This window comes from Manis pentadactyla, chromosome 15 (genome assembly GCF_030020395.1).
Source record: "Manis pentadactyla isolate mManPen7 chromosome 15, mManPen7.hap1, whole genome shotgun sequence".
Lineage (NCBI taxonomy): Eukaryota > Metazoa > Chordata > Mammalia > Pholidota > Manidae > Manis > Manis pentadactyla.
This window is the reverse complement of record NC_080033.1, coordinates 9960238-10021185: the sequence shown is the minus strand read 5'-3', so window position 1 is coordinate 10021185 and position 60948 is coordinate 9960238. Positions and strand designations below refer to the sequence as shown.

At 52.0% G+C, this 60948-nt stretch overlaps 1 protein-coding gene, 1 long non-coding RNA gene and 2 pseudogenes across 2 annotated transcripts; all 4 read left to right on the top strand.

Moving 5' to 3' along the window:
* Positions 1-3417: 3417 nt before the first annotated feature.
* Positions 3418-10896, top strand: LOC130678897 (leukocyte immunoglobulin-like receptor subfamily A member 6; annotated as a pseudogene).
* A 7302-nt stretch (positions 10897-18198) lies between these two features.
* LOC130681040 (uncharacterized) lies at positions 18199-19681 on the top strand. The gene is made up of 3 exons (XR_008994081.1): positions 18199-18453; positions 18591-19010; positions 19442-19681. It is a non-coding gene; the product is annotated as an uncharacterized LOC130681040 (long non-coding RNA).
* A 2154-nt stretch (positions 19682-21835) lies between these two features.
* On the top strand, positions 21836-31997 carry LOC118911579 (leukocyte immunoglobulin-like receptor subfamily A member 1; annotated as a pseudogene).
* A 14413-nt stretch (positions 31998-46410) lies between these two features.
* LOC118911481 (killer cell immunoglobulin-like receptor 3DL1) lies at positions 46411-50300 on the top strand. Its single transcript, XM_057493317.1, is given in 7 exon segments — positions 46411-46951; positions 46989-47417; positions 47420-47506; positions 47843-47887; positions 49341-49498; positions 49500-50018; positions 50104-50300. Coding segments are annotated over 7 exon segments (1683 nt in total). The 5' UTR covers positions 46411-46647; the 3' UTR covers positions 50245-50300.
* The last annotated feature ends 10648 nt before the right edge of the window (positions 50301-60948 follow it).

Sequence of the window (60948 nt, the reverse complement as noted above, 5' to 3'; positions counted from 1 at the left end):
GCAGGTCAGCAACATGGCCTTGGGAGCATTTGAGAGGTGGGGTTCACCCGCCTCCAGCTTTGGTTGCCAAACCAATTATCTTTGGGGCTTAATGGTAGGAACTCGTATTATGCCATTCTGCTGACATCTCTGTGAATCTGACATCTTGCTGAATCTGCTTTTTTGATTCTAACATTCTCCAAGCTTTGATATGATGTAATGTCATCACCCTTTTTTCTTAGTATTTCAGAGATTTAAACAAACATTCCATGTTGAAGTATTTTACTAACATCATAAAGTATTAGATTTTTTAGTAATATCTTCTTACTGTTATTGCTATAATTAAATTGCACCATACATAACCAAGAAGAGAATGTACACGCTAGCAATACGGAAAGAATTAGGGATGTCTGGATTTTGCCTAATAAATACTCAACATTTTAGGGACAATAAGGACTTTAAATATGTGCTATATATATCACAAAATATTTTCCTTATTTACTTGATTTATACACATATATCACAAACCATTTTATGCATATTACATAATATGTGTATTACATACATACCATATATATGGTGCTGACACAAGAACAGATACACAGGCCAATGAAACAGAATAAAGAGTCCAGAAATAAACCCTATATGGTCAATTAATAGGTGACAAAGGAGGCAAGAAGAGACAAATAGGGAAAAGACAGTCTCTTCAGTAAATGATGTTGGGAATACCAAACAGCTGCATGCAGGAGAATGAAACTGGATTATTCTTACTCCAGGCAGAAAAACAAACTTGAAATGGATTGAACACCTAAATATAAGACCTGAAACCATAAAACTCCTGGGAGAAAACAGAGACAGTGAACTCCTGAACATCAGCATTTGTCTTTTTTTTTCTGGATCTGTCTCCCCAGGCAAGGGAAACAAAAGCAAAAATGAACAAGTGGGACTATATCAAACTTGCAAGCTTCTGGACAGCAAAGAACACCATCAGCAAAATGAAAAGGCAACCTACTGAATGGGAGAAGATATTTGCAAACTACATATCTGATAAGGGGCTAATATTAATATATCTAATAAGGGGTTAATATACAAAATATATAAAGAACTCATACAACCCAACACCAGATTTAAAAATGGACAGAGGACCAAATAGACATTTTTCTAAAGAAGACATACAGATGGCCAACAGGCACATGAAAAGTTGTGCCACATCGCTAATCATCAGAGACATGAAAGTCAAAACTACAGTGAGATATCACCTCACACTAGCCAGAATGGCTACTATCAAAGAGAAGAAATAACAAGTGTTGGGGAGTAAGTGGAGAAAGGGAACCCTCCTGCACTGTTGGTGGAGATGTCAATTGGTGAGTCCACCATGCAAAGCAGTATGGAGGTTGCTCAAAAAAGTGAAAGTAGAAATACCATTCAACCCAGTAACTCCACTTCTAGGAATTCACCTGAAGAAAACAAAATCCCTGATCTGAAAAAATATAGACACCCCTATGTTTATTGCCACATTATTCACAATAACCAAGGTAAGGAAACAACCTAGATGTCCACTGACAGATGACGAATAAAGAAGTGGTACATATATACAATGGAATATTACTCAGCCATAAAAAGAAGGAAATCTTGCTATCTGCAACAATGTGGATGGACATTGAGGGTGCTATGCTCAGTGAAATAAGCCAGGTGGAGAAAGACCAAGACAGTAAGGTTTCACTTATATGCAGGACCTAAAAAATGAAACAAATGAACAACAAAATGGAAATAGGCTCATAAACACAGAAAACTGACTGGTGGTTGCCACAGGGGCATAGGGGATGGATGAAATAGGTGAAAGGGAAAAAAATTAGTGAGAATGTCTGATATCTTAGCAGACGTTCCATGAGTGTACACCCATGTCAAAACCCATCAGGCTGTACACTAGGATTTGTGCATTTTATTGTGTGTACCTCCATACAAATATTTTTTAAGTAAAAGTAAAACATGACTGAATTTGCAAATGGAAATCCTCTCAAATCAGAGTGAAATGAGCATGGATTTAGGGAGGTAAGCAAATACTAGGGGCATCGGCTGCTCTCGGAGCACTGGCTAACCCCAGGTGGCCTAGAATTCTAGTTTTAAAATGGCAAAACGGGGGTTCAGGAGCAAATCTGTGAGCTCAAATTCGGGTTGGGTTGGAGACTCCCTAAAACCAGGAACCACAAAGAACTGGGCCCTCAGAGAAAGGGTGGGTCACAAAAATAATTTTTACATGAAAAAGAGAGCAGAAAAAGTTGTGCGACTTGCCTTGGCTCCGGCTGAAGGGAAGAACGTCGCCTCTGGGAGCACACGTCTGGGGGGCCCGCCCTCACACCGCTGCGTGGCCCGAGTTCATGCCACCCGCGTGTCTGGAAACACTACAGATTTTCACTTACCGAATGATGCGGATTTAACATTTACGGAGGCTGGTAGTGCCCCAGGGGCCTGGAAGAAGTAAAACCAAGTTGGGGAGAGGAAGGAGGTTTCCCCCAGCACAAGCCTCAAAAATCCCCACAAAGTTCCAGGGAATGTGAATTACAAACAAAAAGATCACGATACTCACAGAACATCCGGAGCAAGAGGCAGCCCGAACCGTAAGCAGAACCATCCCCACAAAGAACTCAGGCCCTGGCGGGATTCTCAGCCAGAATATACACAAAATGAGATGGAAGGCTAAAGGTAAGCCACGTGCCCACAGTCTACACCCAATGTTCTCTATTCCATCTGCAGAATCTTGGGACAGAGATGTCTTAGGAAAATTGTCTGCATCTCCAGAGACCTTGTGATGAACGTCAGAATCGGTTTTCGATGGGTTGGAAAATCCAGGCTATAGGATCCACAGCACCTTTAAATGACATGGGGAAGCACGTATCTATGGCTGCGGACCTGGACCTTAAGAACTGTATTTGAGGTGCCTGAAACGGTCACTTCCAGAGTGACCCGGAGACGCGCTCCTGTCAGACTCCCCTGGACAGACCCTGCTTCCCCCCCACACGGGGGCGGGGTCAGTGCTGGGGCGGGGGTGGGGGGCAGAGGGGTGCCAGCGCCCGTCCCAAACCTGGGTGGGGGGACACACCCTCTATTCACCCGGAGCCCGGAGCCTCCCTCCTTAGGAAACGGGCCCCCTCTCCTGTCCCCAGAAAGACACCTCCCCTCTGATGAGCGAGGGCTGTGCCCGGCACCAGAGGCCACTCAGTCTGGCCTCTCCCGCTGTGGTTCCCTCTCAATTTTGGAAACTTTAGTTTCCCCTTCTTGCATAACTGTGGTTGCCTATTTCAGAAATACTACAGAGACCATTTCTCAGCTTTAGAGGGGTTGCTGACATGTGGGCCCCGTGACACAGAGCCTCCTCCCAGTGCCACACCCTGTGGTCAGCCTGTCCTCCGGGCACCGTGGCCACAGGGAGCAGCCGCCATGACGCCCACCCTCACAGCCCTGCTCTGCCTAGGTGAGCGCTGGGGGCGCCCTGGTCAGGGAGGGACCCATCCCCCAGCCCAGCCTGGTCTGTGGAGACCCGGGGGCTCAGCAGCCTCACGGGGAGGGGGGCTCTGCTCGGGCTCCAGGGCAGGGACCTCACCGGACTCTCTCCCAGGGCTGACTGTGGGCCCGAGGACCTGCATGCAGGCCGGTGTGTCTGTCCCCAGGGGCCCAGCCCCCTCCTCCTCACGGGGACAAGGGCCCCCCCTGGGCAGCTGGGCATGGAGACCTGCAGGTCTGGGCTGAGCAGTAGGGCATCTGGGAGGTTTAGGGCTGAGCTGGGGACCTGGGGTGGGAGGGCTTGGGACCCAGCCTCTGGTTTCCTTCCAGGGACCCCCCCCCAAACCCACCATCTGGGCTGAGCCAGGCTCTGTGGTCCCCCAGGGGAGCCCCGTAACCATCTGGTGTCAGGGCACCCTGGGGGCCCAGGAGTACCATCTGGAGAAAGAGGGAAGCTTAGTAACCTGGAACTTGCAGAGGCCACTGGGGCCCGGGGACAAGGCCACGTTCTCCATCCAAACCATGACAAGGCCGCGCACAGGGACGTGTCGCTGTTCCTATCACAGCCCCCTGGCTGGTCAGAGTGCAGTGACCCCCTGGAGCTGGTGGTGACAGGTGAGACCCACTCAAGGCCCCAACCCCAGGCTCTGCCCTCAGGAAGGGGGTCTGCTCTCGGGTGTCCCCTCTCCCAGCCCAGCCCTGGGGGTGTGTGGGGACGTGAGCCCCATTTATCATGGCCGCCTCCCCTCTCCTAGGCACCTACAGGAAACCCAGACTCTCAGCCCTGCCCAGCCCTGTCGTGACCTCAGGAGGGAATGTGACACTTCAGTGTCACTCACGGCAGGGATTCAAACAGTTCATTCTGACTGAGGATGGAGAACACAAGCCCTCCAGGACCCTGGATGCACAGCAGCTCCCTGGTGGGCAGCGCCAGGCCCTGTTCCCCGTGGGCCCCGTGACCCCCAGCCGCAGGTGGATGTTCAGATGCTACAGCTATTTGAGGAAGAGCCTCCAGGTGTGGTCGGAGCCCAGTGACCCCCTGGAGCTCCTGGTCCCAGGTCCTCACCAGCCCTGCCCCCTCTGGGTTTGGAGGCACCAGACAGGTTAGGAGGCTCTGCTCCCAGGGGAGCCCAGATTGGGGGGTGGGCTGAGGGAAGCCCGGGGCCCCTGGGCCAGAGACACAGTGCGTGGGAGACAGTGAGACCTGGGTCGGGATGGGAGGGGACTTGGGGAGCAGCCCCTGCCATGCCTGCTGGTCTTTCCCCAGGTGTGTCCGGGAAGCCCTCCCTCCTGAGCCAACAGGGCCCTGTCGTGACCCCTGGGCAGAACCTGACCCCCCGGTGTCACTCTGATGTCGGCCATGACATGTTTGCTCCACTCAGGATGGGGGACGAGGCCTCCCCCAGAGCTTTGTGCGGCAGCCCCAGGCCCACATCCCCCTGGGCTCTATGAAACCCTCACACGGGGGCTGGTACAGGTGCTACGGGGGATACAGCCTCTCCTCCGAGTGGTCGGCCCCCCAGGGACCTCCTGGACGTCCTGGTGGCAGGTGAGGAGCCGGCGGTTCAGTCAGGAGCCCAGACTCTGCACAGGGCCTGCCGGGAGCCCCAGTGGTGATGTCCAGTTTTGGAGTGTGGGGACCCCAGGGAGGGAGAGAGGCAGAGAGGCTGGTGGCTCTGTCAGAATAGGGCAGCAGCACCCCTCACCCACCTTCCTCTCTCTAGGACAGCTCCCAGACAGACCCTCCCTCTCGGTGCAGCCAGGCCCCACAGTGGCCTCAGGGGAGAAGGTGACCCTGCTGTGCAACTCATGGAGCCTGGGAGACACTTTCCTTCTGTCCAAGGAGGGGGCAGCCCAGCCCCACCTCCATCTCAGATCAAAGAACTGGGCACAGCAGAGCCAGGCCGAATTCCCCATAAGCTCTGTGACCTCAACCCACGGGGGCACCTACAGGTGCTACAGCTCAAAGAGCAGCACCCCCTACCTGTTGTCACAGCCCAGTGACCCCCTGGATCTCCGGGTCTCAGGTCAGGGGCCCCTGACCTATCCTGTCTGAGCTGGGTCAGCTCTGGTCCCAATCCTCAAGAGGGCCTGGGACAGGAATGAATGAGGGGTGCAGGGGGACCTCAGAGGAAGCCTAGCCCAGGAGGGATGGAAGAGAGGTGTCCCCCTGGGCCCCAATCCCACAGTGTCAGCACAGATGGGGTGGGGACAGGTGGAGGGAGGTGGGGGTGACCCAGGAGGTCGTGAGCAGACACAGTGGGAAGTCAGGGGGCCCTGTTCACTCCTTAGTGTCCAGATCAGAAGGGGAGGCCCTGGGTGTGCAGCCCGACCTGACGCCATCCTACAGAGAAGCAGCCATGGGTCCCTCCCTGCAGGGCTCCCTCTGCGCCCATGGGCCTCCCAGCTCAGGGTTCCCCTGAGACCGAGGAGGGCGGGGCTGGCTCTCCAGGTAACCTCGCCACTTGTGTGATTTCTTTATGGTTTTTACTTAATTTTATTTTCAGTTACCTCACTTTATTTATTTTACATTTTTATTTGTTATAAAATTTATTTGTATTTTACCTTCATAAGAAATCAGTTGGGCTTTTCCATTTAAGAAAACTTGAAGAGTAGTTAATGTGATATTATAGTGGTTACAGGTTTACGGTGTGGGGATTTGACATTCGTGTGCATTATAAACGCTCACTTGCCACCGTCACCACACACAATGATTCCCGGATTACCGACCGTGTTCCCCATCCTGTACCTTTCATCCCCACGACTTACATATTTTATGACTGGAAGGTTCTCCCTCTTTATCCCCTGCATGCATTTCGCCCGTCCCCACACCTTCCGTCTAAGTCTGTTTAGGGCTTTCATTTGTTTGCTTATTAGTCTTGTGCTTTGATTCTACATATTTGGGGTCAGTCCCACACACAGTGTTTTGATTATCACAGGCCTTTCGTAGCGTTTGTGCCAGGGAGCGTGGTCCCTCCAGCTCTGCTCCTCCTCCTCAGGATTGCTCTGCCCCGGGGGTGCTCTGTGGCTGCAAGCATGGTGGGGACTATGTGCCCCAGCTCCGTGTACAATGCCGTTGGAATCTGGGTAGGGATTGCACTGCGTGTGTAGATTGCGGGGTGGCATGGCCATTTACAGTGTGTCATATATTGCATCTTACATATTTTATGTATCATATACAGAATCGTCTATATTAGGCTGAGGGTCGTTACGTTTGAACACGTTCTGCAAGCACTACCCTGTTATTATTCACCCTCCTCTTTATCTATATGATGCCATGACTTACATCTTTTTATTTTGTATATCCCTTGCCTAGTGTATGGAAGTGATTTTGCTATTTCTTTGGAACTTCATCCTAGCTGGTACCTGACGGATCTGCGACCTTCCGTGCTCTTCCCACCAGTGATATTTTTCCCTTTTCTGAATTTCCTAGGTCTCCTTATGCCCCCCCGCTTTAAGCAGTCCATTTAACATCTCTGTAAGGCTGGTGTAACGGTGGCGAACCCCTCTAACTGTCGCCTGTCTGGGAGATTCTCTCTCACTTTCCAATCTGAACGATGACCTTGTGGGCAGGGGAGTCCTGGCTGTAGGTTTTGTCCTTCCAGCCCTGTGAGTGCATCAAGCCCCTCCGCCCTGGCTGTAGAGTTTCTGCTGATAATGAGCTGACGGCCTTATGGGGCTCCCCTGGCCCAGGAATGTCTCCTCTCCTACTGGTGCTTTGAAGGTGCTTTTTCATCCTTAATCTTTGCCTTTTTAGTTTTCTTGTGTCCTGGTGAGGATCCTTGGCTTCATCTTGTTTGGGGCTCTTGGTGCCTCCTGGACCTGGATGCCTGTTTCTTTCCCCAGGTGGGGTAGTTTCAGCTATAACTTCATCAAATATGTCCTCCGCCCTTTCTCTCCTCTTACCCACAATGCCGGCGTCAGTGTCCTTGCTGTGGTCCCATGGGCGTTCCTTACGTGCCCCTCAGGTTTTTGAATGCTTTTGTCCATTTGCTCTTCTGCCTGGGTGCCTCCCACTGCCCTGTGTCCCCGATCACTGCCCCAATCTTCTGCACCTTCAGACCTGCTGCGGGGTCCCTCCTCTGTGCTGTTCATTTCAGTGGTATTCTTGAGCTCTGAGCAGCTCACTTTTACATTTCTATCCCGTCCCTGAAATCTTGTCTGAGCTCATCCACTCCTCTCCCCACCTTTGTGACCAGCACTTTGAGCTAATTATTGGGTAGATCGCTTATCTCCACCTCATTTAGCAGTTCTTCTAGCATTTTCTTCTCCTTTCACTTGGCCCGTGTTCCTCTCCTCCTCATGCTGTCTGGCTCTCTGCATCTGTTTCCATGTATCAGGGAGGTGGGCAGTGTCACCCGGACTTCAGAGCAGTGGTCTGATGTGACAGGCATCCTGTGTTGCCCAGAAGGGCAATATCCCTGCCATGAGGACCAGGTGCCCCAGGGGGATCCCCTGCCAGGCTCTTTCCACCCTCCTGTGTGTCTGAGCCCTGACTCTGCGAGTGGGCTGTGGGGGAGCCCGCCTCTCTGCCCGGCTGGCGGCACTGGCGGCCCAACCACTGCAGCTGCACTTTGATTAGGGTTTCTTCCTGGCCAGGTGCCCGGGAGGCCTGGTTGGATCTCCTACAGGTGTGCTGCTGAGTGGGGCCACCTCCTCCCCTCCTTGGGGCTGGGGATGCTCTGGGGGCTCTGTCAGGGTGGGGCTGGTCCCCGGGTGTGCCGGGGTGGGAGTCGCTTGTAGAGGTGCCTGCACAGGGGAAGGCTGGGGTGCAGGGAAGCCCGCGGGCTGAAGCCTGAAGTTGTAGGAGCTCATCTTCCCAGCGCCGCTCTCAAGGACCAGGCAAAGCGTTTCCTGAGCTTTATCCCTCTTCCCCCCTGTGCCTCCTTCCCTCCAGGTACTGGGCTGGGCTGGGCTTGGAGCCCAAGCAGCTCTGCCCCTTTTACACTGTCAGTGTGGCCTCCTCTGTGGCATCAGCTGGGGAAGGTCCGTTCTGCGGGACCTCAGGTCGTTTTCTGAATGAGTTTCATGATGCATGGTTGCTGCCTGCGTGTGTGCTGGGAGGGGGCTGTCACAGTGGCCTCCTGTTCTGCCATCTGCCCAGACCCCTCGGAAATCAATCACTTTTCAATTGATCACTGCTTTACTGATAACACTTAAACCAACCCCAAGGAAACTGAAATTTCACTCGTCATTGTGCACCAAATTCACTGACATCAAATACCTCTTGATAATGACGACAATGTAAAATGCTAAATGTAACAGTGTCATTTTAAGGAAACATCCCCATGGTTAGCCCAAGTCACCCTGTGGCAAACACACTGAAAAATCTGTTTTCTGCAACAGCACTATGGACTTACCATTTCTCTTCATTTCTCTGTTTCAGCAGGGTTTCCTTAGGGAAAAAACTTCTTGAAAAACTAAATTGTGAATTTCTTTTCCAGACAATTGTATGCCTCCTGAACAATTACATTTTCTCTGATTTATAATCATGGTGAGATATATTTAAAAGTCTTTTGGTATCAAATCCTAGGATGCTAACCCTACAGGGTTATGTCTGTCACTCATTCATAGTTTCTGAAAAGTATAAGCCTATTTCAGTGCTTCATATGGAGATCTGTAAGAAGACTGACCTTTAATATTTTTTTATGTCAAAAGGGTAGAGTCAATTTGAAGGATTCCCTATTTTTTTGTGCCCACCCAGTTTTACAACAGCACTGATTTTCTCTGTGCCTTAACGATTTGAAGACGAGAACTGTGCCCTCCTCTTTCTGGACATTATATATGGGAAAGGTAGATAGTCTTTTAAGATATAAGACAAGCGATTAGTCTTCTCTCCTTGAATATGTGCAGCAGTTTCCAAAGTTTCATGGCGCGAGAAAGAGGTGAGGTGGAGGAGGAGGAGGGTGGGCTTCCTCCTCTGGCCTGCGCCCCTCGCCTGACTCACGTGCCCCAAGCGCCCAGCGCCCAGCGCCCGCCTCTCCTCTGGCCCCTCCCTCCATCCCGCAGACACGACTTCCTTCCTTCCCCAAGAACATGCTTAGACCCGTCTGGGACCCGCTCTTCCTGTAGCCTGCGATGTGCCTTGTCTGGGTCTTCATGCGACCCTCTCGGGCACTGTCTCTTATTCAGGAATCAGCTTAAATGTCATGTCAAGTGTGACTGTGTCTGTGGCACTGCTCACAACAGGCCTGCCTTGGTAGACGCACACAGGACCACACTCACAAAGCAGAAATTCACTTTGCACGCCCATCTGAATTAATACCACCCTTCAGAAAATGCATATCTGTCTGTGTGTGTCCCCTGCGAGTAGGCCTGACTCTGTGAAGTATGATTTAATGGCAGAATAAGTAGATGGGCAACTCCAGGTGGTGATTAAAATGCAGCCCTGAGAGGGAGGAAACGGGGTGGGAGTGCAGTGGGGGGACCCGGGGCAGAGCCTAACCCTCTGTGCTCCTGCACTCAGGCGACCCCGAGGCCAGCCCCTCAGCCTAGGATCTGGGTCCCCAGCCGCTGAGTGAAGGGAAGTTCTCACATCCAGAAGAGAGAGCTCACATGGTGCCCGACCCAAGAATAAACAGGACAAGAGCTCAGTTATTTCTGTATCGAGACCGTTTTTCCCCTGAGGCCTGAGCTCTCGGGGCCACATCTGCTCCAAACAGACTCAGAAGCAAAGCATGAATTGGAAAGACAGGGAGACTGAAGGAACCCAATGGGAGCAGAGTGGGTCCTCCTGCAGCAGAGGGAGGGCTGGTCAGGCGGCTTGAGGGCATCTCACGAGAAATGGGGGGGTTGGAAGGCCACGGAGCCCAGGCTCCTCAACTCCTCATCCAGCCCCGCTTTTTACTGTCCTCAGGGGCAGCTGACCCCATCAGAACATCCCAGAACCAGTCGGCCCCCAAGAAAGGTGAACAGGAGCAATTCTCAGCCACAGGGCCGGGCCGAGGGTCCTATCCTGTCAGGGGAATGTGGGTACTCAGGGTATACATCCAGGATCCTGGGGTGATTGCGGTCGGCGCTGACCTCTGTGACCTCTTTGCCCACAATTCCCAGCCTCCCACCCCCAGGATTACACGGTGGGGAATCTCGTCTGGATGGGCGTGGCTGGTGTGGTCCTGGTGGTCCTCGGGGTGCTGCTGTTCCAGGCTCGACACGGCCCTGCAAACCGCCAAGGTGCAGCCAGGAGGCCCACGCAGGAGAACAAGCCAAGGATCCCGAGGGCAGAGCCTGGGAAGTGACCTTGGGTGCCCCGGAGCTTCTGGAGAAGCGTCTGGGGCGCAGGCTGTGTGAGCCGTGTGCAGGCCACGGTGGGGCGGAGGAGGCGGTGCTCACGTGCAGGGACGATGCCTGGGCTCTTCTGCCGTTAAGCTGCAGGATGTTCCCTCCCGACCACAGCTGAGGGTCTTGACTGGCTCCTGTCTCTCCCCATTTCCGTGAATCTGCTTATCCCCTGCATGCTGATTGGGTCGCCATCGCCAGACACATCTGCTCTGGTACGTGTTTGTGTGATAAATTTTTATTTATTGCTAGTTAATACATACCTTGAAGGACACCAAGGAATCTCCATCTCTCGACTGCAGAGCAGGCAATCTCTTTTAATAAATTGTCACAACAACAATAACAACAATCAAGCCTGATAAAGATAAATCCAAAGTGATGCCCTAACACCCTCTCTGGGCCCCACAAGCCTTCCACTTGTCATCAGATGCCGCTGTGCAGTCTGCTCAGAAATACCTCCTGGAGCCAAGACATCCTTTGAAGGGAGAGCTGGACTGGCCTGCTGTTAAAAACGCTGACTCATGGCATTTGCCCGTTTCTCTGGTGTATATGCTCCCTTCATGGCCAAGTTTAAGGTCCAGCGTGAGGCCCTGGTGCAGTCGGGAAGTGATGCACAGAATTGACTTTCACAAACCAGTAAAGCCAGAGTGGGACTCTTCTTGTTGCACTCTAAGAGTCCCAGCCTGTGCTGGAGTTTCCTTGCATTTGATGTGTGGGGATCTTCCCTACTCAGTGGTCTGGCACCGTTTCCCTGAATATCAATCGTGGGAGAGAGTAGTGGACACACAGAATTCCAATAGGCTCCCTGTAGGAATGCTAATTACATGAATCAATTAGAGAGAAGACTGACTTACCCAGTAAAGTAAGAGACACCCGGCGATGATCATAAGTATATACTTTAAAGGAAATGTGTGCATGTGCACCGGGACCCATTCACAAGAACACTGGTAAGAGAGAATCAGCTCCCTTTTCCTGTGTCAGAGGCCCTCGTCTGCCAGGCCGTGAATCTGTCCGTCTGGTTCTCTCTGTTCGCCTCACAGGTGCAGAGCTGGACAAGCAGGCTGGGGCCCGCCTGGGTCCTCAGGGGGCCCCACCTGTATTTCCGGAGGGGAGGGGTGTGGCCTGCTGGGGCACCTGCCCAGACCTGGTCCTCGGGTGAGTCCCCACACCACGGAAAACATCAACGAGTGAACTGCTATCATGAACAAAACAGCTCTGGGAGACCTTAACGTCCACTTAGGAAGTTTTGGCAACTGTGGAAATAAAAAATCTGAGAATCGCTGCACAAGAAGAGATGGAAAACAACACCCCTTGGCAGCGTCATCCCATCCCCTGAGCGAGCACTGAACCGCCAAGAAGGAACTTTACAGCTAGAAAGAGCTCGTCTCACCGGGGAAGGAAGAGGAGGGGCGCTGTGCACGGACCCCAAGATATCACCCAGCCCAAACTGGCAAAGCGGAGATGCGTTGAGCCCCATGGGAACGCGGAAGAAAAGCAGAAGCTCTTGGGGGCAGACGTGCTCTCAGCAGATTCTGCCTCCAGTGAGCACAAGGCCCAGTGCAGCTGCCACAGCCTCTGCAGGTCTTGCCAGCTTTGGCCCAGGTGCTCGCATCCACCGACACCAGCTTTCTGAGTCTCTCCCTGCCCCTGCTGGTGCCCGGGAGCCATGCTAGCAGCCACATCAGGCCAGCCAAGACTCCCTGGCACCCCCTGCACTGTGCCCACGCTCAGCATCAGCCCCTCCAGCTGGGACCCGACTCCCGTCTCTGGCCTCCACTGAGACAGGGCAGCGTGAGGAAAGCGCACCCCCAGCCCCAGGTGCCGCTGCTGCCCGCTCCAGGCCTGAGCTACCGGACCCGGGGGCACTGCTCAAGACCCCAAGAGCCCTCACAGCCCCCACAGACCGCCCCCGCCTCACCCGATTAAGGCCCACACAGTCGGTAATGCCATGCACCCAAGTGGGTGAGCCAAGGAGACATCACCACCACCCCCCGAATTTGGTGACATCACCCCCAAACAAAATATAAATCCTGCACCACTAGACCCAGGATCACTTTCACCCATGGGAAAAAGGCTTCCCCAAGCTAGCAAAGGAAGATAAACAAAATTGATAAACCTTTATCTGAGAAATTGTTTTCTCAGAAATAAATGAGAGGACTCAAATAAATAAAATCAGAAATGAGAGGATACTTTGTAAGTGATACCACAGGAACCCACAGGATCATGAAAAACTACCGTAAACACTTACACATGAAGAAACAGGACAACCGAGAAGATGTGGATAAATTATTAGAAACATACAACCTATCAAGACTGAGGGTCAAGAAGAAATAGAAAATCTGAACAGACCAATATGAGTAAAGAAATTGAAGCAGAATAAAAAACTTCCCAGTATACAGAAACCCAAGAATGGATGGTTTCAGTGGAGAATTCTACTAGATGTTTAGAGAACTAATACCAGTCCTCTCACCTCCATCCTCAAACTCTTCCAAATAATTGAAGAGGAAATAATCCCAAACTACAAAATCCCTAATTTTATGATGCCAGTCCCTGATATGAATGCCAGATAAGGACACTACGAGAAAATAAAATTACAGACCACTGTACACATATAGATGCAAAAATTCTGAACAAAATATTAGTAAACCAAACTCATTGAAACATTCAAAGGGTCATACACCAGGATCAAGTGGGATTTACTCCTGGGGTTCAACATAGGCAAATTGATTAATATGATATATCATGTTAATAAAATGGAAGATAAAACTTATGATCATCTCAACAGATGCCAAAAAGCATTGACAAAATGCAATTCCCTTTCATGAAAAAATGCTCAACAAATTGGGTGCAGAAGAATATACCCCAACACAATAATGGCCATATACGACAAGCCCACAGCTAACAGTATGTCCAACAGTTAAAGGTCAAAAGCTTTTCCTCTAAGATCAGGAACAAAGCAAAGATGCCCACTCTTGCTTTTATTCAACATAGTACTGGAAATCCTAGCCAGAGAAATCAGAGAGCAAAAAAAGAAATAAAAGGCATCCAAATCAGAAAGAAAGATGTACAACTGTTTCTGTTTGCAGATGACATGATATTATATATAGAAAATCCTAAAGACTCCAGCAAAAAGAACTCTAGAACTAATTGATGAATTCAGTAAAGTTGCAGGATACAAAATCAACATACAGGAATCAGTTGCGTTTCTATGGACCAATGAAAAAACATCTGAAATATAAAGGCAACTTGTCTGGGTCACTGCTCAGCAGAAGCTGCACCTTTCTGCCTGCGACTGAGTGCCTGGCAAGGAGGCTTGGTGAGTTCTGGAAGGGAAGGAAGGGAAGGGGGTGCTAGGGCGGAAGTGCTGGCCTGGAAGTCTGGGCCTCCCCCAGCAGGGAGCCCTGCCCGTGGGAGCAAGGTGGGCTCTGATGGCCGAGTTCATCCTCAGCCGAGCGCTGGCCTGGCTGGCGAGGCTCGTGGGCCAAGCAAGGGCGTGAGCGGGAGGCTGGGTCTTGGATGGCGATGGATCATCCGTTATGAGTCTTTTTTCCAGGGTTCTTATTGGTCCAGAGGATCTGTGCTCAAGTGGCTGAGCCCCTTCTCCCAACCTTGGGTTGCCATCCACCCCAAATATGAGTGGTGGGTCTACCACAGGGAGCCTTGTGGGTGAATCCCTTGTGAAAAAGAAAGGGGGGTCCAGGGAAATCTGGTCCAGAGACCCTCCTCAGCCACTCTCCCCTTGGCTGAGCCAGGCTCTAAGGGCACCTGGAGATTGTGGTGCTCAGAGAGCGGGTGTGGGAGGCTCTGGTGTCAGCTGTGGTGCGGGAAGCAAGCGGTGCCAGGGGCAACAGGGCACAGACGCGATGACCACTCAAGCTCGCCAGCATTTCCGTGGGGCCCTCGGCTCCTGCCGTCCCATTGGAAGAGCGGCCGAAAGGGCCGTAGCAGGTGGGTCGCAGGGCCTGTGGGAAGGCGGCCGGGAGGCCCCAGTGCACACGGGGCTGACCGCAGCATGCGGTGGCCTCTCTCCTGACCCCACCGGAGAACTCAGGAAGGGCTCTGTGGGAAATGGGTCGAGAGCAAACATGCCTCAGATGAGCACCGTGGGAATGGAGCTGGGCTCCACCAGAGGCAGAGAAACAGAGGAAAGGAGGGAGAAGACAGAGGGGGACACAGAGATGCAGAGAAGAGGAGAGACTGACGCAGGGGTCTCCCATTTTGGGTCCCCTGGAATGTGGTGAGGAGGGATGGCTTCCCTAAACTCATGCGATGTATGTTCTTCAGTTTCTGCAGAAAACCTTCCCTCTTGGCCCAGCCGGGTCCCCTGATCAACCTGGAAGAGTACGTGATGACCCTGCAGTGTTGCTCAGAGACTGTGTACGAAAGCTTCATTCTTCACAGAGATGGAGCATCCGGGGCCCCTGGCCTCGGTGGGCAGCTCCGTGCCGGGGGCTCCCATGCCAGCCTCTCCACGGGCCCTGTGGCAATTGCCCTTCTGGGGACCTACAGAGGCTTTGGCTCTCTCAGCCATGCCCCCCATGTGTGGTCGGCCCCCAGGGGCCCCCTGGACATCGTGGTCACAGGTGAGAGTGTCCACACTCTCCCCATCCTCTGCGGGGTACAGAAGGCAAGTCCCAGGTATCGGAAGCCCCAGCAGGTGACAGGGATGAACGTGAGGTTCTTATGACGACAGGCTGGGTGAGGGCTCCATCCAGAGAGACAGCCGGGTGGGGACCATCCAGGACCACATGAAGGACAGCACAGAGGTGAAGGCAGGGGGCAGAGTGGGCATAAGGACGAAGGGAGAGATGCAGGCAGATGCACACATGGCAGGGAGAGGGCGCCTCTCCGCTCTGTTCAGAGACCTGGGGCCATTTAGAAGCTTGGTTTCCACTTAGCTCCACACTCTCTTCTCCACCAGGATGGCCCAAAGACACCAGGTACCTGACCTAAGTTTCAGGGTCAGGCTGGCCCATCCCAGGCTGATGCCGTGGGCCCCGTGTCCTCACGCCATGTGGTGCTACAGACGCTTGGTTTTTATTCTGGCATGACTTCCTTCCACGTGATTGAGCCAGGATGTGTCCCAGGTTACCATGGTCCTGGGTGGAGGAGCCAAGCACCAGCCCCTGTATGTGGGCATGTTTTATGGGTCCCCCAAAATTGTGTCTCAGGTCCCTCCAGAAGTTATAGGATTCCTGAGGTCCAAAGCCCGCAGAGAGATGCAACAGAGAGAAATCAGTCCATGAAAAGCAGAGACACAGAAACACACGCCTGCACGCACACAGAATGAGCCACACACACTCGCGTGCACACACACAGAATGAGCCGGAGGGATGGGAGAGAGACACTGGCTCAGAGACAGGGAACAAGAAAGACAACGGTGGAGAGAAAGAGAAGAGGACACAGAGATGGAGAGAAAGATGGGAGGGGAAAGCAGACCCCCAAGTGCGGGCCACAAAGACAGAGAAAGAGGGCACTGGGGGGTGGCGGTTGACAGAGATTCCCAAGAGAGGCAGAGAAAGTCACGGAGATGGAGTTGATAGAAGATTAGATAGATACACAGATGAGAGAGAGAGATGATAGCTGAGAGCTGACAGGTGATGGGTAGGTGACAGCGTCAGATGACAGGCAATGCAGAAAGATGGGGACAGCACAAAATGAGAGTTGGGGAGAGAAAGAAAATGACAGATCAAACCAAACCAACCCGAGGACAGGCAAAGAGAATAAAAAATACAAATAGGAAGAGAAATAAAAGGGAGGCGAGGTCAGAGACAGAGGGAGGAGGGGCCAGGAGAGATGGGCGCCAGGCCGGGAGCGCGGAGGGCGGGTTCTCCACCAGCTGCAGGCTCTTCAGAGAGAAGCCCTCCCCACCCGGGCAGCCGGCTTTCCTGCTAGGAAAACGCGAGAACCCGCGTCCCCCAGCCCCCCCCCCCGGGTGCCCTGGGGCGACCAGCAGAGAACCGACCAGCTGGCTGCAGGGCGGAGTCGCAGGGGGGGCCTCCCAGCAGCGTCCCCCCCGGGCCCTGCGACCCAGCCCACAGGAGCGCACCCCCTGATAGGTGACGGATGGGGGACAGCGTCTCCCCACGCGTGGTCCGCCCAGAGTGACCGGCTGCACCTTCCTGTCCCGGGTGAGGAAGCCCCAACCCGCCCGCGTGTGGAGGTCCGCACTGTTCAGGCCGTAACTGAGGGGCGTCCTGCACAGGAATTCTGGGGAGAAGGAAGCCAGCCGTGAAGGGAGGGGGAAAGCACTGAGGACACACCCCCAAGACCCTCCCTCGCCTCCCACGTGAGGCCGCACTGGCGTCTGCACGTCCAGGCGGACGAGGAGGCGGTCCAGGCGGACCCCGGAGGAGGGCAGGCCCTGCTCAGTTCGGGGGATGAGAGGCAGTGCGGGTCGTCACCACTGTCTGCTTCCTGGGGGCCCTTGCTGACCCCTCGCCCACAGGGCGAGTGCCCCGGCGGCACAGGGGCAGCCCATGCAAGGGTCAGAGGCCCCGTCCGCATGGACATCCCAGAGGGAGCGTCGAGTCCCCCTGGACTCTGGGAAGGGGGGCCGGACCCCCAGGAGCCAGCGCAGGTGACGAGGGAGCCCCAGGGGGCGGGAGGTGGAGCCCCGTTTCTCCCCACTCTCCTTCACATGGTCCCCTTCCACCCACAGAGCCAAGCGCCACAGCTCCAGAGGGTGACTGAGGACCCCTTTGCTGGCTGTGGGCGCCCAGGAGAGGGGGTCCTTGGGTTCCAGGGTTGGCCCTGCCACCTTCCTGCTCTGTGACCTCGGGCCTGTCCCCTTCCCTCTCTGATGCCCGGGCTCTGCGAGGGCAGGAGGGGCCTGGGTGGGCGCGGGGCCCCTGAGGAGGCTTCACCTCTGACTTCCTGCAGCAGAGACCCCCTCCGGGGCAGCCGACGGGAGACCCCTGACCCCTCAGGGATGCTGCACACGTGCTCCGCCCCCGGCCTGCCTCGAGATGAGCCTCCCGGGGACTTGAGGGGGAGAGAGGGAGGGCGCGGTTGGGGGGGGAGGCCCCGTGCTTAGAGGGGGTCCATGTGCCCAGACACGCAGCGAAGCTGGGACTCGGTCTCTCGCCCCCACGGAGGAAGGACTCCACACTAATGCAGCCGCTCCGGGCTGCCCCACGGAATGGGAACGCCATGTGCATTTCTTTCCTTCCGCCGCTGTAACAGGTCTCCACAAGCTTAGTGGAGCAAAACTGCAGTTTCTTTTCAAGTCATCTTTCAGTTCTGGAGGTCGGAAGTCAGAAGCCGGTCTCACTGGGCTAAAATCAGACAGCAGCAGGCGGCACCTCCTTCGTGGGCTCCGGGACAGCGCATGTCCCGTCCCCCAGCCTCCAGAGCTGCCCGCCTTCCCTGCCCGAGGCCTCCCGCCTCCCCCTTCGGGGCTGATGACCGGCCAGGGCTCCCTCGCGCAGAGCCGCGCTGACGCCCCTCCCCACACCTCCCGCCGGATCCTCTCCCCTGCCTGCCTCCTTCTCCGGGGATCGCCACTGGGGCCGCCCAGATCACGTACAATAACCTCCCCATTTTAAAGCCAGCCGTTGGGCAGCCTCGTTCCTCCCTGACGTGCAGTATGACCTGATCACAGATTATGGGGCGCATCTGGCGGTGGAGGCGTCTCTTCCGCCTACGGCAGGTGGCTGACAAGACGAATTTGGGGAAGCTGATGCTACAGTGCAGGTAAGTGGGAGGACAAGGCGAGTGTCCCCTTGCCCGGGCCAGGACCAGTGATCTCACCTGCTGGGTTAAGACAGGATAAGCGGCATGAAGTAACGGGCATCCGGACTAACACTCTGGTAAATAATTGTGTTCATCAGATGGGCTAAACAACCACCTGCTCTCATGGGCTGAAATAAGAAAATTACACCAGGACGTCAGAGATACCTTAATAATTCTGACGACTTCTCCTTGAGGCCCTCCCATTTGAATGTGGGATCTGGTCCCAAGAAGGATTGGAGCCCCGTTAGACGCTGGTTGGGGAAACACCCACTTGCCCTGTGAAACCTGAGCAGGGAGGCTGGGCTCCCCTCAGCCCCACCAGGGAGCTCTCCACAACTAGCCTCTCTGGAAGGAACCGTTTCTCAGGCGCCAGTAGATGAGGAAATTCCCTGATCTCATACTTCCCGTGGGTCTCACTGCCACGTCTGTCACCCTGCGGACATGCAACAGCGGGAGGCGGGCTGGGCCGAGGCCGTGTCGGGCCATGGCCTCCAGAGCTGTCACCGTCCTCTGTCCTGGTGAGTCCGACACGCGGGCGGGCTAGACAGGAAGAAGGGGGACCCCCACACAGTCGGTGTCCCTCTTAGCTTGAGGACTCCGTGCTTTTGGGGACTGCCAAGGACATTCTGGCCTCCTAAGTGGAGAGACGGCCTTTGGTCTCCCCAGCTGCCTGTGTGCTGGGGCGGGAAGGTTGGAGGGACCGTCCACCGAGGGGACAGACAAGTCCCCGTTGGAGCGCCTTCCAGTTGGCCGAGCTGCGCCCCCTGGCCTGCCTCTGCCGACCCCTCAGACAGCGTGCTCAGAACCAGGCGGATCTCTGCCCCTGTCAGTCTCTGCCCCTCAAGCCATGTGTCTCACTGAGTGTTCGCAAGGGGAAGGATAAGGACGTCAGGGGCTCGCTGCCATTGCCAAAGACCCTTTCCTGTTTTGAGTCTACGTGTTTCCACAGCCCAGTTCTCTCCGGACTATCCACTTGACTTCATTTAAAGGGATGTCGCCTTGGGGCAGCCCGACTGTGCAGCTGGTGTTTTCCTGTGCACCACCCCAGCGCTGAGCACCAGGTGGTACCAGGACCAGGTGTGCCACCGAGCTACTGGCTTGGCCTCCTAATGGATGTGACCCCCTGTGCCTCCACATCTCCTCTCTACCAGCTCCCTCTAAAGACTGTAGCCTTTGAAATATAAATATGTTTATCTCCCCTTAAAACTCCTCAGTCATCTATCCTCAGATAAGCCTGCTGACTCCCCAGGCTCCCCCAGCCCTCATCGCCTGGCCTTGTGTCTCCTCTGGCACACTTTACACTGTCCCTCCACGTCTTTGCTCTTCATCCACGCTGACCTTGATTTAGTTTCTCCCTCACTTGCTCCGTTTTACTAACTCAGGTCCTTCTGTTATCATCCGTGGTCCCCCAAACCTGCTGCCTACTTTGCCTGGGCAGTCAGGCCTCATCCTCACGTGTCTCAGGACCCTCACGTCTGTTACCAGGCCTCCAAATTCCACGTCTTTATACCGCAGACCACACATCATGATCTACAGCAATATACTTGTGCATTTTTAAATTATTATCTGACATTCCCCACATCATCGTCTCATTAAAGATATTCACCAGTTCTGTTTAGGTCAGAGTTTCTCAATCTCAGCACTACCGACATTTGGGACCAGATAATCCTTTGTTTTGGGGGCAGTTCTGTGCACTGTAGGGCCCCTGGTCCTTACCCAGTAGACGCCCATGTTATCTCCCACCCCAGTTGTAACAACCAAAGATGTATCCAGACATTGCCAAACTGCCCCCTCGGAGGTAAAATTGCCCCATGTTGAGAACCGAAGGTCTAGGTCACGATAGTAAACAAACAGTATGCCTGGGTTAGTGGAGGCATCCCTCCATGCACTTTGGAGCCACAAATGCACGGACGTACTGGTGGGTAATGGTACTGACTGTAAGGCGGTCCTGCAAGCTGTGGGGAATCTGGTCCGCAGCTTCCGCAACTGCCAGGGCAGGTGTGTCTTGCTTGATGACAACATTCTCGGGGACGGATAGCTCCCCTCCTCCTCCTTCCCAGAGCCGCATTCGAGCGCCCCGCCATCAGGTCTAGAATAGATGACACGCCTCGATACAGGGAACCGGCTTTGAGAGCCCCTCTCCGCCCCCACCCCCATTTGCTAGTTTCTGCTTGGGGATTGACGCTGAGAGCAGAAATTTCCCAGATGCACAATCACTTGCTCAAAGCCAGTCAGCACAAATGGACTGGGGCCAAAAGCTGAACGGCAGCCCCTTCTACACCCAAACCTTTCCAGACTCCTGTCTGTCCTCAGTCCTGCCCCTGGAGTGGTCAGGTTGCAGGCACCAGCCTGCTGGCCCCGTCTCACAGAGCAGGTCACCCTATGCAGCAGACCCCTGTCCACTGCCTCCTCCACCTGCTTCAGGACGGCATGCTCTGCCCACCTGGCAGGGGGCACAGCACAGAGCCTGGAGGGAGTTTCCTAGTCGCCAAACCAGATCTGACAACCCTTCCGTCTGTGCTCTGGGACCACTGGCATGGTTTCTCCGAGTCTCAGCCCCTCCCTTTAGAGGGAAGAGCAGAACTCCATGCTGGTGAAGATTGCCATGGCGACCAGACACCAAACAAACTTGGTGCCAAACATGGCGGACTGGTGGTTGCTGGGGGCTGTGGGGAGAGCAGAATGGGGGGTGACCCTTTCACGGGCATGCAGTCTCCTTTAGGGGTGATGAGATGGAACTACAGAGAGGTGACGGTCGCACAACATTGTGAATGTACTACATGCCACTGAATTGGACACTTTAAAATTTTATGCTATGTGAACTGTACCACAAAAACCAAATGAATGCAAAGGAAGGAACTCAGTTTCTCAAAAATCTAAACAGGGAATCATTATACAATCCAACATGTGAAAAAGCAAAGGAATGGAAAGCAGGGACTTGAACCCACATTCGTACTCTGATGTTTGTAGCAGCATTATTCACATTAGCCAAAAAGTGGAGACCCCCCAAATATCCATTGATAGGAAGGGATAATCAAAATGTGGTAGACACAGCAATGGAGTATTATTCAATGTAAAAAGAAAAGACAGGCTGACACGTGTTACAACATGGATGAATCTTGAGGATGTTACGTGAAGTGAAATATGCCAGATGCAGAAAGACAAACATCTTATTCCTCCGCTGACATAAGTACCTCAAATAGGCCACTTCCCAGAGAAAGAGGGTAGATTAGAGACTGCCAGTGGCTGAGGGAAGACGAGCTGAGAGTCGTTGCTTCATGGGTTAGCGTTTCTGTTGAGAATCATGAAAAATGTCTGAAAATAGAGGTCATGTTTGCCCAGTATGGCGAATGTAGTTAGCAGCACGGAGCTGCAGCCTAAAAACTGGTTAAAGTGGTAAATTTTATGTTACATATACTTTACCACAATTAGAAAACAGCCAAAAAACAATTTTAAAAAGGAAGGAATTATAGGTCCTTCACACCATAATTTATAAGTGTTCCCCCATCGAGAAGGAAAGCACGGCTTCTCCCCGGGGAGCCACCCGAGCCCCAGCTCTGTTCCCTTGCAGAGTCCCTTGCAGGACTCTCTGGTCCCTGTCGTATCTGCTGCTCCTGGTTCTGTGGTCCCAGGGAACGAGTCCGTGACAGTCCTGTGCTGGGGACTCCTGAGTCTTTCCTGTGCCACCTGGGACCCTGGGAAACTCCACATACAAGGTGGTGGAGAAGAAACTGGGATTTCAGAAGAAGGCTGAATGTATCATTAACCACACGGCTGCAGACACCGCGGGGCGTTATCAGGGCCGGTACGAGAAACAGCACAGCTGGTCAGAGCGCAGTGACCCCCTGGAGCTGGTGGGGACAGGGGAGCAGGCGGCCAGGGTCTCCAGCCCTCATGCATTGTCCTTTTTTTAAATCTCTTCACAGACTTTATTCTTAGAACAGTTTCAGATCCACAGAAAAATTCAGAAGAGCCTATGCAGCTGGCATGGAGGACGGTGACATCTGCCAGGACTACGGTACCTGCCTTACTGCTCATGAACCAGCATCGACCCATTACTATGAGCTGAGGTCCAAGGTTTATTTGGATTTCTAAGGGTTCACCCAGTGTCCTTCACCTGTCCCAGGATCCCAACCACATGGCATTGCGTTGTCCTGTCTCTAGGCTCCAGTCAGACTGTCCTTGGCCTTGACGACCGGGGCAGTTTGAGGACTGGTCAGGTACTTGCAGGGGGCCCGGCTCCTGGAAGTCACCCGATGCTTCCCTCGGGATGGCTCAGGGGTTCTGGGATCCTGGGAGGAAGACCACAGGAGCTCAGTGCCATCGTCTCCGCTCTGTGTGAAGGGTACATCGTGCACCCAGGAACATGGGTGCTGATGCTGGCCCTGAGTACCTGGCTGAGGTAGTGTGCACTGGGTTTCTCCTCCAGAAATTTGCTTTTCCATATGGAAGGAAAACTGCACGGCGTGGGACTTATGTTCCCGGCACAAGTCCAGCCTTCAGTGTTAAGCTCTGTCCTCAGAGTGGCCTGACCCTGTGTTTCTGAGGGTGGGCCCTGAATTTCCAGGTGCTTCTGTCTCCTGACATTCTTTTTACACTATGTCACCTCTCTCAGCCCCTCACATAGCTCCTCAAACTCTTGGATGCCATTCCCCCCCCTTTTTTGTTCCAAAATATGATTTGTGACAGTGTGATGTACGATAAGAAGTATATATTTGGTCTTCATCTTGTTCCTGGCACTGGGTTCCTAAGAATCGGAATTTCCTGTGATGAGAGCACTGAAGGTGTCTTTTGTTAGGCTAATGAGCTGGCGTTAGGTAAGCACCTAAAGATGGGGATGGTCACCAGGGGAACTGGCCAGGTGAGTCGAGGGTTGGAGGGTTGGAACTTTCGGTCCCACCCCCACGAGGGGAGAGGGGCTGGAGGTTGACACAATCACCAATGGCCATGACATTACACCTCTTTCATGAAGCCTCCATCAAAACCCCAAAGGACAGTAGGTTCAGAGAGCTTCCAGGGTGGTGAGCACGTGGAGACTGGGGGAATGCGGTGGGCCCAGGGAGCCTGGAAGCCCCTCGCCCTGTCCCCCTGGCCCTGTGCATCTCCCTCACCTGGCCACCGGCATCTCTTCCATCTGCAGTTCCCGAGTTATGTCTTTTTATAATAAGCCAGTGATCTAGTAGAAAGCTTCTCTGAGTTCTGTGAGCTGCTCTAGCAAGTTAATTACACCCAGAGAGGGTCATGGGAACTTCTGATTTGTAGCCTGTCCATCAGAAGCCCAGGGGATCACCTGGACTTTCAGCTGGTGTCCGAAGCGGGGGTGGTCTTACAGGACGGAGCCCTCACACCGTGGGGTCTGACATGATCTCCATGTGGACAGTATCAGAATTGAGCTGAATAGTAGGACGCCCCGCTGGTGTCTTAGAATTGCTCGATGGGGTGGGGGAAATCCCGCGCATTACACTTGGGAACAGAATCATCTGTGTTGTCCGGCTTTAGAGACCAGCTCTCCATCTCCCGCAGATGGCATCTCTTCTTGCCTGCAGGCTGCTTGTGTGCACAGCCCTGTTTGCAGAGTGTGCATCCTGTGCTGGTGCAACAGGACGCTAACAGCTCCCGTCCCTCTGGAGCAGGGACCATCTGCGTTTCCCCTTCTCTGCGCAGACCCAGCGTGCATGGCAGGGATGAGGGGGAAGGAGGGAGAGCCTGCTGAAGGGCCCCCCTCTCCTCTCTTAGGCTTGTATGGTAGCCCTTCCTCCCTGCTGATCGAGGCCGTGTGACAAGGCTTGGAGAGAGGGTTTCCCTCCAGTGCGGTTCAGCGCACGTCCCATTTGATAGATTTTCACTGGCCAAGGATGGAGAAGTTGCCTTGTCCCAGTACCAAAACGGGGGACACAGCGGCAACTTCATCGTGGGTCCTGTGAACCCCAGCTTCTCAGGGAACTACAGGTGCTACGGTTGGTACAGTGGCAGCCCCTACGTGTGGTCGGCCCCCAGCAAGGCCCTGGAGCTTGTGGTCACCGGTAGGTGCAGCCCAGCCCGTCCCTGTATCCTCCTCCCTGGGGTTCTCCAGGCCGCCCACGGCCTTGGTATCAGGCAAGAACATAAACAGGTGCTCTGCCAGGAAAAGCTAGCACAGCATCCCCCAAACCACCTCCTTCCCCGTGCACAAGACTCCCCCAGGGGCCGCCGTTCCTCACCCTCGCACCCAGGCAGGCGGCCTCCATGTGGTTCTCACGAACGCAGGAGCTTGTTGAGGAGGGGGTCAGATGGAACCCCACACAGGGAGATGAGCTCCCCATTCAGGGCCCTGGGCTGGTGAAGGAGTGGAGCGTGACCAGTGATGGCTCCTCTCCTTTGGATTGTATCTCTGTGTATCATGAACCAAGACTGCATGATGGAGACCGGGATCCGCATGGGTGTGGCAGGGCTGGTCCCTGTGGCTCTCGTGGCCATCCTGGCTGAACACTGGCTCTGCCGCCAGGCTTCCCACAAGGAAGACCGGCCTGGCCTGAGCTGGAGTCGATGGAAATGTCAGAGAATGGAGATCTGGACCAAGCCCTCAGCGCCCCAGGCAGACACCTTGCGGAGTGCCCCAGCGCGTGTGGAAGGCGAGGGAGAGAGGTGCTACCAAGCGTGGGCCCATCTTCAAACCGGTCAAATGGGATTTCCCTTCGTGTAGCCGATGTGCTTGCACCTCCCACCTTTCTGACGTCAGTGATTAAATTCTCAGTGAAGTCTTAGCTTAACTAATCACACTCCCTATGATAAAAATAATGCAAGGCATTCTCAGTTCTCCTTGCTGACTGCTTTTCACCCTTCCTCTGTAGAAATTCCAGCTCATTATCTTCAGTTTGTCTCCAATGTATTAATGTTTATCAAATTCATCAAAACCGTAACAGGGAAGGGGATGAATGTGTTGAACAACTTGATTGTATTAATCATTTCACAATGTGTAAATATATTAAACCATCATGTTGTATACCCTAAATATATACAATTTTCTATTTGTCAATTATCCTTAATAAAGCCAGGAAGTTTTTTAAATAGGGGGAAGTGAAAAGGGAATTCACCCACTCCCAGAATGGAAACTTCAAACCATCTTGATTAAATGGAGTTCTGAACTTTTGGCTTCTGGGTAGAATATGATGTCTAAGTGCTGGGGTATGGTTTCAGTACCTTCCAGAGAAAACAGACCTGGTCTTAAAACGTCACGATGCAAGTCTTTTGAACAGAGACCTCTGCATAGAGTTAACACTGCCCAGAGAAAACACTGGTGTAAAGGCAGTCTTGGCAAGGATTTCCCTCTTAGGAAAAGCATTTCTGGAATTGCTCTGATCACCATCTCAGAATGACAAGAAAACTTCCCTTTGCCGGAAAGTCTGGAAGCAGACTTATGAAAAATCAAAACACAGATGTCTTTTCACAAGAATGAGAGATTGAATTTCCTTTCTGAGCTGTGTGGGAACAGACCCGTAAATGAATGTAAAATTGTCTACAGCCCACTGGACATCTGAGAAACCCCAGAGAAGAGAGTGGAAGACAAGACCTGCTGTCAGTGCACAGAAACATGGGTGCTGGAATCCCTTAGGTAAGAAAATTCACTGTAAATGACCATCAGTAAGTACTGCAAACCTCATGCGGAAACAAAGAACCCCAAAATTATTACAGAAGAATTAGCAACCCCAAAGGACTTGAGACATAGAACTGCTTTCTGTCTATATTAATTATTAAAATAGTAAGAGAAGAAACCCTAAGGACACAGAGGCTTGACCCATTCTCTAAAGTCCCTGCTGACCCCAGTTAGGACCACGTGTGGAGAGATTAACTTCATCCTCGGTGGTGCCAGGGGGTTGATTCAGACTCCAGGGACTTCCGTCCCAACTTGCAAAATAATTTCCCAGGAACATAATATCAATGAGCCTTTTAAACAGAATCCCAGTGTCTCTAGGGAGCTTTCTGCAGGGGAGCTATTTCTATGCCCTGGGTCACTTTATCCCCAAAGGACAACGAGCCCTCTCCTGACAGGGACTGATTAGCGACTTCCCTTCAGGCTGTGGATGGAGTCTGGCGGGACAAGATGAGCAGATGGACTCTCTCGGCCCAGGGGCATTGCTCTCACCTCCAGGTGGGCTTGTCCCACATCTTCTCCCTGCCTCCCGCTCAGGCCGAGTGCAATCAAAAACCGCAGATGGGTATATGCCTAGTGAGATAAGGCAGGCAGAAAGGCAAATACCATACGATGACACTCACAGGTGGAATCTATGAACAGAACAGCAGGAGACTCGGAGACACTGAGAAGTGACCGGAGGCTCACATGGGGGAGGGGTTGGGATGGGTGCGCGGAACAGGTGAAGGCGATGATAAAGGGGCTCAAAATCTCAATCATACTATAAATTAGTCACAAGGATAAAAGTATGGCATAGAGAATATAGTCAATAGCTCTGTAGCATCTTTGTATGTTGACAGATAGTAACTAGACTAGTTGGGTTGAGATTTAATCATGCATGTAACTGTCCAATCACTGTGTTGTACACTGAAAACCAATACAGTCTTTTGAATCAAGTACACTTCAATAAAAAGAAAAACCATAGCGTTCAGCCAGGTTTCTCACTGGCGTGCTCTGTGTCTGCTCTCTCTGTATGTGGTCAACATGGAAACTGACGGGTGGCCCTGAGTTGTCACCCACTTCCTGCACACTGTCTTTCCTGTAAGTCTTTCCAGGCTAAAGTCTCCAAATCACACAAGACAGAGAGTCAGCTGGAGAAGCCCCCAACTTCATGCCCGTTGAGCCCTATACTGGACACCCCCAGTAGGAGGACAAGACAGCAACAGTCCGGTGGGTGGCCCTGTCCACAAGGGAGCCGCGCACCGGATCTGAGGTCAGAGCCTGCCTCGGGGTTTGCTGTCCACGCTCTCCTCTTGACCGAGAGCAAGCGATCCACTGCAGCTTGTCCTCCTCAGGGGGGCTTCTGAGCACGGCGTCACACACACGAGGATGAAGCCTCCCCTCAAAATATTGTAAAGACATTCTGGTGGAGTCTCGAGACAGGCAGACTGGATGGCTGTTGGCCGGCTGGAGAAGGGGCATTCTGGCATTTGGAGCTGAGGACTGAAGGCAAAAGAAAAGAACGGAATGAAAAAGCTGTTGTTTGCAATCACATGACTGAATCCAGAGGACACGAGGCCAAAGAAAATAGGCCAGACACGCAAAGACAAATAATACTGGTTTCACTTACACGAGGGTGAAACTGTTCTATATTTTGATTAAGGTGTTGGTCACAGGACTATATGCATTTATCAAAACTCATATAACTGGACACCAAAGGAGTAAATTTTATTGTATATAAATAAGAAAGTAAATGGAGAATGTTTGACAACATCCAGAAATAAGAACAAAAGAAAATAGATTGGGGACGGAGATTTTTTTCATGGGATGTGAGGCAGAATATAAATTGACATACGTTTCATTTTCACAAACTGTTTAAACCCTTTAAAACAGAAGAACAATGGGCACATTTTGAGTTTTAAAATATATTAAAATATCTGAGATTTTAATATTTAATGTCTGCTTTATAACAGACTAAAGGAGTGTGCTTAGGTAAGAAATAGAACATTTCTGTTTAAAAGCAGCGTTCTGTTGAAACGCGACAAATCTCTTCCATTCTGATGAAGCCAGTTACCTTATCCAAACCTACACACACGGTACACAGGAAAACCAAGGTCAACCTCAGTTTTTTGGTGATTCTAAGGTTTTTGCTTTGTACCCTGCCCTATGCCTTCCCTGCACATAATGTCCACATTTCAAAAAGTGGACCCAGAAATGAGTTTCAGGTGAGGCAGACCATTGTCCGCAGACCTGGTTGGGCCCCGGATATGACCGGCTGTGCGGTGAGAAGCATGTCCTTTCCTGGTGCCCCGCGGTCAGAGGTGGAGGGGAGAGCTGCGACTCGTGAAAAGCCCCATGGTCACAGGTGCTAGTTTCAGCCCCCACATCCTGTGCCTCCTGGTCGCTGTGTGCCGCCGGCTGCTCCACGTCAGCTGGGCAGGACCTGCGCCAGGATCTGTGCCGTGCCTTCTGCTCTGGCTGCCCTGCTCTGCCTCGGTGAGGTCTCGCGTGGAAGGGAGACGGAACCCAGGGGTCTGGGTGGGCGAGACAGCGAAGCTCACTAGCCTGTCTTCCAGGGCTGTATCTGAGCCAGAGGATCAGCAGGCAGACACGTGAGCCCCTCCCTCGAAGCCCCAGAGTCACTCCTGGGGGTTCAGGTTCAAGATCCTCCCGGGAGCAACAGCTGGGGGCCAGGCCAGGGCTCCAGCTTCTGGGATCCGGTTAGGGCGTGGGGCCAGTTGCTGGGCACAGGTGGGCGGGGGGGACTTTGTCTGCAACCCCAGGCTCTGATTCCCTTCCAGAGACTCTCTGGAAACCCGTCATCTGGGCCCAACCCAATTTCATGGTTCTGAAGGGAAGGCCAGTGACCATCTGGTGCCAGGGCGCTCGCGGCGCCGTTGAGTACCAGTTGTATTTCGAGGGATGCCTTGTGGCCTTGGAGAGACAGAAACCACCTGGAGTGATGATCAAAGTGAAGTTCTCCCTCTCGGCCATGACCTCCCTCACTGCGGGGCAGTACAGCTGCTCGTACCGAAGTGGGGAGCTGTGGGCCGAGTCTAGTGACCCCCTGGATCTGGTGGTAACAGGTAAACGCCCCGTTCTGCAGCCGTAGAGTCATCTCAGCCTGAATCCGGGGCAGCGTCACTGCTTGCTAGGCCCCTCCGGGCCCCTCCAAGCCCCACGCAGAGACTGAGTAACCCGTGATGACCTGTGGGGTCTCCTACTGACTGCTGTCTGTGTCCTAGGGGCCTAGTGACTTAGGGCAGGTTCTCCTGGTAAGAGGTCGAAGTGGATGTTTCTGTGCAGGGGGCTCCTGGGGCATGTCCTCAAAGACAGCCCCTGAGGAGGGCGAGGGCAGCGGGCCGGGCAGAGGGCGCAGGCGGACTGCGGTGCTGTGTCCCAGAGACCCCAGCCCAGCACGTGTGGAGCTCCAGGCCTGGGACGGCCCTTCAGGGGAGTCTCAAAATGAGGCTGGGGGCTCTGGGCCTCCCAACTTCAACCAGTGATTAGATGAGAACCCCTCCTACAGAGCCATTTGCTAAAGGACGGACACTGTGGGATTCCACTTTGATGGCGTCCCTGGAATAGTCAGCTGCGTAGGGACAGAAGGTAGAATAGCGCTGGCCAGGGGCTGGGACAGGGCGGGCACTGGTTAATGGGACAGGGTTTCGGTTTTGCAAGACAAGAAGAAGGCTTACAGGTGGTGGTGGTGGTGGCTGAGCATCGGTGTGAATGTGCTAGACACCTCTCGGTGGTGCACTTAAAAATGGTTAAGGTGGCACATTTCGTGTTACCTGTATTCTACAGCAATTGAAAACAGTAACAATTTTTAAAAACGCAGGAGGCTGCTGCACCCCGATGTTGGATGCAGTGGGTCTGGGGTGGAGTCTGGGAATCCTCGTTCCTAACACGCTCCCAGGCAACACTGACAATGCTGCCCCAGGAACCCGACTCTAAGGACCACTGACGGGGAGCAGTTCACCCCAAACACCCCTGTCCTGGAAGCTCCTCGGTCTTGACGGGGGAGAGCACGGAGCATGTGTCCATGACCATGACAGCCAGGAAAGAGAAGAGACCGGGATTCTGGGGAGCGACATCGGGTCTCGTGGACGAGGGGATGGGAGATATTGCAGAAGGACACAGACGCCCCTTACCCACCGGCCACCTTCCCCCACAGAAATGTATGACACCCCCACGCTCTCAGTCCATCCCGGGCCGCAGGTGGTCTCAGGAGAGAGTGTGACCTTCTACTGCCATCTAGAGACTGCGACCAGCACCTCCTTCCTGCTCAAGGAGGGCCGACCTGGCCACCACAGCGCAGACACAGGAGTGGCCAGGTGGCATTCTTCCTGGGCCTCGTGAGCACGGCCCACAGAGGGACGTACAGATGCTTCGGTTCCTACAACAGCCACGCCTAGTCTTTCCCCAGTGAGCCTGTGAGGCTCCTGGTCACAGGTGAGGAAACCTCCCGTCCTCTCCGTGTCCTTCTGGGACCCCCAGCAGCGCCGAGGACGGCAGCGGAGGGGCAGGTGCAAGAGGAGGACAGGAGGGGACATCCCGACCCCCGCATCCGCCCCTTCCCTGGGGACAGGAGCAGCAGGCGGTCCACAGGACATGCCACAGGGCCACGCGGGGGAGGAAGCCCAGAGAAAGCCCAAACCCTTGCTCTCCCTTGTCCCCATTGCCAGGAGATGCTGGGGACAGCAGCCTTGCGCCCGCAGAGCTCACCTCTTCTGGTGAGTGACAGTGACTTCTAGCCTGGGGGGAGGAACCGAACCCCCAGGGGCCCTGCGAACGTGCTGTCCCCTCGGGATACCCACTGAGCGCACAGCATGGGCTGCGAGCTGCGGCTCCGTCGGCCCAGCAGACAAGCAGCCCTGCCTCTGGGGCCCGTGTGGCCCAGCAGAAGGCAGACCGTGAGTCCAGGTCAGGATAATGGAACCGATTGCATAGCACGCGAAGAGGCGATGATATGGGAAAAAGGCAGAACAGGGATAAGGTGACTGGGAGGGCAGGGGGCAAGGGTCGTCTGAACTGGCTTCACAGAGAAGGGGGCATCAGAGCAAATATCTGACGGAGTTGAGGGCGTCAGTCCCGTGGCCAGCTGGAGAAAGGAGTTTCCAGAAAGAGGGACTGGTCAGTGCCTATGCCCTAAGGCGGAGGGATGGCCAGCCTCATGAAAGAACAGCAAAGTGGGTCTGGAAATGATGTCAGGGAGGTGATGGTGGGCACCGGCCAGCTCGTTTAGGGCCTGTAGCCGCCCGATGGAGCCCCCAGGACCTGGGATGTGGGGTGGGGACCTCGAAAAGCTGTAGGATGTGGGGGGTGGGGGGCTGTAGCCCAGGGAAGGGGAGGCTGGGATGGAAGAGGCCGACGCCAGCTTTCTTCCTCACGTCTTCACGCTCCTCACCATCTGCAGACTTGGGGGACCCGCCCTCGTTAACCACAGAGGCAGGATTCCAGCAAGGAGAGTGGGTGGCCGGCCTCCCAGGGAGGAGCTGGGCAGGAGCGGGTCAGAGGGCAGCAAGGGCACGGTGAGTGAGGCGCCCTGCCACTCACCCTGTCGTGGGTCCCTGCCAGCGCGCACTCTGCTCTTCTGACCCCAGACCTTGCCCTCTGGAATCACACGGCCCAGAATCTCCTGCGGATTGGCCTGGCTTTCCTGGTCCTGATGGCTCTCGGGGGCCTCCTGGCTGAAGACTGGCTTTGCAGGAAGAGGGCTAGAGAGGAAGCCAACACCGCTTCCAGCCGGGAAGGCAGGAGAAGGTTCAGAACACGAAGACTCCTGAACGAATGACGGGAGACGTGGTGGCCCCGAGTAGAGCTGAGAGCTGATGGTGACCGTGGGTGGTGACCTTGGGCTGTGTGAGCTCTGTATTGAGCCCTCGGAGGAGGGAGCCACTGCTGGACACTGGGACAGATGCGTGGGGGCTGGCGAAGCATGCTGGAGCGGGCAGGAGAGAGGGTGCTAAATTTCTTCTGCAGACAGATCCCATCATCTCTGCTAGAGTCTGTGTGTTTTTGTGCCTTCTTACTGCAAACCAAAGTTTCAACCCCTCTGGTCTCCCCTGAAATCACCTCCTTCATTAACATCGTGGCCACGGGAATATTGCCTTCCTACTGGGGTCCTTATTCCTATGTATTCTGTCTTTTCTCTGCAACATGTCATTCAAAATGTTTAGCAACCCTTACAGAATAGGCTCTTAGCACATGGAACAGGAGCCAGACAGGCAACCTCCAGGTCATGGAGATGCAGGCTGCAGACAAGAAAACTGATGCACAGCTACGGCAGCCTGTCCCCGCCGGATCTCAGCCACGAGCCGACCCCCTACCCTACGCCACCCCAAGATTCTGTCTGCTTCGCTTCTTCATCCACACCTTGCCTCGTTCTTCGTGTCTCCAAGTACATATCATCTCCTCCAAAAAAGTTTCCAGTTTGACTTACGAGTCCACATTCATACCCCTGGAGCACCTGCCATTTCTCTCTAGCAGGTACTTGAACTCCAGCACGGCATTCGTGTCCGTTTTCCTGTCTCTGCCAGGCGCTCACGTGCATTAAATCACGGCGGATCTGATGGCCGTGTCCCAGCTCCCGCGGCTGAGAGAGCTCTCAGGAAAGGTCGTTGACTCAGCGGGTATATAAACAGGGCCAGAGCACAGCTTAGGACTCGAGGCTCCCGACGATGGTCCTTGCAATGCCGTCGGGCACCGTGAGCTCTGTGCTCCTGAGAATTCCTACGTGATCGGCCCTTGAATATACCCATTACATGGGCCCCTCCCACCCGCCCCAGTGTTCCGACCCCTCACCCAGGTCAAATCCATTCTCTAAATCTGAGTTTTCTGTTAAATATCAGAGAACATGCATTCCAGCCTCAAAGGGATAACATGGATATTTGATGATATAAAGAACACCGAGTAAGCAGCACAGGGCTCTGACAGAAGCTGCTCCGTGCCTCCTAGCATCTGCAATCCGCCTGGAATTCCTACCATCTGTAGTGTAAAGCTGTACATCAGTTTTCTTGTCTACAGGGGATTCCTTGTCCTATAGGGGACTGAAAATCCCACCAATTATTACCTCATTATCAGTGGCCCCAGTCCTGAATTTTCTTCCTTCTGTTCTTCCTCCAGGTGTTCTGAGATTCAGGAATTTCAAAGTTTATATCAAATTACAGTTCCCATCCCAATATAAGATGGACTTGCGTGGAGCGTCGTGGCATTCCAGGTTTTCCATATCCTAACTTCCTGCAAGAGATCTAGAGTCTCACGGGCAAAGTGTGTAAGGTAGAGGGGCCTTGGTGTCCAGATACAGAAGAAAGGGACTGGCCTGGGCAAAGGGGCCCCCTCAGAGGATGGGAGGCGCCTCTGCCTCTGGGGTCCTTCTCTCCTCCTCACCAAGGTCAGTCTTGCAGAACTGGTCCACAGGACGAGGCCAAATGGACAGGCGCCGCGTTCCTCTTTTTGAAATACTGAACACGGCTTATATTCCAGACAGCAAGATGAAGCATGGGGAGCGGAGATGTGGGGGAGGGAGGGAGGGAGTTGGTCAGGTTGGTAGTGATGTTGTGGATGAACCATGAGAGGTGCAGAGGGCACATCTGGGGCAGAGTCAGGGACACAAACAAGGGGTCCATCTTCCCAAAATGAGAAGCATTTTCCATTTTGTAACTGACATACAGCACTGTGTAAGTTTAAGATGTACACCTGCTGATGGGACGCGCTGGCACACCGCAGCACCGCTGCCGCCTTGGCACGAGCCCACCAGCACCGCCATCCCGTGAGATGATTAGCGTTCCTTTTCTTGGGGCGGGAACAGTTAAGATCTCGCCCCTCAGCAGTCATGCAGCATTGTTGTTCATAACACAGTGCTGTTGACAATCACAATGAGGTGCATGAGGTCTAATTTATTTAATTACAAATTCATTTACTAGTTGTAAGTTTGTGCCCTGAAACCACATCTCCCCATTCCCCCTCCTGAGCCCCTGGGAAACATGGGTGCCCCTCTGTTTCTGTGTGTCCGCGTGTAAGTGAGGTCACGCGGTATTTCTTGTCCGCCTTATCTCACCTGGCAGTGGCCTCCAGGCCCATCCACGTTGCCACGGATGGCAGCATCTCCTTCTTTCTCACGACTGAACGATGTTACATTGTGCATATATGTTGAAGCATTTTGGCAAAGCAGGCCCACCCACAGCGGGTCCAGCCTGGCTCCCTTCCTCTCAAGGTGCTGGACTGGAGAATGTGTCTCTGCAGGTCGATACCACAGCACCCCAGTTCCACGGGGACGAGGGAAGGTGGCGTCTCCCTCCCCTACTCAGCCCTGCTGCCCTTCCTTCTGTGCTCGTCGCCCTGGGTTCTTCCCTATTCCCAGTGGCAGCAGAAAGACGGGACCTCAAGTCTGCCCTCCCTGGTTTCTTCATCTCGTTTTGCACAACACACCTACCGCAGAGCCAGGAGGCAGGGGAAGGACCAGACCGAGCCTGCGCCCCTGTGACAAGACACGTCCCTGCTGTTTCCACCTTCATTTGCCGACAGGATAGGATGGAGGGAGGCTCCTTACAGCCTTGCAATGAGCAGTGATGCTGCGCTGGGCATTTAACCATGTGCCTCCCAGCCCCAGGTGCGGGCCAGGAGCTCAGCCTCAGAACACGGCCCTCCTGTGGGAGAAAGCCCACCCCTTCTGCTCTCCTGGCCTGGGCCCTGAGCGCCGACCCCCCGAGGCATCGCCCACACCGGCTCTTTGCTCCCCGGAGGCTCACTCCTTAACCACAGGTTTCTCACCCCGGGCTTCCTCTGAAGCTGTTTTTGGGATAAACGCAAACTAGCTTCCTGGAACACGCAGTGGACCTTCTCAGACCTCCTCTGAGGTCGGTTCCTCTGTTGGTTGTACCCGACCACTTCCTCCAAGACACGGGCACGCCACGGGCTCCCCAGCGGCAGTCAGGAGCTGTCAGGAGACTCACCTCTCTTTGGACACAAGTCTGGATCAATCTCATCTAATGCCATGGCTTCGGTTTCTCTAAGCTGGGCGCCCACATCTGTTTCTCTGAACCCCTAATTATTTTTTCCTGGCTGTTCAGGTTATGTTACCAGCTTCGTCCAACCAACCTGGACCAAAGCTGTTCCTCTAACTCGGCACAACCCCAAGCGCGCTCATGGCCACCCTGCTCTCTTCCCTATTCTGCCTGCTGGAAAGGCGAGTCACACACATCAGACATGTAGCGGCCACAGGCCCCTGGCTCGGAGTCCTGGAATCAGAATGAGCTGGAGAAGGGCTGGCAAGTGTTTTGGGGGGCAAAAGAGTATCAAGCCCTGAGTCCCCCAGGATTTGGGTCTTAGCCATCCTCTACTAAGACTTTTCATAAGGGAAGTGAGTTGATAACCCCAATATGTGTTCCCAACCACCTTGTGCTCAACAAGGAGCCCCCTTCCATGCCCAGAAGAGAAGCCCTGGCGACTGGTGAGGTCAGCCCCAAACTCACCACTTTCCCCCTTTTCCAGGCTCAGTGTGGCCCTTCACCTTCTCTCTGAGACTCACCAAGGCTCAGCAGGGTGGCAAGAGGAGATGTGAGTCTGCAGCCCTTGAGGCCCTCAGGCCCCTGCAGAGCTGAGGGTGGGCAGGGGGAGCTGCAGGCTGCGGCGTGGGGCCACCCGACACCTCCAGGCTGAGGTTCTCCACACCTGCTCTCTGGCAGGGGAGAGAGTAGGAAAAATAGCCTCCTCCTCGGGTCTTTGTTTACCCTGCATGGAGCGAGAGGGAGGGCACAGCATCCTGAAGACGTGGATCAGACAGGAGGCCTCACCTGCTCTCCACCTGTGGCTGGTTTTCAACCTCCGGACGCTGGACTGTTTGCTGCACGGCTGCCACGTGTTGTGGGGTGTCTTGCAGCACCCCGGACTGCGCACTAGAAGCTAGTAGCACAACCACTTCTGGCCCCAAGTCCCTGGGGCTGTCACCTCCACAGAGGCGGAGAGCAGCCGTGCGCATGTGGGCGGGGTGGCGTCCTCTGCAACTAGATGGGGGTGACAGTGGCACCGTCTCTTAAATGTACAAAAGCCCACTGGATTGTATGCGGTGAAATGATGAAAATGGTAAACTGGATGCTATGTGTAAAAAAAAAATGTCTCTAGACATTTGCCTCGTGTCCCCTGGGGGCCAAATCGCACCCCGGCCAGGCCCATTGTCCCCTTCTGTTGATGGATCGCCTGGAGCGTTTCTCGATTTCAGCACTTCTGAGATTTTGAGCCAGACTCGTCCTTTGCTGTGGAGCTGTCCCCTGCCTCCTAACAGGTTAGTCACTTCCCTGGGCTCCACCCGTTAGGTGTCGGGAGAGCCCCTCCTCCAGTTGTGACAATAAAAATATCTCCAAACATTGCCCAGTGTCCATGGGACACTGACCCACAGTGTCCTAACCTCTATGCTGGTTTGCCCCACAAGCCCACAAGACCCTAATTTCTGCACAAAGGGAGCTTCAGCACAAGCTGTGGGCTCTACTGTCTGATGAACACTGGATTCGAGTCTTGCTCTGCTTCTTAGGGGCTGTGTCACATCAGGCCACTGAGTCCTGTGTTTCCTTACTTATAAATAGATAAGAGGACAACATGATCTTGGGGAGTGGGGAGGCACATAGGGGTCTCTTACAAGTTTCAATTAAATGGGTTTAAAATACCCAGCCTCCAACAGAGGGTCTGATCCAGATATTCCCCATCAGGGTCTCCCTCCACCGTGTTTGTATCTGTTTTGTTTTAACATAAATCTTACCCATGAGCTTTGTCTCCCCAGTGAAAGCCCAAATTTTGACTCAGCCCCGCCCCTAGCAGCTTGATTCCTCCTCCTGACCCACATTCAATACCCCCCCACCACCCCCTGCCGAAATCTGCACCTGTCCAGGTCCTGCTAAGTTGCTATCAGCTGAGTGTAACCCCAAGCACAGCAGCAACCTTGAGCATTTGAGCCTATTTATCTTAACAAGGGCCTGAAATGGTCAAAGAAACTGGCTCCTTCCAGGCACCACTGAGCAGCTGTGTTAAGCCACACCCCTTCCACACTGGAGTTAAGAATTCTGCGTTCATTTGTGGCCTCTATCTCCCCGTTGACTAGTTCTCTTTCAGCTAACTGATGGGATGTTTACCTCACAAAATGTGGCCCAGTGACCAAAATGTGAACTAGAGTACAAGACACAGAAGATAAAACAACATTGCACAGAGTTCGGAAGAGACAGTATATAAAGACACAAAGGCTGGACTTTTTCCCCCTAAATTCTGAGTCCCTACCACCAGAAAAAATAGGAAATAAAAAATCGGAAACAAAGGGAAAAGAACTTCACACCTCAAACATCAGGCCTCAGGGAAGAGAATCTCTCGACAACAGCCAGAACGAAAGGAACGGAATGACCCGCAGACACAGCAGCCGGACCAGCAGCAACAGTGAGGGCAGGCGGGGGGGCACCTCCACTGTCCACCGCAGAGCGTGCAGTCGTTAAGGATACGATTTTAGGAAGCTATTTTTCATCTCACCTAAAAATTGACAATCTGGGGCTTTTTTATAGTTACACCGGGCAAAACCTGTGGGGAGAAAACCTCACTGAGACAAAACGCTATCCTGACCCCAGTTCCACCTAAGCAGCTAAGCACAGGCTGTGGTTCCTGTGACGGGCTGGATGGCGCCCCGGGTCAGTGTTCCGAGGAGCAATCCTGTCAGCTACCCGTACATCCGGTGGGAAAATTAAGTGAGGCTTTAAGTATAGACTCACTTCTGTCAGAGCCTGGGAATCCGTGCTAAGTGGTTGTCTTGCCAATGGGTTTCAGCCCCGGGCAAGTTCGCTATGGAGCCCATGTGACCAAAGAAATTGACAGCAAAACGTTCTTTGGGGGTGAAAGCGGTTTATTATCTGGCTTGTTCCCCCGGCGGTAGGTCGAGCACTAGCATCACTGCCTCCTTCTCTGGGCCGAGCCCTCTGTGTAGCGCAATAATACCATATTGCCTAAAGGTGAGGAAGTGGTAGCCTAGCAACAGGCCAGTTACATCATCAGGTGGTTTAAGTTCAGTGAGGATCCTGGCCATAGGAACCCCAACTTCCCCACAGTGGTGGTTATGGATTATTTTTTAAAGAAAGTTCTAGAGCAGTTCTGATGCCTTTTCTGTGAATTACTGGCCATAGGTTGTGCATAATTTCGGAAGAGGCTGTGTTTTCCAGGGCAGTGGATTACATACAGACACACACAGACACAACCAGTGAAAGTTTAAAGAGAACTCTTACATGATCAGATCTGTGCTGCGTAAGTAACAGGATAGATTAGAACAGGGCTCAGCAAACTACAGCCCATCGGTCAGACATCGTCTGTTGCTATAAATGACATTTCATATGTTCATTTATGTGTTGTCTCTAGCTGTTTTCATGCTACAACAGCAAAGTTGAGTCACTTTGCCGGTGACCAGATGGCCTGCAAAATCTAAAATACCAGCTCTCTTTATAGAAATACCAGGCCCTTTATAGAAAGCATTTACCAACTCCTGGGTTAGAGGATCACAAAATGGGTTAAAGAAGCCACAAACCACAGTGATCATGTAGATTATCAGACAGCCATTAAATTAGGCCAGGAAATACCTGAGGTGGGGTCAAAAAATAGAAGAAACAACATAGTCACCTGTGAATTCTGTAATATTTTTCCTGGACTAAGTACGCCCAGAGTGGAGTTCACGTGACATCACGGGAACCTTAGTAAGGCCAGCTCCGGGCAGCGAGCTGTGCCTTTGCTGCCCTTATGTCCTGGGAGAGAGAACAGACACCTTGACATCAAGTGGGTGTGCAGCTTGAGCAGAAGTGACTGTACTCCAGACAAAAGCATAAAAATAAAGGGGATTTATTTGTCCTAAGCTCTACATTTGACCCTGGAATTGACATCTGACCCTCCAGTCTCCTTGATGAGATGTCTTAGCCACATCAGAGCACCCGCGCTTTAGTAACGACTAAAGAATGATGTCGGGGTGCCCAGGCCAGGGGGCCCCAGCACGGGGATCTGCTGCCCTGCCGTCTCTGCACTCAGCTGTCACGTCTGGGTTCGGTCCTTCACCCCCGTCCACAGCTTCTGCATTTCCACTCTAGATTCATCCCACTTCAACCTCAGTGTCTTTAAGGGGCCATTGTTTTGTTTGAAAGCCGGAAGAGCACCAATACTCCACTCTGCCCCGAGGCGTGCTGTCTGGAGCTTCGGGGCCGTGGGCTGCTGACGAGAGCAGGTGCAAGATGCTGACAGCACGGAGGACGGCCCCAGAGCCTGCGGAGAGAGAGAGCACAGACCCGCTGGTTCGCTGCGCAGGTCGCAGTTCTCATTTAGAACTGACGATGTTGCAGACACTCTTCCTTGCTGGGGACCCAGTAGCAAAGAAATGAAGTAAATATATATACTTCATGGAGCTTATTTTAATGACATCAGACGTCAGGATGTGTTGTGCTGAAGACAGAGGATAATGGTATTGGGACAAAATAAATAGGATTACGTAGACCGCACAGAGAAGGATCCGGCAGACTGTGGTCAGTGAATTCCTCCCTGGGAAGGAGCTAAAGGAAGGTGGAAAGGAGGCCATTACAGTAACTGGGGAAATAAGCCAGAGCAGCTGAAATACCAAGCAAAGGGGGAGCAGAAAGAGTGGCTCATAACTGGTAAGAGGACCCCGTAGGGTCCTGTAGCTTATTGTACATCATAGGGTTTTATCTATATCTAGATGTGAGCTTTTGAGTCTTTGGACACAAAGGTCCTGGGGTCTGGCCTGCAACTTGAAAGGTACCTCAGGATGATGAGTTGACAACAGACTCGAAGAAATCGAGGTTCAAAACCATACCTGCAGCCCGGCTCAGAGATTCAGTGACAACCCGCATGCTCGCTGGCGGCTCCGGTGAGAGCGTCAGCAGTGGAGAGGCGCTGGACACGCCCTAGGTCTGGAAGAAGATGCCTCAGAATGACGTGCACGTGAGGTGTGAAATGAAGGAATAAGATCGGAAGCCTCAGGGTCAGTGTACAGAAGAATTAGATTGTTTTCCTTTAGACTTTACAGCAGGTTAATTATGCTCAGTAAGGCATGGCGTGTTGTCATCGCCTCCCTTTCCCAGAGCTCCTTCCAGACTAAAAGATGCCTTGGCCAGTGGAGGAGAGAGGCAGGTACCATGTAGGGGAGACGCAGCACCTATTAGCTGATCTGTAGCCTTGCGAGCTGACGCCACCCAGGCGGACCCCTCGACCGGTGTGGTGCCTTCTGGAGGCACTGGAGATACAGAAAATCAATTCAATTCCTGGCCAAAATGAAATACACAGTGGGTAAACGGATTAACAAACTATTGTATGGCCATAGAATGGGATATTATTTGACCATGTAAGGAACGAAATATTTACTCTTGAAAACATTATATCAACTGAAGAAACCCAAAGCAAAAGCCTATTGTAAGACTCCATTTATATGAAATGTACAGCATAAGTAGATCCGAAGAGACAGAAAACAGATTTGTGGTTACCAGGAGGCTGAGGGGAACGGACGGTGACTGTCTGTGAGTCTGGAGTTTCCACCTGGGGTGATGAAAACATTCCAGAACTAGGCAGGGGTGGGAGTTGCAAATTAAGTATACACAATGCCACTGAGTTGTACACTTTAAAAAAAAAGGTGATTACCTTTACATTATGTGAATTTCACCTCCATAAAAAAATAAATAAAAAATTGTATCATTCTAGGTAGGGCAGGAAGATGTTTACGGCCAATATATTCTTTCTTACAGAGAACAGAGCGTGGTGCACTAGGAGAGTGGAAGACCTCAGAATCCTCACAACTAGTTTGCTCCCCCAGAATAACCAAGGTGGGAAGGGAAATATTAGCAGACAGCCCTGCAGATCGCAGGAGCTGAGCACGCTAGTCAGGAAACAATAAGCAGTGAGAACAAAGGCCTTGCAGTGGAGACAGGCTGGGCGTGTTCGGGGACCTGAGAAAGGGGCTGGTTGAAGATGCACCCCGAGGTGGGCAGAAAGCAGAGAGGAAGCCAGACAGACAGGAAGGGCGTGGCCATGGAGAACGCTGTCCTCCAGCGTGGAATACGGATTCACACGCTTGTCATAGAAAATGTTTATACCAAAGTTGACAAGCTCACAAAGTAACCTGATAAACGCATTAACTGTGGCACGATGAGGCCGCGTCCTACGGACTCAGTTTGTACCAAGGTCTTGCCAGTTTCAACCAGACTTATCACGTGCCCTCACATCTGTCTACATGAAACGGGTGTGTGCGCACAGACTCAGGCCAGGGTCTGTGGCTGACATTCGGGGTAACTCAAGCCCTCACACGGAGGTTTCAGCCCACCATCGCCAAGGCTGTCATCGGCCAAGCACAGGTGTGTCGGCCTCTGGTTGACAATCAGAGAAAAGAGGTCCCCGCAAAGGCTTCAGTAAGGTGACAGTCCGCCAGCCTCCGAAAGTGCCGCCCGAGCAGAGATGGAGAGAACACCTCCGAAGCCCGCGCTCCCTGCAGACGCCTCGCTTGTTCATTCCCACCCCGTCTTGCGCTAGTGATCAAAGCCTGGAGAGGCAGGGGTGAGAGAAGGGGAGCAAAATGCAGGTGATCAAAGGGGGGGCCAGGTGTCTACGTCAGCAGGTGCCCCGCAGGTAACCCAGCAAATCCAGCTACGCCGAGGGGGCAACACGGTGCCCAGGGGCGGATGCTGATCCGCGCCCTCGGGAGAGCCCGGAAGCCGGGGAGGTCCCAGGAGCCCCACGCTGGATGCGTCTGCGGCTGCGGCTGCCACAGTCGGGCGGGCGGATGGCCGCTCTGACTCACAAAAGGCAGGCAACACGTATCTGAAATAGCACGTTCGTAAGCTGGAGGATGACACACAATTCTGGGTGATTCTCTCCCATCGGGATTCAGCACTCAATGCGCAGACAAGCCGGCTGGGGAAGAGAGGCCGGAGCCTCCTCCGTGTTCTGTTGGGAACACGTTCCCCGGCTCAGCACGGAATCCAGTCCGGGCGGCCGCTCACTTTCTAGCTCGCCCACCGGCACAGAGCAGCTTGCAGGGGTCGCTGGAAGGAGAGGAGGCCTACTCGTGGCAGCAGCAGAGGGGATGGCGGGTGGGGACGGCGGCGCACGGGCAGGCACGCCCTCGGTTTTGCTCAAGCCGCCGTTCAGACAAAATGTCGCTGTCCTCATGTCGGTATCCCCTCCGTTATTTCCTCCCACATTTCCGCGCATGCACTTCCTCCCTTCCCCGCAGGCTCCTGACTTCTAGTCAGGAGAGGTCACATCTCACATGTGCCCACGGTGCATCTGCCTTTCACAGCTCAGTTCTCACTTACGCCGTAAGTTACGGTCTATATGTTAGCAAGCGAATGACAGACTCCTTGAAGGTATGGACCATAAGAGTTGTTTTTTTATCTTTAATTTTCCTGTCATCTAGCATGGTTGTGGAATTTTAAATGGGATTGAAGTAAATCTTAAATGGAATATAACATAGATTTTCTCTAATCAAACTCTGGGCTTCAAGAAACAGGTCAGCATTTTTAAAAACAGGTAAGATTCTCCTAGCACCTGGTCTGTGTCACCTTCTTCAGAGAAGGAATCAACCTCATGTTACACGATAATGAATCTAGCTCATAAATTACCCCATGTTCACAGCAGGAAGTGACTCTTTAAAGCAGGCTTAATCCTTCCGAAGGGAAGATAGAATCAACGCCCACATTCCCGTCTCCTCTGCTACACTCTTATTTCCGATCTTCATTTTCACTTCTCTCTTTAAAGCTTCTTAATCTGTTCTAATCTAGTCCTTCTGAACCTGTAGTCCACCCCCCTGCTGTGAAATAGCCTCCTCCCCAAACCCACAAGCCCCGTGGCACGGAGGCAAGCAAGCTGCCTGTCACCTGTGTCAGCAGGTACAACTGATGTTAGGCACAGCTATTTGCTCCAAGTAAACAGCATGATATTTTCAGTGGCTTAATTAAAGCCTTCTAGGCATGTTGTTCGGGGGAAAGGTTTCAGCAATGTTCTGTATGTAATTTTGAACAGGACTTAGAAAGTTCATCCCTTGAACGTGTTGGTTTAAAAGGATGTCCTAATCGTCCCCTGCCTCGGTGGCCCATATCACGCTTTACACCTGCCGCGACCTGCCTTACTCAGATTTTCCGTCATGAATTCACCATTGCCTCACCAACACACTATTATTCATGAATTTGGATCTGCTCTCTAGAATATTTCCCCAATTCCCTCCCAGGTCTCCTGACATGCAGGCACCTCTATTTCCTCCAGTCTGTTTCAAATATGGCCCGTAGCAGATGTACGGAAACATCCAGACTCCTGGCCAGATTTCATGACAACTCACTGTGACGTATGGTTTGCCCTGTAGACACACGGAAGGGAGGAACCATCTCATTTCTTTGTGTTCTGAGCACCTGGCTGGTCAGAGCCTGCTCAGGTATTCAAACACCGCTCTCACGTTAGAGACACCCAGGGTCACTGTCACGAGACCAGCTTGCACTAATACCACTTCCTGGAGGTGACAGGTGGTAGATTATTCGCTCACAAAGATTCCTCACTGAGGACACTCAGGAAGCTGTGATCCACACCCAGAACGCTCAGGTTCTTTTTTAACCAAATACAGAGCAGAGATGCACCCAGAGACAGAGAGACGGCCCTCCTGTGACCTAGGAGGAAGAGATGGAGACAGACGCGGGCCCCTGCAGAACAGCACACGTGCGAGCAGACATATATAACTGGAAGGGACACAGCATGGAAACAGCAACAAGATGAAAACGTGACCTACAGGATGGGAGGAAATGTGTGCTAATCATATCTGATAAGGGGTTAATACCGAAACACATAAAAAACACATACAGCTCAGTAGGAAAAAAAACCTGACTAAAAAATGGGAAGAAGATCTGAATAAGCATTTTTCCAAAGAAGACATACAGATGGTCAGCAGACACATGAAAGATGCTCCACATCACTGATCATCAGGGACATACAAATCAAAGAGGTACAAAATTCCAGTTATAAAATAAATTTGGGGGATAAAGGACAACAGAGGGAATGTAGTCTGCTATGGAATACAGTCTGCTTAAGATACTGGAATATTCCATTATTTTTGTAGCATAACAGATGGTAACCTTGTGAGTCACGGTGAGCATTTAGTAATGTTTATAATTGTCAAGCCACTATGTTGTGCACCTCAAACAGCATAATATTGTGCATGAACTATATTTCAATTTTAAAAAATCACAATGAAATTGCCTCTCACGCCTGTTAGAATAGCTGCCATGAAATAAAAAAAGGAAGGTATTGGGGAACGTGTGGAGGAAAGGGAACCCTCACACACTGTCGGTGGAAATGAAAATTGGTGCAGTTACGGGGACGTCACGCACAGCATGATGAGACAGTTTTCTCAAAGACAGAGTTGGTAGGGAGGGAAAATACATGAAATGTCCAAAGTCCAGTGAGCCCATTCCCAGCGCCACACCTGCAACACCAGAACAGGGCCTGCTTCCGGGGGGCCCCCATTCCTAATCACAGCGCCACACCTCCCGCCCTGAATGGTGTTTGTGCAATGAAGGCCCCCCAGAGGGGACACCAGACCCCGAGCCCCAGGGAGCAGGAGGCTGTCCCGCAACGGGACGGAAGGGGCGCACACGGTTCTCACCTGTCGGCCTGAGCGGTGGTCCCGCGGCCAGCACCCGCTCCTGAAGACCCCCTTTGCACCCGCAGCGAGACGCTCCGCAAGATCGGACAGCGTCGGAGGCAGAGCGCCGCGCGCTGCAGGTCGGCCGCCGCTCAGACGCGAGACGCGCCCGGGACGTGCGCATCGCCTGCTGCGCCCGCAGCGGCTGCGGCTGCTGAGACTCGTGCAGGCGACTCGCAGGGGCAGCACCCCGGGCGCAGGGGCGTGGCCGCCCTCCCGCAGTGCCCCACGCAGCCTCCGCGCGCAGGTGGCCGCCAGGAGCGCACGGCGGGCGCCGCGCCCAGGCCGCCCCAGAAGACGCGGTCAAGTGGCGCGGGAGGCGCGCCCGCGGGACCGCCTCCCACCGGCAGCAGCGGCCGCTCCAGCAGGATCCCCGGGCGCGTGGTGATGAGCAGCGTGGCCTCAGCAGCCTGTCCTTCGCGCTGGTTCCCGAGGAGCCCGGGCGCCGCTGCCGCCAGTCGCCGCAGACGCGGTGGAGGAGCGCGCCCGCGGGCCCCGCAGCTCCTCGGAGCCGTCGGCCCCCGGCAGGGCCTGCCTGGCGCGCGCGCGAAGACCTGCCTCCGTGGTGGCGTCGCGGGAACCCGGTGCGCGGGGCCCCTCACCGCCGGCGGTCCGCCCACGCCTTAGCTGTGCGCGTGCTGGGATTCAGGAGCGGCTTGAACCTTTGGCTTCTCCGGGCCGTGTTGCAGGGGAAACGGTCACCGGCTCCCAGCCAAAGCGCCTCTTGGGGATAGAAGAGAAAGTTGGGGCTGGGATCGTGACTACAGCCACCTGGAAAATACATCGTGAAAGAACCAGAAATAAGCCCCAAATACCAGATCAACAGCAGGGACATCTCCTGAGAGGGGCTGATAGGCCACAGCCTAGAACCGCGGGATTGCAGTAAAGTCAGCAGGCTGAGCAGCAGCCGCTTCCTTGGTGCTGTCGCTGCAAGTATTTGGGGGGAAAAGAACAAACCCGTAAATTCCATGAGCACGCTGCACTCCTTCGCCTAAGTTTTTTGGGATCAAGAATACCATCCCAAATGACAGATGAAGGACTAGGGCTCAGAGATAGGTACTCACTTACTGCAGCCCGTGTATTCCCTGTAAAAGAAACGTCCATCTAGTAAGAATGCTGTCTGCCCGGCCCAGCTCCACGGTGGGCCTGTGGGGCCCCTGGGACGCGGCGGGTCTCGCTCTGCAGGGTGGAATGGCCCCCACTATGATTACCACTGCCTGGTTCTCAACCTTTACAATGAGACTCCCGATGAAATCACCGGGGCTCTGTCCTTGCGATCCTGAATTGGTCTGGCGTGGGTTTGAAGGAATCAGGAGCTTTGCAGAGCTCCCCAGGAAATTCTGACACGCCATCTGTCTCCTGGACCACCGGTGCCATGGTCCCCAACCTCAGGACTATGGACATTTGAGATGGATGCTTCTTTGCTGAGGGGCCGTCCCCGCAGGACGTTTCCCAGCATCCTTTGCCTCTACTCACTAGATGTCAATAGCACCCTCCAGTTTTGACAACCAACATGTCTCCAAACATTGCCGGTTGTCCCTCTGGAGGACCCCAAGCCTGCTTCCTACGAGGCTGTGCCACTTGCCAGAGAGATGGCCCTGGTTCTTCCCACCCTGCTGTGTCTTGGTGAGCCCTGGAGGGGGGTCGGGGTCCAAACGGGAGGGGGCAGGAGGGCAGGTCGGCGGTCTGCTAGGCTGGCCGCTGCTTACTCGCTGTTCCCTTCTAGGCTTGTCTGCGGCCCAGGGAGCTCAGGCACAGGGTGGCGAGACTTTCAAAACTCCTGAGGTCCCCTCTGCTGTGCCAGCTATCAGCGCCCTCAGCCAGTGGCTGGAAGACGAGGGGTGGCATGGAAGGCTGGCGGAGGGGCAGACACGCCTGTAGGTCCGTGACCTGGCCCTCTCTTCTAGGAAATCTCCCCCAACCTCAAATCACAGCTTGGCCTGGGTCCATGATTCCAGTTAGGCATCCTGTCACCATCCGGTGCCACGCGGCTGCAGATGTGGAAATGTTCAGGATTTCTCAAGAAGGACGGCCTGAGCCCACGGATGGATTGAAAGCACAGGAGTCCGGGGAGGTCAATCTCACAGAGATCACAGAGACCGCTCAGGGCCGCACCGCTGTTCCTACAAGAGCCGTGGCTGCTGGTCCAGGCTCAGCGAGCCTCTGAAGCTGGTGACGACCAGTGAGTGGGCCGCAGGGGCCGCAGAGCCAGAAGCGACCTCGGCCAAGGGAAGAATCCGGTCGTGGAGCTGGGAAGCACAGAGCAGCTGTACCTCTGTCCCCAGGGAGGGACCCAGGATCCCTCAGGACAGGACAAGGACGGTGGGAACTGGAGCCTGGCCTGGGCAGGGGGCCGAGGGGAGCTGCAGGGAGGCTGCTGCCCCTGCCACCAACACCCTCCCTCCTCAGGGGCTTTCGGCAAGCCCTCCCTCTTGTGTGCTCCTGGCACCGTGGTGCCTCAAGGAGACGACATGGAGCTGCGGTGTTTCTCCAAAGCCACGTTTGAAATACTTACTCTCACCAAAGAAGGCATTCTCCCCACCCAGAAGAGAAGCTCCAGCCCCAAGGGCTCCGAACGCCAGGCCACCTTCCTCTTGAAGCGCAGCTCCTCCGCACATGGGGGACCAACAGATGCTACGGCGCCTTCCACAACCACCCCTTCGTGTGGTCTCACCCGAGTGACCCGTTCCAGCTTGTGGTCAAAGGTGAGGAAGCCCTGCCCATCAGCCCGTGTGACCCCGAGACGACGCTATCCCGTGCGGGCAGTGATTGGGAAGGTGGGTGGTGGGAGAAAGGTGGGTCAGCAGGGGGAAGGTGGGGGGGAGGGCGGATGGTAGGGGAAGGCGGTTCAGCAGGGGGAAGGCGGGCAGGGGAGGAAGGCAGGTCAGCGGCAAGAAAGCAGGTCAGCGGGGGGAAGGCGGGTGGGGGACATGCTGGCGTGGACATGCCACTCTCGGCGTAGGGCCATGGAGCTCAGGCATCTGGATCGAAGAAGTCTGAGCAGAGGTCGAGAACCCCTCCTGTTTCATCCCCATTTGCAGAAGCTCCTGAGCGTCCCAATCCCACAAGACCAGGTTGGTCCACGGGTAAGTAACCGAGTTTAGATGGAAGACTTAGGAGTTTCCATTTTCTCTTCTCTGACTTGGAGCAGAAGAAGGGCTCTGTACCAGAGACAGAAGCTGTGGGCAGGGAGAGAAGAGACGTGGCAGGTAGGGGTCTTCAGACCACAGATAATGTCCTTGGGACCCACAGAAGCCATTTGCCATCCATCTGTGTTGCCGATATTCCTGAGCTCCCAGGACTGATAAGCCCTCAGCCACAGAGCTCTACCCCCAGAAGGGAGAAGGCTCGGATCAGCTCAGAATCATGGCGGGGGTGGCTCTGGGCTCACCCTGTGCTCTACAGGCTCTGTCCCTACACTGCCCTGACACAAAGAGTATGAGGGTTGCATCTGCAGCCAATTCACTATGTCGCCCTGCTGGTCTTTAGACCATCTGAGGTTGGGGGGAACATTTCACGGGGCGGCAGACATGTGAGGACTTTCATGTCAGACTTTGCTTTGGAGTTGGAGCCCCGAGTCCCAGGGAGATGGGCAACGGGAGGTTGGCTGTGTAAGTCTCGGGCTAGAAGAGGGCAGGCTGGAGACGCAGGTGCAGAATTGATGAGCACCGGGATTGCGGAGGAAGTGGTGGACGTCCCAGGCACTGTGGTGGACGGAAGGGACTCCTCAGGGACGACATGGACCTGCAAAACCTAGGACAGAGATCTGGAAGCCATGGCCCGAGGGCTAAATCCGGCTCCCTGCCTGTTTGGTTAAAAAGAAAACGTGAAAGGTTTTTGAGAATCCAGCTGCGTCTGTGTAATACAAAGGCATCCTGTGTCCACAAATGTCCACACAGCCGCTCAGTTCTTAATTCCTGAAATGAGCTCCTCCGTCAGCCTTGCTGTGGTCACACTGTCGCCTTCCCTCCACCCGCTCGGCTCCGACTTGCTCTCCCTCTGCCCCGGTGGGCGGTCAGGGTGCGATGGGCCAGCTGGTGGGTGTTGCGGCTTCGTGGATTCTTGGTCTCTCACCAGTCCTCACCTCTGGCCCTGTAAACAAAAGCAGCCACAGACAATACCCAGCCGTGAGCAAACGTTGTCCACATGCCCACAAAACACCCGGAACAGGCACTGAAATGTGGATTCAGGTTGTTGGTACAGGTGGCAAAGTGCTTTTGATCCACGTCGGTGGCTTTAAGGTATAAATTCCATTCTGAGTTCGCGGCCACAGAATCAGCGTGGCCCAGGGGTGCCCGGGGCCATCACGTGTGGACCCTGTGTGGATGCACATGGGGCCGCGTTTCCAAGTGCTCTTTCGTAGCCATGACGGCATGGAGCAAGCAAATGAGGGGCTCAGAGCCCCTCCCTTGGCTAGGGAGTGGGGACCACAGCCCTGTGCTTGGAGAGGAGTGGACGGGGTCTGAGGGGACACACAGGCCCAGGACGTGGTGAGGGACAGCTTTCCTACACATTCTCCTTTCTATGTTCTCCCTGTAGCCCTGCCGTCCAACCACACCTTCCAGGAGAGACACCAGAACTTTCTGATTGCCATCCCAGGGGCCACCATGCTTCTCGTGGTCCTCCTCCTCGTCTTCCTCTTTCTCCTCCACCAGAGCAAAGCCAAGAACAGTAAGTCCATGAGATGCAGTAGGTCCCGGCCCGGCAAGCTTGCCCAGAGCCCCAGGGCCGCAGGGCTGCCGGAATGGGAGGCAGCATTTGCCAGAGGAGAAGGGGAGAGGGAGTGTGGGGCAGGAGGTCTGGGGTTTGCTGGCTGGCCCTGTGTTCTTGATAATGCCCTGCCCCAGGCTCCCACTGAAGTCAGAGGCCAGGCCTGGGATCACCTCCAACAGCCCTGTCTGGAGATGTGACCACCTCTGTCCTTGTCCGTTCTGGCAGCTGCAACAGAATACAGTAGACTGGGGACTTACACAACAAATAGTGCTCTTCCTCCCACTCTGGAGGCTGGGGGTCCCAGATGGAGGTGCAGGCGTTCCGGTTCCTGGCAACGGTCCCCTTGCAGATGGCCACCTTCTTGCGGGGTCCTCACAGTGGGGAGGGAGCTCTGGCCTCGGCCTCAAGGACACTGACCCCATGGTGAGAATTCCCCTCCTCCACCCTCTAGATGCTGCCCGGAGAGATAGACAGCCAGAGGCGGCCGCACCGCTGCGCGGGCAGGTAAGTTTCCTCCCCTGCCCCACCCCCAGCAGCCCCTTGGGGCCCCGTGTACAGCACCGTTTCGTATCCTCCCTTCCTTCCTTAGGCCTCTGAAGCCGTAGGCTCACAGGACATCACCTACTCCCAGCTGACCCGCAGCACCCCCAGCAGGGGTACGGCTGAGACGCCCTCCTCAGTGCCCAGGGAGACCCAGCCCAGCGAGTATGCAACCCTGGCCCCCAGATAAGTCATGCACCGCAGCCCAGCATCTCATCCAGCCCGCAGGACTTCCAGCTGCCTGTGGGGAGGTCCCCCCTGGAGCTGCTGGTCCTGAAGTTGAGGCTGATGGGCCCTGTGTCACTCAGAAAGGCCCCACTGCCCCTGTGAGACCTCAACAGTTTCACTCATTCAGCTCCAGAACCACGACCATAAAGTGCCCAGCGATGCCTGAGACCCTCCAAAGTTATCGGGAGAATGATAGGGTCACACGGCAAAGGTTTCATTATTTGTTGATTAAACAAATATACTTTAAATCCTTGTAAGTGCCAGGTTTTATGTTGTAGACTCGGTGCACAGCGAAGATCCTAAAACCATCGTCAAAGAGCTGGCCACCTAGTAGAGGGTCAGCCCAATCTGGCAAGTCGCCTGTGTACAGCCCCTACATTTTGCATTTTGACATTTTTTTGTTTTTTGTTGTTTGCTTCTTTTCTTAGTGGCAAAGTAAATAGAACATAAATCTACCATCTTAACCATTCTCAAGTGTGAAGTTCTGTGGCGTTGAATACATTTCACATCACTGTACAACCATCATCTCCACTGCGTTTTATATGGTTGGAAAAAATCAGAATAGGAATCATACTTTTAACAGCTTTATTGGGGGATAATTGATTTACAAAGAACCGTACACGGTGAATGTGAACAACTTGGTGAGTCTGAACGCAGGCAAACCCCTCTCCACAATCAAGGGGACAGGCATGCCCACGAAGCCCGGAGGACCCCAAACAGGATGAAAGCACATGAAAGAAAATAGTATTTTCTGACACATGGAAGTTACAGAAAACTCAAATTTCAGTATCCATAAGTAAAGGTTCACTGGAACATGGCCATGCATGTTCATTTACAAAATTACCTGTGAAATAGTTCATGTCATGATGGCAAGAGTTGCCACAGAGACCAGATTGCTCAGAGGCTGAAATGTTCACTACTGGGGCCTTGACAGAAAACACCTGCCAACCCCTGGTTGGGTGCAATGGTTCCCACACTTCAGTCTGAGTCAGAATTGGGCGCAACAGGGCGTGGGAGGGTGGGCGGGGGGTGACAGATGGAGGAGGAAGTTAAGAACTGACTCTATGGCTCCTTCACCCAGCTAAGGACACTCTGCAGCAAATAGCATCCTTTACAAAATCCCCAGTTGTTCCAGGCCAGACAATTACCAGACAACCCCTTAAGAGATAAGGGTATAGTACTGTGATTTTCAAGCTTGGTTGCATATTCAAATCAACTAAAAAATTGTTTTTAATTATTTTGTGGGTTGAGTTCATTCCCCTCGGTTCTTGTCCCACTGCAACAAAGACCTGAAGGGCGGAGACACAGGAGTGAAGCAGAATGAAAGTTTTATTTGAAAGCACTTCAAGGGGGGGGGTCAGGCCAGAGTTAAGGCAGACAAAGGCAGGTATATTTGCGTACACTCCGGGGGAAGAGTGGGCTAGAGTCAAGATAGATAAAGGCAGAGGTGTGCCTGAATAAAGCAGAGAGGAAGGAAAAATAGACGAAGGAAAGGGAAGCTCTTGAACTGCTGCTCCGCATAGGGCAGATCCCCTGTCAACTCCTAAAGCCAGGGTGGCCTGGCGTCCACTGTCTGCTTGGATCTGCACAGCGTGGGGACTAAGCCCTACCACCCCAGGATTTGGGGGAGCCTCAGAGCACTGGATGGAGTGACATGATGCTCTGAGAACTTCCCAAAGGCAAAGAAAGGACATTTTTCAGGCAGGCTACTAAAGAGCATAATCATAAAGCTGCAGTCCTGTCTGGGTCACCCAGGCAGCAGGAACTTGCGAGCCCACCCGGATCAGAGCTCAGCAGACCCTCCCTACTCATCTGGAGTAGAACAGGGAGAGCAACACGCTCAAAGAAAGGGGAGTGTGCTCAACCTCAGAGAGGAGGTGCACTTAAGGGTTTAGGGTCTGGGGTTTTATAGGGCCTTTTGGGTAAGGGTCTGCATAAGGCATCATGTACACAGGTGAGTCATAATTCCCTCGAAGTTTTGTCTTAAGAATAGGGTTATTTAGGTGACTGCGTTGGTTCAGACTTCAGCATTCTTTGTCCACGTAGGTTTATTTACACTTTGGAGGTCTGTCTCCTGCCCTGGTTACAAAGTTATTCCATAAAGGAGCTGGAAGAAGAGGAAGAAACAGCAAATAGGTTAAGTTAAAGAATAAGCTGGCTGGTGTTGGCAAAACTGGACAGCTACATGCAAGAGAATAAAACTGCATTATTGTCTAACCCCATATCCAAAAGTAAACTAAAAATTGATCAGAGACCTGAATGTAAGCTGTGAAACCATAAAACTCTTAGAAGAAAACATAGGCAAAAATCTCTTGAATATATACATGAGCAACTTTTTCCTGAACGTATCTCCTCAGGCAAGGGAAACAAAATAAAAAATGAACAAATGGGTCTACATCAAGCTAAAAAGCTTCTGTACAACGAAGGATACCATCAGCAGAACAAAAAGGCATCCCACAGTATGAGAGAATATATTTGTAAATGAAGTATCCACCAAGTGGTTAACATCCAAAATATATAAAGAACTCAAACACCTCAACACCCAAAAACCAAATAACCCTATTAAAAAATGGGCGGAGGATATGAACAGACAGTTCTCCAAAGAAGAAATTCAGGTGGCCAACAGGCACATGAAAAGATGCTCCACATCGCTAATGATTAGGGAAATGCAGATTAAAACCACAATGAGCTATCACCTCACACCAGTTAGGATGGCCAACACAGAAAAGACTAGGAGCAACAAATGCTGGCAAGAATGTGGAGAAAGGGGGACCCTCCTACACTGCTGGTGGGAGTGTAAGCTAGTTCAACCATTGTGGAAAGCAGTATGGAGGTTCCTGAAAAAACTAAAAACAGAAATACCATTCAACCCGGGAATTCCACTCCTAGGAATTTACCCAAAGAAAACAACTTCTCAGATTCAAGAAGACATATGCACCCCTATGTTTATCGCAGCACTATTAACAATGGCCAAGATATGGAAGCAACCTAAGTGTCCATCAGTAGATGAATGGATAAAGAAAATGTGGTGCATATACACAATGGAATACTATTCGGCCATAGGAAAGAAACAAATCCTACCATTTGCAGCAACATGGATGGAGCTGGAGGGTATTATGCTCAGTGAAATAAGTCAAGCAGACAAAGACAAATACCAAATGACTTCCCTCATTTGTGGAGTATAAGAACAACGCAAAACTGAAGGAACAAAAATAGCAGCAGACTCACAGACTCCAAGAAGGGACTAGTGGTTACCAAAGGGGAGGGGTGTGGGAGGGCAGGTGGGGAGGAAAGGAGAAGGGGATTGAGGGGCATTATGTTTAGTACACATGGTTTGGGGGATCACAGGGAAAACAGCGTAGCACAGAGAATGCAAATAGTGACTCTATGGCATCTTACTACACTGATGGACAGTGACTGCCTTGGGGTATGGGTGGACTTGATAATAAGGGTTAATGTAGTAACCACATTTTTTCCTGTGAAACCTTCATAAGGGTGTATAGCAATACCTTAAAAAAAAGTCTAAAAAACAAAAAAATGACTGCCCACCCAGGCAGTACAGGTTACAAAAGATTACAACAAATACCACCAGTTTAGAAAGAAATACTTGAAGGGAAGAAATACAAGAGTTGAACTGAGTCAGTAACAATTACTCAGCCATCCCTCCTATGAAGGGTTTCTGAGACATCACCCCTGTGCATACCCAATTACATCATGTCTCGAGAAAGTTGTTCAGTGGATTAAAAGGGGGCATTTTTCAGGCAGAGAAAGACAAGTGCCAAATGATTTCCCTCATTTGTGGAGTATCACAACAAAGGAAAATTGAGGGAACAAAATAGCAGCAAGACTCAAGACTCCAAGAAGGGACTAGTGGTTACCAAAGGGGAGGGGTGTGGGAGGGCAGGTGGGGATTGAGGGGTATTATGTTTAGTGCACGCGGTGTGAGGGATCACAGGGAAAACAGTGTAGCACAGAGAAGGGAAATAGTGAATCTGTGGCGTCTTACTGCACTGATGGACAGTGACTGCATTGGGGTATGGGGGGGACCTGATAATATGGGTAAATGTAGTAACCATGTTTTTTTTTCATGTGAAATCTTCTTACGAGTGTATATCAATAATACCTTAATAAAAAAATTTTTAAAGGGGGAGACATTTTTAGAGTGTGTTTACTGCGCTGTCGAGGAGAGAGGGTAAAAGAAGTGCTGTGGAAACTGGGAACTCGGGAGTAGAAACTTAATGTGTTAGGAAGCGACAGTGTATTTCATCCCGATCAAGCTCCCACGTGGGGAAAGGGCTGCACTGGGGCAGGGCAGGAGAGGAGCAGAGGGACAAGGGGCAAGGGGAGCAGAGCTTCTGCTTGCACATCTGTACAAATGTAATTACACAAGGGCAACTAAAATACCATTCTTTTTAGAAAAGAACTGTTTTAAAAAGTAGCACAATATATGCCGTTTCTGATTTTTGGAATTATAAGCATGGGGAAAAAATGGAAGAGATTTAAAAGGGACAATATGTGATGCTGCATAGAGGAAGATTTTGTCTATTGCAACGTTTGCTATAAAAATTTTTTAAGATTAATATCCCATGAGCTCCACTTCTAAGAATATATTCAGGAGAAACATATAGATATAGAGATATTCCAGGAGATATGGGCAATGTTTTCAGCAGGACTGGCGAAGAAAAACCAAGAAATACCCATCAAAAATGATGGATGAGTTTATTCTACACACACACATTCATAGACAATATAATCTTGCAACCAGTAAAACGAAGTAGGGAGATGGGTTCTGAATGTTCATTCCTGGCTTGGTGGGCAGAGTTTTTATTTGGGAAGCAAAGCTAGTATGAGGTTTTTTTACAAGTCAGAGCATTTCAAGGATGCAACCAAATGAGTTCAAAAAGGAATCCCACTTCAGCACGAATTACACAATTTAGTTTTTAAAAAGAAGCTTAAATTTCACATATAAATGTGATAGGGGTAGATCCCTTATTTTTTGTTAAAAACATAGTGTCCTTTTTGCTGGGCTTCTGTAAATACTTAAACTCATATCCCTCAGTCTCTTCACACAATCTCTTTAATAAAAAAGACGCGGCCATCAGGAAAGGAGAGCAGTAAACCCCAGGCACTCACTACCCATGGAGACCCTAAATTAACAATAATATACACAGAAAAAACTATTTAGGAATCTACATAAAACTAGTCCAAAAGCTGCAGCTCTCAAATGACTACCCCCAAAACAGTGAGACAAAAAAATGTATGAAAGTTCATAACAGTTGGCAGCAAATCGAGTGCTGGTACCCTGAAAAGACTGACAAAATTGAGAAACCCATAGCAAGATTAATGAGAAAACCCAAGAGAATACTCAACTATGTCTGATGGATGATGTAAAAATCAACAACAAAACAACTGTAAACAATCTTTAACTGCACATAAAAAGGACTGTACAGCATGACCAGAGGGTATATATTCCTGGCAAGCAAAGATGGTTCAACATATGACAATCATTCCACGTAATGCTCCCTCCCTATTAACAGAATTAGTAAAACACCCTCATGGTCATTCATTTAAATTCATGAATACATCAACAGATAATCCTTTTGATGAAAACCCACAGTCAACTAAGAACAGAAAAAATTTAAAAAAACCTTGACATAATAAGCCACATATAAAGAGCTTGCAGCTAACATCATAGTAAATGATGACAGAGTGAAAACTCCTCTCTAACATCAGGAACAAGCCTATGCTGCCTGTCCTATTTCTAGAAAATGGTACCACAAGTCCTAGCCAGAAGAAATAATCAAGATAAAGAAACAAAAGATAACCAACTAGAAAGAGGAGAAGCAAATTATCTCTGTTCACAGCTGATATGACTGGAAACAGAGAAAACCCTAAAGATTCAACAGCAAAAAAAAAAAACCTGCAAAAAGTATTGGATGAGTTAAAAAATAATCAAGATATGAACACGGAAAAATAAATTGTTTCTATATATCCAAAAGGAAATGAAGAAATAATTCCATTTCCAATAGCAGTGAAAAGGATAAAACAGTTTGGCATAACCTTAGCCTATAAACTGAAAAGATGTAGACTGTACACTATAAACTGAAAAGATGACTGAAAGCAATTAGAGACAAAAATACGCAAATACATCCCAAGTTCACGGATGGAAGACTCAAAATTGTCTAGACGTCACACTACCTAAAAAACTGACAGATATAGTGCAATCCCTGCAAAATCCCAACAGCGCCTTTTGAAGAAATCTATCCATCCATCTCGATTTGTATGAAATTTCAAGGGCCGCTGAATAGCAAACACAACCTTGAAAACAACAAAGTTGGAGTTCTCATACTTCCTTAGTTCCAAACATATTAAAAAGCTGTACCAAAACAACATGGTACTAGTATAAAGACAAGATACAGAGACCAGTGGAACAGAACAGACACATTAGAAACACACTCTTGTACGCGTGGTAAATCGATGTCCCCCAAGGTGGTGAAGGGCACTCAAAGGGGGAAAAACAGGCTATTCCACAAAGGTGCTGTGAACACTGTATATCCACATAAAAAAGAATGAAGTTATAGTATTACCTCACACCATATACAAAAATTAACTCAAAATGTTATCAACTTCCTAGACTGAAGAGCTAAAAACATAAAATTCCTGAAGAAAATGGGAAAAGCTTCATATTAGACTCAGCAAAAATTTGTCAAATACACAAAGCACAGCCAACAAAGGAAAACCACGTTAAGTGGAACTACATCAAAATCAGAAAGTGTAGCACATAAAAGGACACAATCAATAGAGTTAAATAAGGGTAATATATGGGATGGGAGAAAAATTTTACAAATCATGTGCAGGGGAATATTGAGAATAAATAAAGAATCCTGAAACGGTCTGGTCTCTCCACCATGGGCGGGGGATTCCCACACCAACAAGCAGGGCTCCGACCCCACCTGGGTACCCTACAATTCAACTCAATTCTGGCAATTCAACTCAATTTGGACACTACCTGGAGACAGTGTCAGTAAGTTAAGCAAAGGCTTAGTCGTAAACAGCTGCCCCTGACCCAGGCCACCTTCAAATTCCAATCATATCTAAGTGTCACTCCTGGACTTCTGACCAAACAGCTGTATAGTAGAGGTTGAAATGAACCTCTTCCTTTGGTTCAATTATTTCTTAGAATTCACAGAAACGTTTTACTTACTCAATTACCAGTCCCTCAGGGAAGTCCAGAAAGGCCAGATGAAAGAGACACATAGGGCACAAGAGGGGCAAAGGCTGTGAGGCATCTGCGACCTCTCCCCGCACACCCCGCTCCCCGACCTCCAGGTGCTGATCGATGCACAATCTCTCCAAAGGGTCTGTTTGGGTTTTTATGGAGGCTTCAGTACATAGGCACAACTAATTAAATCATGGGCCATTGTTGACTCAATGTCCAGCCTCTCTCTCTCTCTTCCCGGGAAGTCAGGGGGTGGGACCAGAAGATCCCTGTACCCATAGGGTTGGCTTCCCTGGCAAGCAGCCCACCATCCTTAGGAGATTTCCAAAAATGCACCTCATTACCAAACTCACATGTGTCTGAAAGGGACTTGTTATGACTAAGACACCCATTTCACCTTCATGACTGAAAGAATTTTAGCAACTGAGGACAAGAGAACAAATATATTAACAAGAGATGTTCCCACTGCTGTTATCATTCAGGAAGTAACACGGGTTTTAGGAGTTTGGAGTTTTGAGCAGAAAAGGTGATGGGTACCGAATACATATTTCCGATTATAAATCACAATACCACAGACTCCTACAACTCAATCAAAACGAACCCCCAATGATTCTAATTAAAAGACAAAGGACCTACAGACATTTCTCTACACAGGACTTACAGATGGCAAACATACATAGGAAAGGACGTTCAGTATCACTAGCCAGTAGAGAAATGTAAGTGCTATAGCCACAGAGAAATCTCTCATTTCACACGTATGAGGATGGTTACTATTAAAAAAAAAAAAAACAGGAAAGAAATACTGAGGAGGATGTCAAAAACTAGGAATTCTTCTTTAATCTGGGAAGAGAAGTAAAATGCAGCTGCAATGGGAAGCAGTAGAGCAGTTCCTTGAAAACTAAAAATGGAATTTGCATATGCAATTAAGGAAGTACCTGTGGATCCCCCTAAATTCACATGCTGTGATCAAACGTCCAGTCTGGACGTGGGCCATCTGGGAGGTAAGGAGGCGTGAGGATGGAGTTCCCACAGATGGCAGCAGTGCCGTCACAGCGAGGGGGAGGAGCACCAGCCCTGTCTCTCTCTCTCTCTCCCCCCTCTCTCTCTGTCCCCCGAGAAGACACAAGGAGTCAGCAGCCCCAATCAGGAGGTGGATCCTCCTCTCATCCTGCTGGCACCCTATCTTCGATTTCCCTTCCCAGAATGGTGAGAAACAAATGTGACAAATGTCCTAAGCCACCCAGTTTTTGGTATTTTGCTGTAACATTATGAACTAAGAAATTGGTACCGAGGAGGGGGTGCTGCTCTAAGAAATACTGAAAATGTGCAAGCGGCTTTAAACGGGGTCATCGGCCAAGACTGGATGTTTGGAGGTGCATGCTTTACGGTGAGGCCTATGAAGGCAAAGTCAAAGTGATTCAGGAGATGGCTCAGAGAGGAGAGAGGTGTGGAGAAAGCAGCCCTCTTCTTAGAGAGAATGTATCTAATCGTGTATCAAATGGTGGTAATACGGTAAAGTCCATTCTGATGCACTCACAGAAGGAAATGAGAAGTATTTCATTGTATAGTGCAGAAAAGGCAAGCCTTGCTATATAGCGGCAAAGAACCCAGCTGACTCATGTTCATGTTCTAGAGTTCAGCAAAAGACAGAAATTATAAGCAATGAAAGGGCATATTTAGCTGAGGAGACTTCTAAGCCAAGGGTTTTAGTAGAGGTTGGTTTCTCCAACTGCTAGTGCTTAAATGTGATGAGAGAAATAACTTGAAGATAGTTATGAAGCAAAGAGCAACATCAAGATTTGGAAATTCTCAGCCTAACGTATTGCAAAAACATGAGGAAGCATGTGCAGGAGAACACTAAGGCGGTGGCCAAGGTACTGCTTGGTTACTAGGGGTTTGAACTACAGGCCTCAATAAACTACACCAAAAGGAAAACTGTCAGTTTGAACTGAAGGGAAAGGAGAAAAGAAAGACTGAACTTTACAAGACGGGACCACTGAGATACTTGCCTGCAAACTTGCTCTCTTCGTCAGCACAAAGAATGACCCGAAAGGCAAGTCAGCGGCCATCAGGGCTTCCTGGCCAGTTTCAAAGTGCAGGGCACTGCCTCACACTCAACACGCCAGATGCCTCCCCGAAGAACTGTGGGCTTTCATCCCCAGCCCAGGAGAACCCAGGGTGCGGCAGAACCCCAGACACACTGGGTCCGGAAGTAGGTCTGCTGTCCAGCAGGTCTGGAGGCAGAGCACGAAGTAAAAAGGATTGTTCTCTAGCCTTAAACCTCACAGACTTTTCCATGCTGGGGTTCGGACCTGCCTGGGGGCCATAAATGCGTCCCTCTTCTCTGCTTCTCCCTCGTCCAACAGGAATACCTATCCTCTGCCTTTTCGAAAGCACATAATTTCCTGATTTTCCAAGTTCACACCTTCCATGGACTTTGCCACAGCATGAATCAGTTTATGAGGAAAGGAATGGGACGTGCTGTGGCATTTTTAGAATCCTAGCTCCAGGTTCAGGTGAGTAGAGAAAGGACATTTCAGACAGGTCTAGAAACCTATTGCACAAACCCCTCCAACCACCTGCCTCCTAAATGCACAGGAACAGTGAGGTATCTGGTGTCTCCCAGAACTACTGAATGGAAAGCAGAGAGGTAGCAAACAGGAAAGCGGCTACTGGAAAGAAAGCACAGCACAGGGCTTTACACATATTTATGTCAGACGTGTCATCTGAAAAAGGAATAAAGTGAAGGGCAGACGCCACATTATGAAGCTCTCCATGTCTGACTTAAGGGGCTTTGGCCTCAGCAGCACACTGCGAGGGTTCCTTGGGGGCAAACCAGAGAAAAGGCAGAGATACCCAATCCCCACTTCTGCAGGAACGCCATCCTCACCCAGGGACACCAGGTTCCTGTAGTTCTCCAGCATCACGTCCTGGTACGAGGCCCGCTGAGCAGGATCCAGGCATTCCCACTCCTCCTGGGAGATCTGACGGCCACATTCCTTAAGGTCAACCATCCTTGAAATGAAAACACAGTTCATGAAGGGGCATGAGGAGAGATCCTCACATGAAATGAGGAGACAGAGGTGTTGGGGGAGATGTGGATGAACTGTATGTTCTGACAGATCCGCATATAAGAATTCTGAGTAAGTTATGTGCCTCTAACATTAATATCTTACGCTTTCCCATAAGAGGCCACAATGTGCTCTAAATCTGTGCACTTCTCAATCTGGTGGACCACACATTGAACACAGAAATACAAACTAAGCAGTGGATGCTCTATATAGGAGTGTAAAGGTATGTTCTACATGAGTGATGTCCCATATGTAGATGAAGTAAAGCAAGAGACATTTAAAGAAAAGTAGGAACCTAAACTAAACATTGTGAGGATGGCAAGAGCAGTGGCTTAAGGCTTTAACACTTCTATCATGCTGGGCGCTACTCAATGCT